The sequence below is a fragment of the Pogona vitticeps genome, chromosome 4 (assembly GCF_051106095.1).
Source record: "Pogona vitticeps strain Pit_001003342236 chromosome 4, PviZW2.1, whole genome shotgun sequence".
Classification (NCBI taxonomy): domain Eukaryota; kingdom Metazoa; phylum Chordata; class Lepidosauria; order Squamata; family Agamidae; genus Pogona; species Pogona vitticeps.
Window position 1 is genome coordinate 77777598 of NC_135786.1, and position 72089 is coordinate 77849686.

The window sequence follows — 72089 nt, forward strand, 5'->3', positions numbered from 1 at the left end:
CCACCAGGTGGACACAAGGCACAAGATGGGGGCAAAGAAACCCCCTACACAAGAAGTGGGCACCCCCAGCCATCACCAGTGATCTCAGGCTCCTGTCAGATGAACCCAGGCACCTCAAGCCCTGGCACTGCCCAGCCATGGAGACATCCTCTGGCTGGAGAGATCCTCTGTCATCACCTCATTTGCAACTCTTATCCTCCTTGTGCCCCTGGAGGTCATCTGCTATCGGGATGTGGAGGCTCAAGGGCCAGCTGATAGTCACAGGACATCACCCTTGCTGTGGCATGCCCTGCCTGGCTCACTTCTGTGGTGTCCTAGACCTCCTTGAGGACAAGATGTTCATCCTTCAGCCACCAAATCACCCAGTCACATGAGTGACTGTGATGCCCTGCCCACATTAGAGAAGGGAGAGACTCGCCGATTTAAGAATAGCTAAGTGTAACCCTGTTGGGTTTTCTTCTTTACACCAGTGTTCAATAAAGCATTTGTTCTTCTGCAACTTGGCTCTGCATCATGGAGGGGGCTATGGGGACTGCCTACAAGTTTATACACAGAACCCCTCAGTGGGTGTCTGCTCCAATGTCAAATCAACCTACCTGTTATGACTGTGGATTTCTTAAACATAACTATTTTATGTTTGTTATAAAACAAACATGGGTTCCTAAGATGCATCAAACAAAGAAATATGACCATACAAATCCTGAATTCTTCATACACTGTGGTGATGAGATTAAGTTGTACAACAGGGAAGGAGAAATGTTGCCCACACAGGATCTCAGATATGTTGCTCCTCAAAATTCCATATCTGGAGGACGGAGATTTCCTGATTATCTTTCAGAAGGCAAGTAGGTGGAGGTAGGGATTCTGCTGTTTTTCACTGTGGTTTCTGTGCATCATATATATGGGTTTGCACATGTACAGATACATACTTTGTAACTTTTTAGATAGTGCTTTAGTTCATCTGTCACAGCAGGAGACTGTAGTAGTATGTTTGACTGCTACTATTTGTTAGTCTAGGGTTATTCTATTTTTTTCCTATTTAGCTTTATACATATACATTTTTATAGAATTTTAATTTTTGTTTACACCACATTTTCCCCCTTCAGTGACTATATTACTGCTTTACACTTCATTTCCTCTACTCTGTTCATTTTGTTTCCCTTCTCTTCTCTGCTATTTGTAAGGCCTCGTTGGACAGCCACTTTGCTTTCTTGCATTTCCTTTTCTTTGGGATGGTTTTTGTTGCTGCCTCCTGGACAATGTTATGAGCCTCCATCCAAAGTTCTTCAGGCACTCTGTCCACCAAATTGAGTTCCTTAAATCTGTTCTTAACTGCCACTGTGTACTCATAAGGGATTGGGTTTAGATTATACCTGACTAGCCCCGTGTTTTTTCCTACTTTCCTCAGTTTAAGATTGAGTTTTGCTATAAGAAGCTGATGATCAGAGCCACAATCAGTTCCAGATCTTGTTTTTGCTGACTGTATGGAGCTTCTCCATCTTTGGCTGCAGAGAACATAATCTGATCTCGGTATTGCCCATCTGGTGATGTCCATGTGTAGAGTCACCTCTTGTGTTGTTGGAAAAGAGTATTTGTGATGACCAGCTTGTTCTCTTGACAAAACTCTATTAGCCTTTGCCCTGCTTCATTTTGAACTCCAAGGCCAAACTTACCTGTTGTTCCTTTTATCTCTTGACTCCCTACTTTAGCATTCCAGTCCCCTATAATGAGAACGTCTTTCTTTGGTGTTAGTTCCAGAAAGTCTTCATAGAATTGGTCAATTTCAGCCTCTTCAGCATCAGTGCTTGGTATATAAACATGAATTACTGTGATGTTGAAAGGTCTGCCTTGGATTCGTATTGAAATCATTCTATCAGTTTTGAGTTTGTATCCCAGTACAGCTTTTCCCACTCTTTTGTTGACTATGACAGCTACTCCATTCCTTCTACGGAATTCTTTCCCATAATAGTAGATATGATAATCATCTGAATTGAATTCACCCTTTCCTGTCCATTTTAGTTCACTGATGCCCAGGATGTCAATGTTTATTCTTGCCATCTCCTGTTTGACCACATCCAGCTTACCAAGGTTCATAGATCTTACATTCCAGGTTCCTATGCAGTATTTTTCTTTGCAGCATCGGACTTTCCTTTCACTTCCAGGCGTGTCCGCAGCTGAGCGTTCTTTTGGCTTTGGCCCAACCACTTCATTAGTTCTGGAGCTACTTGTACTTGTCCTCCGCTCTTCCTCAGTAGCACGTTGGATGCCTTCTGACCTGAGGGGCTCATCTTCCAGTGTCATTTTTTTGCCTTTTGTTTCTGTTCATGGAGTTTTCTTGGCAAAGATACTGGAGTGGCTTGCCAGTTCCTGCTCCAAATTGATCGCGTTTAGTCAGAACTCTCCATTATGACCTGTCCGTCTTGGGTGTCCCTGCACAGCATTGCCCATAGCTCTTCTGAATTATCCCTTCGCCACGACAAGGCAGCAATCCGTGAAGGGGGGAAAGTGTTATAGCAATGCAAATTGTTTTATCTCTGTTCAGTAATTATTGATTTAATTTCACTCTTGCTTTTCCACATTACTTGTCAGGTCAGAACATTTTTTAAACAAGGATAATATTCTGTGTATGGCAGTGAAGCCTTGTCTAGGAGAGCTGATATGGCGGCTTATAGACTGTCTATATCTCAGTTCAGTCATCAATCCGAATGGAGACCACAGCCAAGAACATAAGAACATAAACATGAGAATGTAAGAAGAGCCCTGCTGGATCAGGCCAAGGACCCGTCTAGTCCGCTTCCTGTATCTCAAAGTGGCCCCACCAGATGCCTTTGGGAGCACACAAGGCAACTACATACCTGTCTCCTGACATCACTCCCCATTTTGAAGTACATTCCTTTTAAGCCTGGAGATTATACATGCCCATCATGGCTTGTAACCTGCGATGGACTTTTCCTTGAGGAATCTGTCCAGTCCCCTTTTAAAGGCATCTAGGCCAGATGACATCACCACATTTTGTGTTAAGGAGTTCCACAGACTAACAATATGCTGGGTAAAGAAATGTTTTCTATTCTGTTCTCTCTCTCCCAACACTCAATTGGAGTGGAAGCCCCCTGGTTCTGGTATTATCTAAGAGGGAAAAGAGCTTGCCTCTATCCACTTTATCCATCTCCTGCATAATTTTATATGTCTCAATCTTGTCCCCCCTCAGGAGCCTTTTCTCTAGACTGGGGTCTCCAAACTTTTCAGGACACAACATATATGTTCCAAATTTTCAAGGGCTGAACATGTGCATGCATACATGTGTATGCCTGCCTACATACATTCCTGCCCGCCAGGCTGGATAAAAAGGTAAGGAAGGCTGGATGTGGCCTGTAGGCCATAGTTTGGAGACCCCTGCTCTAGAGTGCCAAGCCCTGTAGCCGTTCCTCACAAGGGAGGTGCCCCAGCCCAGTCATCATTTTAGTTGCTTTCTTCTGCTTCTTCTCCAGTTCCAGGCCAATTAAATGTCTTTTTCGAGGTGCGGTGACCAGAACTGTATGCAATACTCCAGGTGTGGCCTTATCACTTTCTATAATGGCATTATAATGTTGGCTGTTTTATTTTCAACTCCCTTTAAAAAGAAATCAGAAAATGACTGAGATTTGGAAGGGCAGCTATAAAGACAGTAGAAAAGATCCTTGAGTGTAATGATGTCACTGGAGACCAAGCCAAAGAAAATCTATATTATGGCATTCTCAATTACTATGTACAGATGTAAAAGTGGGACAGTGAAGGAAGCTGATAGGGGAAAAATTAGTTCATTTGGAATGTGGAGTTGAAGGAGAGCTTTACCTATACTATGAATTGCTAGAAAGACAAATAAACAGTGCTAATGTAGAAGCTAGAATGATTAATCCAAAGCTATTGTGCTTTGGGCACATTATGCTGGGAAGAGTTGGAGGCCGCAGGAAGAGATTTAAAAAGAGATGAATCAATAAAGGAAGTCTGTGAATGCTGAGCAGGGCAGTTAAAAATAGGACTTTTTGGAGTTCACTTCCTGAGAGTCATAGTTCTTTGGAAGGCACCCTCTATATAGTCTAATGGGCAGAGACACTACCATTCCCAGACATTATTGCAACATCTTAAAAAAAAACCCCATTAACGATAGGAAGCTAAAGCCAGGGAAGGCAATGTAGCTTAGATGTAGGCGTTCCCCCAGGAGAGTGAAATGTAGGTGTCTGTAGGTATGTGTTTATAGGCTGAAACTTCCTGAATTCTTCCAGGGGAACCTCTGGAGAATTCTGGGAGTTGCAGTCCAAAAACAGTACAAAGCGTACCTCTATTAACTGCTCATATTAGACACATTTGTGAGGAACACCTTGCAGTCTGCCAGACCTGTCTAAGAGTGAGATTTACATGACAACTCCTTCTCCTTTCTCAATAGGTGTAGTTTCCTTAGGCATCTGCTTGTTTAAGAAAGGCAAGAGAGTTCAGGGTACTTTGTTACTGTTAACCTTTTTCTTTTTAAACAAATGGTTTTCAAAAACTTCCTACCTTAAGTTGTTCCACCCAAAGCATTGAAGATTCTGTGTTCAAAAGTTGGTTGATACCCCCCAAGAAAGAAAGAAAAAAACACATAACTTTGCCTTAAAACAAAAAGTTATGGTTGAAGGTATACCTTTGAAAACCATGAAATTCAAAACACAGGCACATTAATATACCTTAACTTCCATCTCATATAAACACTACAGCACACTAGCTACCTTACTCTGTACACATTGCATCACTGGTAGTGTGAAAGAATTGAAATCAAACACAGTATCAGGATCTACAAACAGAGTTGCAGTACCATCCTAGTCAGTTACATAATCTTAACCCATGCAGTCCTCTAATCCAATTAATTAGTATTTTGAGAAAGGATGTTTCGTTGTATTTCATGGATGCAATCCTAGGTAAACACTTATTTTGTCTTCTGGGAATCACAACAGAACTCACCTTTTGTATTTATCTGGAGATGATGTTAAGATACAAGGACATATCAGAATACAACTTCAACTATAACTTTTTGAAACCACAGTCTCCCCACTTTGGAAATTATCAGTGAGGATTCATATCTGGCAGGGAGACGAGTTGATCACCATTAAAGTATAGTTTAACGAAGAAGCATTTGACAGATTTTAAAAAAATCTAATTAATATTAATATAGAATAGAGATACAGAATAAATATACAGTATATACTGTATATGAGCTCTATTGGATCTAGACTAATATGAATTGTCCATTGGTTTCATCATAGGATTGAGGATGGACCTTATAAAAGAAGCTATAAGCCTTTCCTTTGCAAGACCTAAGCAAGGCTACTAATGATAAGACCTTTTGGAGGTCATTAATTCATATGGTTGCTATAAGCTAGAAGTAAGTAACTTGAAGGCTTGTAAGAACAGCAACATCTTAGGTTCCATTGAAATCAATATGAAAGTTTGTCACAACTTAAGATTCAACAAAGGCAGGATTCAGTGCTCAATGTCTGGCAGAATAGCCAAAATGTAGTAAGGCTGGTCTCCCTTCCCCATTGCAGCCATCAATGCACCTCCAGGAGTTACTCCAGAGCACTGGCAAATCTTTTGGAGCTGTTGGGTTATTTTGGCAGCTCTGGGAATTGTGGAAGAAATAAAAAGGAAAGTTGTGTTGTGACAGCCAAGTTGGATTTAACCTAAGCCTGGATCCAATCAATTACCTTGAATTCAAACAAAAAATAACAAAGGCAAGAAGTCACAGTACATGGAGCAAACAGCTGTGTACCTCCATTTATTTCAAAGCTTTATAGACACAGGACACTTTTATTGGTACCCATGTAAACAATGAATGAACTAGTCTTTTATGGCTATTGAAACAATATAGTACTCTTTTTTTGATGAAAGGCAAGGTGTGCAAAAATGATCATGCTTGATCATGATCTTATATGCAATGTATTATCAGCTGCATGTTATCTCGCCTCTCCATCAACAACTGAACACACATCTTTTTGAGACCATATATAGATTTACAGTAAGTGCAAAGTATGAGAAAAATCTGCATATATGAAACAAAGTTTCTGGCAAGCCTGTTGTTTATGTGTCAAATAACACGTAGTACATGTTGAAAATGAACACAAACATCAGCTTGCTAGGATAGCATGAACATATAATATTTCTCAAAACAAAACAAAACAAACAAAGACTGACATTTATTTCCACAATACTACTAAGCTCAACTCTTCCTTCTTTTTGGCTCTTTTTTTTGACACATTCTATTGAATTGTTCAGAAAACAAATATGTACAGATAAAAACACAGTTGTTAAAATGGCTGAAATTCTGTTGCTCAGTGTAGTAAGTCACAACTAGAGTAAGCCTATTGAACCAGTGAGGATTTGGTGAGTCAGCTCATCCATGAGCTCCACTGAGTCAATGGGCATAAGCTCAACTGTGACTTACTGTGCTAAGCAACAGGATTTCAGCTAATGATACCAAACTTGCCTGGGATCTGAGAAAGTGGCACTTTTTTCTTTGGTACAGTTTTCAATGGACAGAATGAAGCTGCAGTCAGCATTCTGAATGTTAAATTTGACAACATTTGTTTCTTAGTCTTTCTGGTTATATTTTGGGCTGAAAACCTGAGGAGTTGTAAGTGATATTGCCAAACAGGTAGGTACCAGAATGGAATCATAGAGGGGTGCATGTAGTTAATGGTTAGGCTCCCAAGGTTAGGCTTGTCCCCCAAAGGGAAAATGAGTCTTGCAGGTGCACAATGCAGAAGTGCACAAGTTGCTAATATAGGCCTCAGCAGAAATTGCACAGATCTGATCACTCTTGGCCAGAGTATTAGCAGATACGGCGGCATTCATTCTCAGTTTCTTGGTAGCAGCCCATTTAAAAAACTTCAAAGAGCATCTGTTCAAAGTTGCTGGGTTGATTTGTAAATACTGATGCCATTCTTTGCATACCTAAAGTTACAAAATGGAAACTCAAACCTATTTCACCAAGTTCACATTTGTGTTTACTGGCTCACTTAAACGTTGTTTGTATTGATGATATTCATATCTCAAAGCAGTTGCTTAGCAAACAAAAATTTTCAAATGGTATAAATTAATTTCTCAAGGTACGAAACTTTGGCTTTCGTAGACTGAGCATTGGCTGCTTAATTTTGGGCTTGTCTTCAAACAAGATGGCTTCACTTTCGGTGTTTGGAAATCTGTTCCGATATATCTGTGGATATTCTTTCTGGAACTGAGAAAGATGATATCAAAGATTATTTAAATATTATTTTATGTCTCTATTAGTTTTAAGTCTTAATCAATTTGTTTTAATTAATTGTTTATTTAAGACTTTTTTGTATGCTGCCTTGGGCCCCCACTAGGGAAGAAAGGTGGGATAAAAATGAAATACATAAAGCAAAAGCTTATATTGAACACAGTTAAAAGCAACAACACTAAAGAAGGTTGCTGAATGTAATAGACATTTTCTGGCTAGGTCAGATAACTTGCCATGGCAGATCTTTGATATTAAAAATTAAAAAGCCAGTTTCATCAATCATGCCAAATTATTTACCATTAAGAAAGCTGAAGCAATTTGTGATGGACTTCAACATAATCTCTCTAAATTATGTGAACAGGTAACAAAAATGAGAGTGAAGCTCTATGTCAATAAATGTAAAATGATGGATAATCAACATGTTCAATGATGTGGGCTGAAAAAGCAGGGCCTAATCAGAGATCTTGAAGTTTCCAATGGATGGCTCAGTGAAAAAGTCATTTTGTCTGATTTGGCAGTGTCAAATGAATAATTTACACATAAAGTACCGTGTTTCCCAGAAAATAAGACAGGGTTTTATATAAATTTTTGCTCCAAAAATGCATTAGGACTTATTTTCAGGGGATGTTTTATTTTACAGTCATGTCATCTTCTTCTGGTTGCTGCACAAGGGTGGAGGATGGGGTTTCACTTAACTGGGCCTTATTTTCGGGATAGGGCTTATATTACGAGCATCCTGAAAAATCATATTAGGGCTTATTTTCAGGTTAGGTCTTATTTTTGGGGAAACAGGATATTATTCTGAAAGGGACTGAAAATCAAATAATGAATATGACACTAAGTTGCCTTATTCATTTGTGATCACATATATAGCTATGTTTTGGTCATTCCCTCTCAAGATATTGCAGAGCAACAAAAATGAGAACAGGGCAGCCAAAATGATCAGGGAAATGTTCAATCTTCTGTACAAGGAAAGGCTAAAGTATTGGGGGCTGTTCAGAGAAGCAGAGACAGAAATCTATTACTGAGGATAGTATGATACAGATTTATAAAAGTATGCATCTGTACATAGAGAGATGTACAGAAGTACATAGAGAATCCCCTGCCAATACAAAAATGGTGAGTCCCCCAGTTAAAATTCATTATTTTTTATGTTCACACCAATAAAAAAATGCTATAATAATATGGCAGCAATGCAGTGGATCTGGATTAACAGTGGAATCTAAGAATTCCATTAGACAGAGCTCTTAGTGGTCACTAGATGCAACCTTAAAGAGAAGACACATTGTGTTCCTAAACATGAATTGCTTGACAGAACCAGCAAAGAAGGTGGGAGCTGATGCTACACATTGCTTGTGGACATCCTCGAAGAATCTGGGAGAACAGCACTGGAAAGAAGTGCTCGACTTCATGCACTCTTGGTCTGATCTTGAAGAGGGCATATGGAATGTTCTTATGCCCCAACATGGTACTGTACTAGGACCAGCCCTTGTTTCATACTATGTTATACGTTATACACTTTGCTGCAACTGCAGTATGTAGCCCTTTGCCTACTGAAAACTTTTGTAAAGAACTGTAAGAGCTCTTATCAACTATAAATGATAGTTTATCATACAGTTGGAATCTGGGGGATAGGGCAAGGGCAGGGTGCCAAGCTGAAGTACTGGTAAGGTTATTTACTTGTACTCGATAACTATGCAAATCTAGAGCTACCCACCAGCAGTTCTTTACTGGAAGACATAATAGAAGGAAGAAGTGAATTTGTGAGTACAGTACTGACTTTTACTATTGTTTGGGAACATGACACGGTATACACCATTCAAGTCATTACAGTTAATTGAGCTCATAAAGCACTCAAAATATTATTTGGGAGGTGGACCCTCTCCATTTGGAGCAAATTAGCTCATGGGCTTTGCCAGTTCACAGGTGCTTGAAACTGGCTTCTCGTGACTCTGCCTGTGTCCCTCTCATTGACAAAACATGAAAGCAAAGTTTTATGTGGGAGTGGGAAAAAAAGACATCAAAGTCTGCTGCAAGGATGATTAAGACAGCCCAAATTTTCAAAAGTTCATACTGTAAATAAGAATGCTGACAGAAAAGGCCAAGTTCACATTCCTTTTTGCCCATAAAACACATACCAGGAGAGGATTCTAGGGGCAGGCACTACCAACATAAGGTGCCTATTAACAGCCAAAATGATCATTATTCATCCAAATCACATTTCTGAACTGAACTAAAAACCAATGTCTAAGGCTTCCTTCTGTTTTTGAACATGTTCATAAATACACCAGTTAAATGGAAGGAAGGGACTGTTATTCTCTTTGTGCGCCCGCACACAACTACTGAATATATTAGCCCACTTATCCATGTTTTTATTATGTCCGTTATATTTATATCCCATCTTTCCTTTGAAGAGCTCAAGGTGACGTGCAAAGGCTCTCCATCTTGATTTATTCTGTAAAAACGCTGTTTGAGATAGATTATGTTTAGGAAGGCTGGTTCAAGGTCAACCAGGACATTTCATATTCCAGTGGAGGCCAGAGGTTGGATCTCCCACACCTCATGATGTGGCATTGATTCTGAAGAGATTCTACCATGGGCCACATTAAGCTGCACTTACTTTCTTGAGGTAAATCCTAAGCCTCACTGTCACCAGTTGCTCCATGTCAAAAGAGGGCAAGCTGTCCAAGGGATACCTACATGCTCTGGTTTACGTCCCCCTTTCCCCATGATGAGAGGGACTCAATTACGAAAAACATAGCCAGAAGCTACCAGGCATATGTCAGAGCTGTTGTATTGTTGGGCCCTGTTTTGGCAGTTGGTGAATGCTTGCCCCAGCAGCTCAAGGACAAACCTCCAAGGGCTCTGGGAGAAAAAGGGTTTTGTTAGCATTTGGAAGGGAAACAATGATCGGTCCTCTACCCCGTTCTTTGGCTACTGGGTTACATAAGCTCTTGTCCCTACATCTCTTTGTCCACAGAACTGTGTCAAGGCATGCACAGTTTGCATACTGCACAGAGCAGCATGGTTGGGCAAGGATAATACTGTATTCATTGTTCCCCTTTGGGTATAATGCAGCAAGAATGCATATACGTACATAAAGCTAACATGAATGTTGTGGACAGAGAGAACACGATTCTTTTCAGAGTAACTCAGCATCACCTGTTATTATAACCTCCAAATAAATAACTTTTCTTCCTGTTATTTCTTGATGTTAACAGCCCCCTCCTCCCCCAATTTCCTATTGACTGAAAATGTATCTAACAACTTCTACGGTTCAACTGTCTTTTTATGATTGGACAGTGAAGATATGCTATCAAATAAGGACAACTGCCCACGGATATACCTGGAAGATCTTGGCCTCCTTGGGCGAAGATACAATCACTGTTTTATAGCTTATGTTGTCAGTTTCTTTCTGCTACAAAATATTGGCTTAAGCCATTTTACTAACCAGAATGAAATCACAGTCTATTCAGACATTTGGCTGAATTTAAAGAACATTTCAAAACCCCACAAAGTCAGCATTACTGAAAAAGAGAGAACAAGCATAGAGAACAGTGGACAACAATGTGGTGATTTAAAAGCCGCTTGTTTACAGCTGGGCTCCAGTCATAAGACTTGCTTAGTGAATTCTAGGACAAGTTCTGTGTAGTAGTTTGTTCAGAGGAATTTCCCAAAGGTTTTTCTGCAGAACACCAGAAATCCTCTGTGTTAAGATCTGCCAAAGGTTGCTGAACTTTGCCTCAAAAGTAGATTATAAGAAAGTGGGTGTCAGATGACCTTGAATAAACCAAGTTCTCTTGGAAAACTGAATTCTTATGGAATATAATACCTACTTTTTTCATAATGATACATTCAATTTAGTGCACTAAGAATACCAATGCAGAGGGAAAATGGGGAGGAACGTATTGTAAACATTACTCTTTTAAGGCGGCAATCTATATATACCTATGCTTAGGAGTATGCAGCACTGAATCGAATTTGTCTCGTACTGTGTAGTAGGTAGGGTGAGAGACTAAGACTCAGGAGACTTGGGTTTGACTACATGCTTGACCATTAAAACTCAGGGGCTAGGGTTGGTACACCCTAAACCACTCATTAAACACAATTCCTTTAAAAATTATGTTAGGATCACTATAAGATGGTTCTGACTTGACAGCATGTAAAACACACACACCTGGTAAATTCAATCAGATCTGTTTACAAGTCAGTGTACATAGGGTCAAGCCTCTGCTCCTGACTTGCCATTGTGTTATAGTAGCATCTTTAGAAAAAAAAAAGAACCCAACTCATCTAGTTTGGAAAAAGTTTTAGAAGAGGTAGCTACGCAAAACTGTGCTAGATTTTTTTTTGGGGGGGGCATCAACAATCAACTATACCTCACCCGAGGATCTAATGTGGTGGCCCCTCCCTGGCACAGGTACAGTCCTACTCCATAAGAATACCAAGTTATTAAGGTACCAATTGGGGTGCAGAGCTCCTATGACTATCCCCTTCTTGTAAGGAATGCCTCATTGGGTGTCACAGTATGTCTCATTTACAGTATGAGAGCTAACATGGCAACATAAAATCAGACTATAGCAGTCTTCAAATAGAGACCCAACTAGAGAAATTTAGGCCTGTGTTTCCCGCACCAAAATAACCTCTTTCCTTACAGATGGGTTTTGTTCACAGAAGTGCTGGAGATAACTTACTAAAATCTGAGGGCTGACAAGGAATGCCTATGTTTTAAATCCAGGTTTTATAAAAGTTATATTCCATCACCTGCTTAAGTTTTTTCTTCTTTTCTTTCAGAGATAAACGTCTGTCCTTAATAATGTTTTCTAAAAGTTCAGCAACTGCTGCCTGAGATGTAGAAATTCTTTGTTCATCAAATTCCTGAGATGTAATCCTCCTGCAAAAGGAGTAAGTGGGGAAGATGGTGCTCAATTCATCCCCTAAACATTCAATCTGCAGAGAAAGAAGCAAGATAGTGAGAAGCTCTCGGCATTTTCACCAGAACTGGTATAGTGCACTGAACAACAACAATTTGAAGTTTCCAATTCAGACCCATGCTTCGTTATGGAATGGCTCAAATACTGCAGTATTCTTTTAGTCCACAACTTGAGCTCTGAAAAATAGGGCACAATTGGTCCATCAAGTGTTTTGGACTATAATCCCATTAAACCCTTATTGGCTTCTGAGAGTAAAGTCCAAAGCATCCAGAGGGTTGCTTATCTCCGATAATAATATAGATCAGGTTATCAGGGCTGAAGCTGCCAAAGGGATAAGATATCACACATAGCAATAGAATCTAAGAAAGCTACATTTTTTTTTAATGTTGAAAGATCTAATGTAGTGATAAGTAACCTTCCACTGACAACCTCCACCTTTCATTGATTATCCCCATCAAATGCCTCTAAGCAACAAGTAAAAAATAGCATAAAGTGTACCTTAGACAATTTCATTATATATTTATAATATATGCATATATCTAAGATGTACACTGATGTCAGGATTATTTCAATCCTAGGGACAATATGTTTGTGCGTGTGCTAGGGAGGAAGAAACAGCATGAGTTACAGCAGAACAGAAGATTAATGCAACACATCCTGTTTGTCAAGTAGTATGGACTATCAAAATGCATTTTAAAAGCCTTAAATAGCCTTGGGGAAGGTGTCTCAAGATAAAAAAGCTGATGAAAAACACAATGGCCAAAATCCCATTTCTCCATATGTTCAGTTGATTCAAATAGACCTACTTTAGCTGTGAACAACTTTAGAGTAGTACACGTTGCAACTAGAGTACACCTATTTGAATCAGTGGATCCTACTGTGTTGACTCACCAAATCCCCGTTGATTCAATGGACCTAATCTTTTCTGACTTATTACATGAAGCTTTAAGATTTCAAGCAGTGCATTTTATGACCTTGCGTTTGAAGAGAAAGAGACATGCTTTCAGTTTTTTCTCTCTCACCTCAGTGGTTTTTAGTGTATCTAAGTGGTCTTGCACGGCAACTTGTAAATAACTTGGGATATCTAGAATTTCTTGATGATGATCCATTAGAAATGAAACAAGCCTTACAGCCAGCAACTCATCAAGGTCTACTTCTTCTTCACAACACAAGATACATCGAGAAAATGTTTGTATCATCTGGAAAATGTAAACAAGGAATTACAAAATAAATTTGTACCAACAATTGCCCCAATACTTTTGCGATGCCATATGTGACAAGAAAGTCTGTGCAAGTGAGTGCATGGAGTGTCATGCAAGTGAACTAACTGGCAGGTAGTTCCCAATGCCCACAATGGATACACCTGCTGCCAGTGGAGGAAGCCTGCCCTTTCAGACATAGCAGTCATTTAACTATATGGCATAACATTTTTGCACTACATCCCACACTGACCTATGCCTCCTTTGCCTAAAGCAGTAACTGAAGACTCAATTTGGGGGTGCAATAGAGGAACAGGGCTTTTGCCCAAATATCCTGTGTGTGGGTTTTCCAAAGGCATCTATCTGGCTGATCATGTAGAAAACAGGATGCTGGATTCAACAGGTCTTCCGCCCAATACAGCAGGACTCTTAACTGCAGTAGCTCGCTGGAAGAGGGACTGAGTTTTCCATTTCTCCTAATAGCCTATGGGTGACTGTTAAATGTTTTGGTAGTTGCTAGTTTTATGACCTTTTCCCCCCTAAATGCTGCCTTAACTGCAATAGTGACAGAGCAAACAAAAAGATCAGTAAGTACAAGAATATTATATACAAAAGTGTATCATATTTGCCGGCGTACGACTTTTTGGCCCTGAAAAACATGCCTCCAAGTGGGGAGGGGGTCGTCTTATATGCCGGGTGCACTTCCAGCAAACCCTCCCTCTCTCCCAGCGAAGTCACTTACCTGGTAGTAAGACTGAGTAGAACTAGCCCGCTCCTCCTTGGTAGCCTGGGAACAGCCTGACTCTAGTGCCAAACAGCTGACTGTCGGGAACCAGCAGAGAGGCAGCAGCCATTTTCACATGGCTGCTGCCTCTCAAAATGGCTGCCGCCTCTCTGCTGGTTCCCGACAGTCAGCTGTTTGGCGCCGATGCTGTTCTTCTTCCAGCAAACCCTCACTCTCTCCCAGCGAAAGGAACCTAAAGCGGCAAAACTAACTCTCCCCATGATGCAGCCAAAGCAGAATCACACATGCGGAAGAGGGGTAGTCTTATACAGCAAGTATATAACAAATTCTACATTTTGAGTGGAAATGTTGGGGGGGGGTGTGTCGTCTTATACGCACAGTCGCCTTATACGCCGGCAAATACGGTACTTAGACACAATTTGGCATACACAAAGAGAATGAGTAATTTGAGGAAATTTTGGAAAGAAATTTTGGAAAGAAAGAAGTCTTACCAAAGACCTGTTGCCCATTGCATCATGAAGTCTTGGCATATCAACATTTTCGCTCATGCGAGATATCATGCGCATTAGAAGTTGAAGTTTTCGGCGATTTGGTGGTGGAAGTAGAAGGCAACAGATCTGCAGTGCTTCAATAGCAACTCTTTCTAAATGAGGTTGTAACAGTTCTACGGAATTAAGAATTAGGGAGAGACACTCTCTGTAAGCATTTTGCTCCTATAATACAGGTGAAGACTAAGTCAAGAGTGCTCTGGACTCAGTACATTAGTAATTAGGTGCGAGGGGACTAGTCTAGTGATTTGAACTTGGCATGCAAATTTTCTTTTTCTGTAGAGACTGTTCAGAGAAGAATCAAGGGTATTATGTCAGTTATGCATACTCTAAATTATAAACAGAACACACATGCACTAAGAAATTGATGTTGGTTTTGCAAGACACTAGCTTAAATGTTACTTATCTTCAAAGCCCGTAGAATCTCTGTTAAATTTTTTTGTTACATCTATTTAACCATTAAAACCCTGGGACTGGTGAGAAAGCAGACATGCAAACTTGTTAGTAAAACCAACAAACCAAATAACATGCTTCAAAAGCAATCTTACGTGATGTGCCAGCCAACATAAAGGAACTGGGAGAAAACGTGCTTTCTGAAAGTTGGGTTGCACTTTTGCTGAGTCTTTTATTGATGGCCATATCAGAATCCCTTGGTTTACTTCCCATCTGAGCGACCCCTTTAATATTGCTTTGAAATTTTTGACCAAAAGAACCTACAGGGTGTGGTTTCACTGTGATCTCTGCAACTGGAGCATGTATGCCACACCAACTGCACTTGCTATTTCCACATAAACTCTGAGACCTGCGCAGCTGGTTGGATTTGTAGTTTGTAGTAGTTAGCTCTTGATCTGGAAAACTTGATGCAGAAACTGTCTTGAAACTTTGTACTTGTTTTTGGCTAACATTATTTAAGCAAACATTCAACAAAGAATTTGGCTTGGGATGCAACAGTGGGTTTTCGTGACATGCGAAGGGCATTTTGTGAACTCCAGCTTGAGACAGGGTTTTCCGTCCATCGTTAATATCCGTGCTTGAGACCGTATCTGCAATTCCCTCCAAAGAGTAGCACCTTGCCTGAAGTCTTGGAGGCAGAGTTTGTTCATTTTGCGGTCTTGAAATATTCTGACAACTGCCACCCATAAATAGCACATTACCACGCTGCAACCTTATGTTACACCCCTTTTCAGTTGTACAATTTTTAGAAATAACTTCAGTAGTTTGAGATCCATCTCTTTGGTCAGTCTCACACCGGAGCAAACTTAGCAGGAGGCATTCAGTTGACTTGAAAGAGTTTAAATGGGGAGTTTTTGAGAGCTCGGGGTCATTCTGGGTGCCAGATTTTCCACTGGATTTATTTGGAATTGTGATGTAGCCACACAAAACTATCAAAAAATGAAATACAGGTTCAGATGCAGGCCATGGAATAATACAAGACAAGCAACATAACTGAAAGAGTTGAAGTGGAGAGTACAGTGTTAGTGAAGCTGAAGGAACTCTTGGCTCAGCTGGAAGATGCTCAGAAACATATAAAAAGAACAAAGATATATAACATACCATTTTTGTCCAATGTTTTCTCCAATATAGCAATTATGATAACTTCATGGTACTGCACATGAAACCAGAAGTCATCAAAATTACGAATTATTCATACTAATTATCCATATTTCGCTATGAAATCAGGATAAAGAAAGTATTTTCCCTTAACCCGTCTTTGCAACTCCACACTGAAATCCTGCAGCAACCTAATCTAGACTGGATACATACCTAAGATGTTCGCAAATAATTCATAGTACTGAAAAGTAAGCAAAGGTTCGGGAAGTTTAAGAAAATAATCAGCAACTGTTTTGAAGACATCTCGTTCAAAACCCGCATATGTTGGTTGGTTCATATCAATACTTCTAGGCCCTAAAGTAAAACAGAAAAAAAAACCCATCCATAATACTCATCTCAATTACATAAAAAAATTATAATAGTAACAAGAAACACTGTAAGTAGAGCCTACTGTCACTTAAATAGACATCTTCTGCCAACTATGTAGTATCTGCATGAAGCAACATTCCCTCTAGTTTTCCAGAGCACTGGGTAGGGCCCCCATTCTGTGTGTGGGGGTTTCCGTCCGTGACCGGAAGAAAATGGGTGGTAACACTGGCTCAGTTGTGCCCCCCACCACCACCAATGAAGCTTAGAGGGAATGTTGGTATGAAGTAGTATACCAATTAAACTGTTTTCTTGAAAATGCAATAAAAATAAAATGTTAGCTGCAGTTAATCATTATTGAATTTGGACTAGATAGACATTTAACATGATCAGTCAAGACAACTATCACTGTACAGAGGAGGTATAACAGCAATTTCAGATAAATCTTTACATTGCACAATATGTTATGGAACTACACAGCTCTTTCATTTTTATTTATTTATGTAATTTATATCCCGCCTATCTGGTCAATATGACCACTCTAGGCAACTGGTCTTTTTGCTCTTATTCTTTTACTCTAGATGGAGTTTAGAACAGAAAAAATTAAGAGAAATTAACAATATACTACTCCTATTCCACTCAACAATTAATTTGGTTTGAGCATCTGACACCTCAAATATTTTTTCTAACTTACAGTTTGCCAAACACTTCATAGCTGACAGTACCCAGTGAGGGAGATCTTCTGTAAGAAAGAAAAATAAAAATTTAACAAGTTGTCATTATTTTTCCATGAACCAACATTATATATTTAGCTTGTTTTTATTCAAGCCTTCATCCAAGGAATCCAACAGTATATACGGAAAGATACCCAATACAGTACTTGAGATATCTTGCATGGTTATTGTGACATTTAAAATGGCAAGCTAGGGTCAGGCCAAAAATTATTCATATGCCCAAGGTCATTCTCTTATCGTCAAAGAGGAATGGATAGTTGAACCTAGAGTTCCTAGTCAATACATTACACTTGCTTGCTTTTAACTGACAAGCAGATTTAAAATACATAGGCTGAGAAGTGGCTTACATGATTTCAACCTTATTTATTTTATATACCTATTTCTCACCCTTTCCAGGCTGGTTTCCAATAAAATAAAATAAAATAAATTGCAAGGCATTTATATGCTACTTATTTGCAGTGATGCTATTGAATACTTACAGAGAAGTTCCATCAACAGGATTCAGTAACAAATTTTCTAATTATACCTAATTGTGTACTACAATTATATTCTCAGGATACAGGTAGACATCATCACTCAAAATAAATTGTGTTGTTACCCTGTTATTTCCTTTTTTTTCTGGACTTTTCCAAAAGAAAGAAAGGAAAAAATAAAACCAGCAGTGAAACAGAAAGGACGGTTTAGAGGATGAAAATGAAATCTGGATCTGTTTTAAATTTTTTGCATGTGAAGGACTGCAGTTGCACAATAAATGTCTCATCTGAGGCCCATTCAGGCATTCTGTAGTTCAAATAAACACCAAAATACAAGCTAGCTTTTGTCCCCCACCATCCTCACTCCTCATGCAGAGGACAATCTGACCAGCAGAGTCTCATGTACACACTGAGATTTGCATTTAATCAAGAATCCTGAAAAAGCAAGATCCCTAATCATGAGTAGAGCCTTCTCACATAGCAGAGGTTCCCATCTTCAGACACTCTACAAGTGGAGATTGATGACAGAGGGTATGAGGCTAGGTGACCTTCCTTAGCCTCCACTGTGTGCTTACTTTCACTATACTTTGCAATATCTGAACTGGGCTCTGACAGCATCTTCAAACAGAAAATTATTATTTTGGTCATGTTTTGATGGGGAAGAACACATCCAGATATTACTAAAATAAAGCTACTGGGCTTGCCTGATTTTTCTTGCAGAAGAACGACACCACGTTTACTTGTATTAGTCATGTTGTATATTATATATTGTGGAATTACTTGAGCTGGGTCCAGAACTTCTTCCAATGATGGTATACCTAAAATAGTCTGCAAACTGTGGGGAGAAAGGAACAAACAATGCAAGAAATGAGCAAATAACATTTGGAGCTTCTTAAGAAAACAGGATTGGGAAAGGATCAAATTAGTGTTCAAGCAATTCTCAAATAATAAATATGACTTTTCCCCACTGTGTTGGTCACGTGCAATCTGTGAATCAGTCATGTTTCATGTGGACTTCACCACTGAGAGATCACAATAAATAACATCCAGAAGTCTACTGATAGTTTTTTTTTGTTACTATTTTTAAATTTTTATTATTTCAAGGGTAAGGGGAAATGAATCGGGATAACAATGAATATATCATGTCATTTCTTATCACATATTATCTATGCTTACACATGTCATTACATTAAGAATTTTTTAATCTGTTAATTGCTTATATACTTCCAACTAGAGTTATTTGACTATTTTGTATTAAAATTATTGCATTTGGCTTTCAAGTTATAGAATGGATCCAGTTATATACAGGTTCCCATTTTTCAGTTGCTTCTTAGATTGAATTGTCTTTCAAAGCTTCTGTTAATATGTCCATCTCCGCCACTTCCATAATCTTTTCTGTAAATTCTTCCCGGTTTGGTATTTCAGTTTTCTTCCATTTCCATGCATATAATATTCTGGCTGCAGTTATTATATGTATTACCAAATGGCTATCTCTCCTATCCAAAGTCTATGGCAACATATTTAATAAAGATAATTATGTTTTAAATAGAATATTACATATTAGAATTTTCTGCAAACATTCATGCAGAAGCCTACTGATGTTTATACACTGTGTGTATAAAATGCTCCAACTAATTGTGGCTAACTGATGAGATAGCAAGGTACATTATGTTTGCACAATCTGGTGTATGCCGTGGCATCTCATACTTTAGCTGCAATTAGTCATGGCAAGTTACATAGACATTATGTGAACACCAACAGGATTATTGTTCTTTTTAGTCGTTACGTTGTGTCTGACTCTTCGTGACCCCATGGACCAGAGCACACCAGGCCCTCCTGTCTTCCACGGCCTCCTGGAGTTTGGTCAAATTCATGTTGGTAGCTTCGATGACACTGTCCAACCATCTCATCCTCTGTCGTCCCCTTCTCCTCTTGCCTTCCAAATTTTCCCAACATCAGGGTCTTTTCCGGAGAGATTTCTCTTCTCATGAGATGGCCAAAGTATTGGAGCCTCAGCTTCAGGATCTGTCCTTCCAGTGAGCACTCAGGGTTGATTTCCTTAAGAATGGATAGGTTTGTTCTCTTGGCAGTCCAGGGAACTCTCAAGAGTCTCCTCCAGCACCACAATTCAAAAGCATCAATTCCTTGGCGGTCAGCCTTCTTTATGGTCCAGCTCTCACTGCCATACATCACTAGTGGAAAACCATAGCTTCGACTATGCAGACCTTTGTCGGCAAAGAGGATTGTAGCCAACATAAAATTAGATCTTATTAGAAGAAGGTTGGTCATGTGAATCCAGCTTTGTTTTCAACATAGTGTCTAGTCTAACTCTCCTGTACTGTTATAAAAGCATCCTGTTTAAGAGATAAACACGGATAATTTAGAAATACAAAATGCTAGAGGAAGACAGAAAGCTGGCACTTTTCAAGCCCAGCAGAAATTTCTTGAAAACCTACAGTTGTAATACACATACAGTGGTGCCCCACATAGCGATGATAATCCGTGCAGCAAAAATTGTTGCTATGCGGATTCGTCGCTATGCAAAATTAAAAATCCCATAGGAATGCACGGAAACCCCTTCAATGTGTTCCTATGGGCTTAAAACTTACCTTTTAAGCAAAAATCCTCCATACGGCGGCCATTTTAGCTGCCCGGTAAGCGAGGACTCCATCCCTGTTTTACCCGGTGGCCATTTTGGAACCACCGATCAGCTGGGGAAAAATCATCGCTACGCGAAAATCGGTAAGCAAAACAGCTTACCAATCATCACAAAGCGATTTCCCCATAGGAAACATCGTTATGCGATTGCAAAAACATCGTCGCTATGCAGATTCGTCGTTAAACAGGGCGCCCATTATGCGAGGCACCACTGTACGTCCCCCACTAATCTTTAAAGTTAAGCTACTTTTCCTTTCTAAAACCCACAATGTCTTGGTAAAGCTATTAAAATAAATCTGATTTTAAAAAATAATTTAGGGCCACAACTATTTTTAATCAGTGGTGTACAAGCTTGTGGAATTCTAACCTTCAACATGGTCTGTGCAGGGTTGCCACTTAAATTTTATTTTTCATTTCCGACTTTCTCTGACTAACATTTGTCAATTTCCCATTCAAATATAACCACATGCTGAAAAATGAATAGGTCGTGTTACATTAATGCAAGTCTTAATGAAACGTTCTACTCTACAGCTACACAAGTATCAACTGAGAAAATATTTGTCAAAGTAAAAGATTTAATATCAGCTTCTTTCAACATTAACTGCAGCAACATCTGTTTTGCAATAGCACCAAAATTTATACCAAGATCGAAACTTCAATTCAAGTAAACTCTGAATGCTAACAAATGACATAACATTTTTGTTATTGTTTGAAAGGTACACTAAAAAATTATATAAACACTCTATCTAAAATGGTTTCTCTGAAGCCACATTACAAAAATTATAGTTTTGAAAATGCAGTAATAATCAAGTTAGAAATGAGAATACAAGTAATCTGTTTTTAAAGAATAAAGATCTAAAACTATCACTCCTACAGTTTTCTCTCTCTTTTTTTTGTATCTCTTTTAGTTTCTCATCAATTGTTTCCTCTTCAATTTTGGCTTCTTCTCTCAGTCTTTTTGTTAGCATTTTCAAGATGTTTAATTTGTCCCTCAAGTTTCTTCTTTCTTCTGAATTTCTTCTTGTTGCTTATGGTGTTCAGCCTCCTAGTGCTTTGTGTAGCGTGCATGGGTGTGCCTGACTGACTGCCACAGATTCATATCCATTACAACAGATGCAGGTTCAAGACAGCACCATAAATCTGACATTGACAGACAACAGTTTCTTCATGCAAGTTCTCAATTAACATTGACTTATTAACTGAAAATCCACTTTCAACAGAAGCATTACCATGAGACAGGACAAGGTACATTTTGACAACAGTCTACAGGTCTGAGAAACTTTGGTTGGACATCAAAATACCATTGTAAAACATATCCAGTCCAACTTCATCAGTCTGTTTTTCAACATATGCTTGAAATTGAGCCTTGAATTCATTGTGGGCAGCTGTGGTCAAAGCAGTATATTGTTGCTTTGATTTTTCCGCTACTATGTCATTGATCTGATTTGCTGCATGTACATCTTCAAGAACATACCCTATTCTGGTGATTCCAAGATTTGGCTTGTATAAAATGATAGTAGGATCTAATGCTGAAAGGCCACGCACCATCTTGAACTTCAAAGGACTTTTCTCAATCAACTTTTCAACAACAGCTACTACCTTGTTTCAACACTCTAGGCAAAATTCAGCCACTTGACGTTCACTTAGTTTAGTTTCTTTCAACAGCTTATTTGCTACAAAGCCAACGTCAACCTTCCTTCGGTCAAGCAAGTTCTCAGACAATTTCATGTCAATCGTTAACAACTGGGAACTAGAAGACACATGTTGCAGCTTTTCTGATTTTATGCAACGACTCATTAGCTTCTTGATTAGTTTACACATTTCTTCATACAAAAAGGTGCCAATGGTTTTTGGTTTTGAAAGTGGGAACCCTATGTGAGACAGTACAACATACCTGTGGTTTCCCCAGTGGCATAGCATGGGTTGTAAGCACCTGGGGCAAGCCAAGTATTGTGGGGGTGTGGGGTGGGAGAAGCCCTTGGGGTGGTGCCATGAAGCAGCTGTGGAGCCACTCAAGGTCTACGCTGGCGATGGCAGCAGGCCCACAGCTCTTGGTGGCTTGGACTCAAGTTGCCAAGAAGGGGAAGAGGAGCATGAGATGCAGCTGTGGGAGCGCACTGGGCAGGGAGACCCACATGCCCCTAAGAATTCTGCACCCAGGTCGACCTCCCCTATAGCCCCCCTGATGCTACGCCACTGAGTTTTCCAATCCTTTGAAGACCAAAGCAGATTATTGCGATAGTGGGAATAATCTTTTCCATTAACTAACAGTTCCATCCTTTGGGTATATTGGAAAATGAAAGGAGGGAAGACTAGATATGACCACTCACTGTAACATAATAATGCTTCTCCAAATTTCTTCTATGTCAGCTGGAGTTATTTGCCTGATATGTGCTGTCTTTTCTGTACCCATCTGCATTGTTTCACCTTTTATATTTTCTGTGTTCTCCTGCAAAAGGGCAGTAACAAGTGCACAAGTGTTATTCAAAGGTTACTCAAGAGTTTCTAATGACATTCCATCATCCACTCATCCCAAATAGTCTGGAAGCTAGTTAGTAATCATACCCATATGAGATAGATAGCCATCTCAACGTTCAGCCCAGAATAAAGCAAAAAGCCAGTAGAAAACAGTTAATTTGTCATTGACATCATCTACTTTGAATAGGTTGAAGGCATGTTACATAATCTGAACAGCAAACTTGCAGAACACTAAAGGTCTCTGAAGCCATTCCAAAGGAACAAAACCATTTTCTCAAACAATAGGACAAAGTTTGATTGAGAGGCCTTTTCGTTGTCTTTCGATCTCTCTGCTAACATGTACTTGGCCTGTGTGAAGTGGTTCTTTAAGTAAATAACCAAGAAGGTGTGCATCAGTCAGCCACATGCTTTTTCCATCACATGTTGACCTCCAGTTTTCTGTGCCTCAAGGAAAGGACAGTGGACTACTAAAGCAAACTTCTGGGGACAAGAGTACGGGAAATTTTCATCCACAATGAAAGCAGGGATACCCTTTTGCCAAATAAGCGGTATGGAACCTTTGGCCAATCACTGTCAGTTAACTATAGCTCCCATCATGCCTCACTATTGGTCAGGTTGGCTAGAGTTCATGAGGACTTTAAATTCAGCATTCCAGAGAGCCTCTGAATTGCTAAATTCGTAATCCTGTGGGGATTTGACAACACAGGCCCCTAACCTTGTGCTGTTTTTTTCCTCTGGAGAACCCCAGTCTACATAGACAAGCATATGACACGTAACAAGTCCTTCACTGCAGGTTTTGGTTTGGTTTGGACTACTTATACTTCTAAGTAATTTGAATCCTCAAATTCAAAAGCAAATATTTAATGGTCTATAACATAGATTTGCTAATGACTCAACTATGCTTGCCTGGGGAATCTTAGTAGTAAATGTACCATACATTACTGGCTTAAAAAAAGAAACTACCATAGACTATCTGTCAAATACTGCTAGCTGAATGTTGCATTACTTTGCACATAGTGCTTAAGTGAACTGCATCGTGAATACATTCCTTTCAACAGTGGATTTCCAGATGTTTCAGACACCAGCTTTAAGAATCTTCTACAAGGGACGTGGTGGCGCTGTGGGCTAAACCGCAGAAGCCTGTGCTGCAGGGTCAGAAGATCCGGCAGTCGTAAGATCGAATCCACACAACGGAATGAGCACCCGTCGCTTGTCCCAGATAAATAGGGACCACCTCGGTGGGAAGGTAAACAGCGTTCCGTGTCTAAATCACACTGGCCATGTGACCATGGAAAGATTGTCTTCGGACAAACGCTGGCTCTATGGCTTGAAGAGCGGGATGAGCGCCGCCCCCTAGAGTCGGACACGACTGGACAAAAATTGTCAAGGGGAACCTTTACCTTTACCTTACTAATGGCTACACTGGTTGGGGCATCCAGTGACTGAAGCTGAAAATATCTGGAGAACCAGAGGTGAGAACTTATGCCTTGAAAGCCACAAAGGCTACATTTTTAATGGGTAGCAAGTTCAGGTTTGCTAAAGAGAAAAGTACTTCATGCAATTTAATTTTTTTCTTTTCTTCTTCTTACATAAATTATAGTTTTCTATAGTATTAGAACAAGTTTGCCAAAGATCACTATTCCAAAACTAAGAAATTAATATGTATTTTAAGGACATAAAGAGCATAATGCCCCAAATCCTGTTGGAAAGGATTCACATGAGCAACAGGAATGACATCAAGATTGCAATGACAAAACTCCCACTGATTAAAGTCTTCCTTCTGCAATATGGGGGTGCATGCGACCTCACTGCTTTGTGTGCAAGCTATACACACTTAAATGCCAAAAGCCTTTAAACATCCGCAAGCTGATGCGGATGTCATTCCCTTTGCACAGACAGAGCTGTGCAGCAGGATTTCAGCCATTATGTATGAAAATATGTAATGATTTAGTGCCACATAATCATTAAAGAAATAGTTGTGATTTTATAAAAAAAATAATCAAAATACTAACCACTCAAAATATTTGCTACGTGTAGATATCCACAATAAATTGTCATTTTATATACTATCAAGCTGGAACTGATAGCAACCCTAGTTGCTAACCTGTTACCTGATATTCCTGAAAAGCCACCAACAAAACAGCACAGAAACATATCCACCCCAGGCAAAACCCACCCAGAAGTTTTTTAAAAGGAGAAAACAGCAGTTACCTCTCTGTAGACACACACACAGGCTCACTCTAGAAAGCATGAGCTCTCTCAACTGCGACAGACCCTATAATGGCTGACAGAGCTACAGTACAAAGAAGCAGCCTCAGCGCCACTTAGAAAGTTGAATTGCCCACCTTTTTTCCCTGCCTGTTTCTGTTCTTATGTCGAAACTCCGTGCACAAGTTGAAGCAGTATTTTTCTATTGGAGCAGTTCGTAAGTTGAAACGTTTGCAAGTAGGGACATGTGTAAGTCGAGATTTGACTGTAGTTTGAGTTTCCCATAACATGACCAAAGTATTCCAGCATTCTGTATTTTAGATTTACTCCCAACTAAATAAGAAATGCATTGCATCCACTATTAATCAAGGACAACCTGTTACCTGATATTCCTGAAAATCATACTTTTTGGGAGTCCTCCGGGAATAATTTGACAATTTAAACACATTTTCTGTTTCTTTAGGTATATTTTCTTCATTTTCACGCAATGGACACCGGCGTGGCAGAATTTTAACTGGAGAAGCTGGAGGAAATCTATGATTTAACACAGAAAAATTCAGCATTACAATTACAATCGAATTCAATGTTATTGTGGTTTCTTGATCTACTCTGGTAAGAGGTTTACCGTTCAGGGTTATAAGATATACAGTATTTGAAAGTGTATTGAAAGTCAATAATTTTCATTGTCACACAAGTTACTACAGGATATGAAGCAGAGTTGAGTGGACAACTTGTCGCATTTGAGATCTTACAGCACTGCAGCTTCTGTAAGCCCCTCCAGCACAGATGAGGCAAAGGAAGAGGAACTGCAATCCATCAACATTTGGAGGACACAGCCCCAAAATAGAAAAATTATTAGGTCTAAAACAGAACAGTATGAAACCATCATCCTCAACATTACAATCACAACAAAAATGAGCATTACATGATCTAAGTTGAGCTAAGCATATGATCAGATGAGCATCACCTCTCCGTTTGGACTGCCACAGAGAAGGGCTGGTGAGGAATCAAATGAGGCGCTTGCAAGAGTGAACCAGCCCACCCCCCACAGTGTTCCTACCTTCACCCTTTTGATGCCTTTCAAGGGGAATCTACTATTTTGGTGTGGGTAGGATCACTCTGTATTGGTTCATCATCTCCAGCATGTGATCACTGGGAAGGGACCAAATAGCTTTCCTTTTCAATTTGCCAATTTCATAATATAGGCAAATTAAACTTCTTTGGCTTTGTGGAAGTGTTTAATTTCCAAAGGCAGGAGCTGGCTGCTGTCTTTGGAAAGGAGAAACCATGTGTGCGCGCTACCTTTGTGTGTGCCTATGTGGCTTGGCTTGACTTTTTAACAGTGGCAAGTGGAGCATTGTTGCCATCAGGAGGGGAATTTCCAAAGGCAGTGTGGGGAGGCTGCCTCTGGAATAGCTGAACCCTTCCTTGCTCACACGTGTGCACGCCATCTACATGTCCACGGCTTGGCTTTTTAAAAGGGGCAAGTAGAACAGTGTCAGGAAAATTTTATTTGCTTTTCTCAACTGGCTCTTTAAGAGAAAGCAAAAATCTCTCTCGTTTATTTATTTATTTGATTTGATTTGTACCCTGCCCATCTGGTCTATAAGACCACTCTAGGCAGCTTCCAATACAACATAAAATAAAAATATAAATAACACAAAATATTAAAGAGATCATACATATAACAGATGTAATACAAAACACAAGAAATAAATAAAGAAAAGTAAAGGGAAAAAAATCAGATATTAGCTGGAGGGAAGGCCTGAATATATAGCCATGTTTTTAATTGTCTCCTCCTGCTTCTCACAGTGGGCTAGTGGGGACCAAATAGGGTTGCCTCAGCTTGGTATGCCAGTGGGATGTGAAGATCAAACCAAATAGCACACCAGATTTGTACTTAGCCTGCTCCATAAAATGGGTGTGTGGACAAGTCCTAATTTTTATTTCTGTCCCTGATTCAAGAGTGGAAATTATGAAACCCTATTTTGCTACTTTGGGTAGTAGCTCACAAAATGGGAAAATCAACTGATTTTCTGCATTTCAAGCAATCTCTTTTTTTCACATTATATCAATATAACAGGATATTACCTATACAAGTTCTGGTTGTCATCTAGATTTTCAGAGCCCCATCTTCCTTTTACATCCTCAATCACATGATTTTTGAGAAACTTCCTTAACAGCTGAATAGTTTGCTGCCTAGTAACCTCTGGACCAAAATTACTGTTCTTTCTAAGCAGTTCATGAAGCCAGCTGATTGCCTCTGCTGCAGTGAAACAATTCCCGTATTTCTTGAAATGTTGCCTGTGTTTCTTTCTTGGCATTTCTGCTCGAAAGTATTTAGTAACTTCATTCCACTGGAAGGCAGAAAGAATATGGAAATTTGAAAAACACTATAAAACTCAAGAACTCAACAGAATTGGGTTCATGAAGTTAAAAAAAATACATATACTGTAATTTTTTTAAAGCTTCATATTAGATATACTGTATATTCCTTGTGGCATGTATCAGAGTAAACAACGTGGACCAGCAGCCTGCGTGATTTTAAACCCGCACGTTGGGAAAAGCAAATTGATAATACAGTACTAACTAAAACCTGAGTAGAGAATTTGGCGAAGACGATCAATGGCCTTAGAAGCCCCATCCAAATAAAGAAATCAACTCTTGCAGCGTGGGGAGGAAATCACACTTGGGATCTGTAGTCCACGTCCATAAAGTATCCTCACGGCCCCAGCGAGACACGGGGTGCATCTTGGATAGGAAGAGGAAACCCGCACGAGTGGCCATTTTAACGCGCGTGAGCCCAGGTTCTGCACCTTGACGCGGGGCCTTTGTCACGTGTGAATGTCTTGGCCACGAACCAACCCACTCTGCTTCCTCCGACCCCCTCCGTCCGTCCAGCTCCTTTCAATACAGTACTCCACATTTCACTAGAGTGCCTCCTCCCTCGGAGGTACTGAAGTGGGGCGCCCCTCGCCCCGCTCCCCGCTCTTCTTACCAGCTTGGTGGCGCGATAGGGACCTGGCGACACCACCCGAGTCTCCATAGCGCGACCCTCCGGTGGGAGCAGGAAAGCCTCCGCACGTCAACCCAACTGCTGCCCGTCTGTTTGAACTGCGCTCCGGAGTCCCTGATTGGATAGAGGCGGCGCACGTGACCTCCGCAGGGCCCGCCTCCTTCCCTGTCGAGCCGGAAGGGAGGCGCTTTCAAAGGTTTCTTTGTGATGGTTAAGGGCGCCGAGGAGGCGGGGGCTGGTTGTGTGTATGCGTTTCCTTTGCTCTGCCTCGCGAGGAGTACTGTCACGTGGATATTTGCCTGCTATTGGGATATTAAACCTGTGGGAGCCTAAAGGAGACAGTTAGAAATATGTGAAGTCTTTGAGATTTTAGGGCGCAGACCTACTTGCGGGGAGCCCCAGGTTGCAGAAGGAATCCTTGTCAGCTTTGTTTGGGGAGGGAGAGGTGAGACCTCGGAGGGGTCTCCCTTGCAAGAAAGCCGGTCTTGCTTTTTTTTTTTTGGCCACGGTATCCTGGCTGGTGACAGAAAAGGAAGGGGAATGGTAATCCTAACTCCTATTGCTTTGACTGCGAAGGAACGAATTGTAATTTCCTCTGGTCTTCACGTTACAGAATGCATCGTCGCAGCTGCTCCCTGTCACGTCTTGTCTTTCTGGATGGAGGAAATACTGTAGTTGCTTTTTTGCGAGGATCCCTTAAGCCCCAGCTTCTTGCTGGAGAGGAACAAACGCAATCCTGTTCACACAAAACTGAGGAATAAACATGGGTGAACTCCAAAGAACTTGTTTCCCTGCACCTTGTATTGAGTTCAGATATGATTAGTGTTGCTAACACAGATACGATGGCTGGAAAATGTTGAACGAAAGTTCCTGATGAGAGAACCAAACATCAGATCTGATACCATAAATTTTTTCTGTTAAGGAAAGCTAGAAGGTGGATCTTGACTTTTGCTAGGACGCCTTGCAGACCTTTGGGAAAAAACACACACAAAAGCCCTTTGAAATAAATTGTAGTTGCCCGGAATGGAAAATATCTAAATCCAAAGATAAACATCTAGTGTTGCTAAAGGAAATCATGCTTACATAAATCTAATCTTTGGATTTAAATATATTGCTCACAGGAAAGAATGTTGCTTACCAGCTTAGAAGTAAAATTTTGCTTTATACAATACTGTAGACCTTAATTTCTAAAGTAGCTTCCAGCAAGACTGTGCCATCCATCTATCTGTACTATTTTCTCTAGAGGAAATAATTTCTGAATTCATATGATATTACTTAATCTACTGTGGCTTTTGTATGAGATCAAGACACAGAGGTAAAATAAGCTATAATGGTCTGAGGCCAAATACTTAATATTGCACAGACTAAAATCCAGTGGTGTTGCTCAGTTTAATTCAGTATTCTCACTATCAACTCTAAGCAAACAGTACTGCCACAAGCCAGCATGTTATTGTTCTTTAGTCGTTAAGTCGTGTCCGACTCTTTGTGACCCCATGGACCAGAGCACGCCGGGCCCTCCTGTCTTCCACTGCCTCCCGGAATTTTACCAAATTCATGTTCGTAGCTTCAGTGACACTTCGAACCATCTCATCCTCTGTCATCCCCTTCTCCTCTTGCCTTCACTCTTTCCCAATATCACGGTTTTTCCAGAGAGTCATTAAGAGGTTTTTTAATTCCTTCTCACTTTCTGCCATCAGAGTGATATCATCTGCATATCTGAAGTTCTTAATATTTTTTTCCGGCAATCCTAATTCTGGTTTGGGATTCATGCAGTCTAGCCTTTTGCATGATGTATTCTGCATATAAGTTAAATAAGCAGGGAGACAATATACAACCTTGTCGTACTCCTTTCCCAATTTTGAAACAATCAGTTGTTTCATATCCAGATCTAACTGTTGCTTCCTGTCCCACATATAGATTTCTCAGGAGATAGATAAGGTGGTCAGGCATTTCTTTAAGAACTTGCCATAGTTTGCTGTGGTCTAGCGTATGTTAGCAATTTGGTCTCTAGTGTGAAATGAGTGCAATTGTACGGTAGTTGGAGCATACTTTGGCACTACCCTTCTTTGGGATTGGGATGTAGACTGATCTTTTCAAGTCCTCTGGCCACTGCTGAGTTTTCCAAGCTCGCTGGCATATTGAGTGCAGCACCTTAACAACTTTGTCTTTTAAGAGTTTAAATAATTCAACTGGAATGGCATCACCTCCACTGGCCTTGTTGTTAGCCATGCTTTCTAAGCCCCACTTGACTTCACTCTCCAGGATGTCTGGCTCAAGGTCAGCAACCACACTATCTGGGTTGTCCAAGACATCCAGATCTTTCTGGTATAATTCCTCTGTGTATTCTTGCCACCACTTCTTGATGTCTTCTGACTAGCATGTAGGAAGTGCCTATTACGTTTCCTGACACTTGCTGAGCACCAGAAAGTACCAATTTTGGGGTTTTAGATGATCTCTAAAATCACACTTATTTGCAGTTAATTCAGTGAAAACTGAGGTAACAATGTGATTTTACTCATTCTATATGTCAGAGAGTTGCATAGTTCCTAGAAAATCATCAGCAGTGTTTGAAATACATATTCCGAAATAGATTCAGTTAGCTTATGAGAAATCAATTTTCCACTGGCCCTATGTGATTGGGTTTTTGTTTTAAACTGAGTAGTTCCTCTTCTTTGATGTGTTTAATAACAGGAGACATAATACCTTTAACCGAAAGTTTAATTTTTCTTGGAGGAAGGGGTGTATAACAACGTTAGTAGGTCCAATGGGACCAGCAGCTATATAGGATTCAGGCCACATTATAAGTACAGTGGTGCCTCGCTTTATGATTGCCCCGTATTACGGCAAAACCACATTACAATGATCTTTTTGCGATCGCCACTGTGATCGCAAAATGATGGTCTGAATGGTTTTTTTTTCGCGTTGTGATGATTGGTTCCCTGCTTCAGGAACCGATTCTTCGCTGATTGGTGGTTTCAAAATGGCCACCAGGTAAATAAAATGGCTCCCCACTGTTTTCTGAGACAGATTCCTCGCTGCACAGGCACCGAAAATGGCTGCCCTATGGAGGATCTTCACTGGACGGTGAGTTTCCAGTATTGGAACGCATTAAACCTGTTGGTTTAATGGGCTTTTTATTTTCGCATTACGACATTTTCATTCTACAGCGATTTCGCTGGAACAAATTAACGTTGTAATGCAAGGCACCACTGTAGTCCTGTTAACATTATATTGTCCTTCAACGCGGAGACATTCCAAACCTCCCCAGGTTTGTAGGTTTTCTCAGGGGGTTGCTCCTCACCGTGTAAGTTGTCCCGTCGTCACAAGGGTGACGAGCCCAATCTCCCACGGGAGGTGTCTGAGTTTTACAGATAGGGTCTGGCCGTACCACCTTCTTCCAAGAGCACTTCCCTCTCGGGTATATGTACACAGTCCATTCTAATGGATCCACTTCTCCCAATTGAATTTCTATGCCCGTGTTACCTGGCCCATGTATAGTGCCTTCTCTTTCCTTCCTCTTTCTCTTCCTTTCTTGGACTGCCCCACTCTTCTGAACCCCAACACTTCTCTCTCCCTTTTTCTTCCTCCGTTCCCACTGTCATCAAGAGACCCTCTACTATAGGTTGTCCTGTTCCTACCTTTTCTTTCCCCTCCCCTTCTGATGGCTGACACCCCCCCCCTCGAGTCAATTCCTGAACCATTGTGGGTAAGGTAGACAAAATGGTGCTGATTCCTTCCACCTGAGACCATTGAGAGGACAGTTCACTTCTAGGCTTAACCGTATTAACCGGTTCCTCTTCACACCTTAGTTTATCCAGTCTCTGGCAGACAAATTTGCAGCCATTCAGATGTTTGACAAATTGTAGCTTGTTTACTTTGTCCTGTAGTGCCAGTGACAAGTAAGCCTGCCCTATTTGTACCAAAACAGCATTTCATCCACACAGCTGGATTATTTTTCTTGGTTGTGCAGTCATTCATTTATTTGACTTATATTGTACCTTTGTCACAGAACTGGTACCCAGAGTGGATCACAATATGATTGAAAAACAAGTACGCAATGCAAGTAAGGACAGAATTCAGCGCCATTAATAGGATAGGCTCTGAGCATTTCTCATCGTTGGATGTGCTAGTTAGAGCTGCTGGAAGCTGCAACTGAATAACGTATGGAGGACTTTGTTTCACATCAGCTCTGGTATAGATAGTATAGATAGCTGATATCAACCATATTTGATCTGAAGGTTATATGTTATAAGATACTACCTGGTATCCCATCATCATAATTATGTCCTGTCAAGTCAGTTCTGATTTATGGCAACTCTTTACAGAGTTTTCTAGATAGCAACTACTCCGAAGTGGTGTATCAATCCTTTATTCCAGTAGTGCTCTGGGATTATGCAGCTTGACCGTGGCTGCATGGGCTGGCACTTTTGCTGGAAGGCACATTAGGGAATCAAACTCCTAACCTCTGGCTCTCCAATGAGATATTTAACTCTCTGAGCCAGCCATAGAAAATGGTGCACTCTATTATGGAGCAGTTCAGAGATTTTGTTAATGTAAAAGAATGCAGTTGGTTTTTTAAAAGTGTAGAGAAGTAACTAAGTGATTTTCAAGGTGCATTATTTATTCCACCTTGTATCATTTCTTTTTTGTCACTTAGTGATGGAAGATGATAGCATTCACTGAAGCTTCTGTCCTAACCGTTAACTGCTAAGGTGCTCCAGTGCTTGTTAGCATCTTATCTCACCTTCTCTGCTGAAGATTACAACAAATAAGGGTTAGTTACAGTAATAATAGTAATATCAGACTCAGTGGGCATTAATACTGATAGGATTCACAAGCCTAAGAATATGCATGAGTAAATTAATTAGGTCTCTGAGCTATAGAGGAAATTGAAGTGCTGACACTGGATCCTAGGATCAGTTTTATATGGCATTTATCACTGCAGATTCTTCTAGGAATTTTGAGTTGAGGATGCAACAAATCTCTGCAATTCCTAGCAAAATTATTCATTGACTGCCCACCACCTTCCAGAGTAACACGACATTTAAAAAAATACTCATTACAAGAAAAAGTTTTGCTACATGCTGAGTGTATTAGCTGAGACCAGCAAGGGGGTAGACTTGCCTTCCTCAGCCTGGTGCCCTACAGATGTGCTGGGTGACATCTTCCATTATGCCTAGCTAGCACCTGGAGTCCAATCTTTATGTTGTTCATCCCATCTCAAGCCAGTAACAGCACTTCCCTCTGTGAAACTGAACAATCTCCATGGAGACAGCTTCTTGAATGACCCAAGTGTCTCAGGCTGCATAGTTCTTAAGATTAAGCTCACTGAAATCAACGGGGTTGCTTTTACATGCATATTAGATGGTAGAAGCAGGCTATAGGGCATGCATACCCTTTCATTTCGTCTATCTTTTTTGTAGTCATGTGCATTGTTTTTGCCACATGGTGGCGCTGTTCAATTTTGCTGGTTTTTTTTTTTTAGAAATGTAAATAGATTTCCAAAGCTGACCAAATGGAATGGCAATTAACATCACAGCTGCACAATCTACGCTATTAAATATGAATTGTATTTTTGAGTTATCAGCATTCTGTTCTTGTTATGCAGAGACTGTAATAAAACCTTCGTTTCTTTAGGTGAGCCCCTGAAGAAATGTTGCTGCTAGAAAATATTTTGAGGATGTTGGGTAAATTACCATTTTTAGTAATGTCCCTTAGCTGCTCTAGTCAATTCTGTGTTGGCTTCTGATTGTTCTGATTAGTTATTATGCAAAAAAGGATCAGGTGGTTTTTTTAAAAAACAGAAAAGAAATATGCACTGCGGGGTTTTTTTTCTCTTTAAGCCACTTTAACATAATTTAACATAATTAAACATCTTGTTTTATAAATTCAGCTTGTTAGACATTGTGATGCCTAAAGGTGCGTCATTTTATCTCTGTGCAGACTTGTGTCTTGTACTAGCTCAACAGGGATCACGCTTGTCACTTTAATAACCATCTGAGAGAAAACAATTCTTTTCATTCTAATGGGGATATGGAGTTCAGCAGTAACAGCAGGGCATATGCTATGAAGCATCTCCACTCGTGGTATAGAAGCCAAGGATGAATTGTGAAGGAGGCATACCTGAAAACCTTACCTTAATCAGATATTAACAAGCCTCCATCCTCTTCCAGGGCTAGCCCAATATATTTTGCTGCCTGATACAGAGCAGCAAATTGCCCTTCTGAGGTCCCTCTTCAAGGTCAAATTATTTTGGCAACTACGGCAGAAAAGCTATCAGGTGTATCTGTCTCCTCTTGGCAGTAAAAATATTCATAAAATAGTGACCAGTTTGCTGAATCTGCAGAACATTCCAAACCTGTCTGAGACAGCAGCCTCACTTTATTAAGCATATGGATGGTCTTGTTTCTAGTCTTCTATGTGTTATGTTGGTTAATCAGGCTAGGTTATGGTACAAGCGAGAGTGTTAGAAGGATGACTGAAATAAAGCAAAGCAAAGTATGCTGCTTATATACCACCCCATAGTGTTTAAATCACTCTCTGGGCAGTTTGCAGTTTAATTACATAGGCTACACATTGCCCCCCCCAAGCTGGATACTCAATTTACTGACCTCGGAAGGATGGAAGTCTGAGTCAACCTCAAGCTGGCTACTGAGGCCATTGGGATTGAACTCAGGTCATGTACAGAGTAGAGATGGGGGTATTTGTATATGAATATGAATATCCCCACAGGTGGTGATGATGAGGGTCCAGCCCCCTGGGGTCAGACGGTCCATTCACTGATCTGCTGCTGCTGCGGGTGCCACGATCTTTCCAATGACTGGAGTTCATGATCGGCTCGCCACTCCTGGGAGGAGGTGGGATGACAAGCCTCCTTGCCAGGTTGAAGAGTGGCTCGCCGGTCGCGAGCTCCGGAGTCATTGGTGCCAGCAGCAGATCGGTGAGTGGACCATCCAACCCCATGGGGGTGGACCATTGTTATCGCCACCTGTGCGGGGATATTCGTATATGAATACCCTCATCTCTAGTACAGAGCCTTCACTGCAGTACTGCAGTGTAACTATTGCATCACGAGGCTCCTAAGGTCCATTTGCACCATTTGAGGCACGTAAAATCCTGCTCTGTTAAATGCTGGCCACTCCAAAGTGCTTAACGTTTGGGACATAGTAGTAACCCAGTTTTCCCTGAAAAATCAAATTACACTACTTGCAAGTAGCTAGTTAAACAGCACATAATTTCTCATTGATTTAGTGAATGAATCCAGCCCCTCATTTTATATTTTCAGATAGTCCTTTTGCTTTCCCCTTGGGCTGGCATCTGTTTTGCTGCTTTGGCTAATAAATCATTCAGCTTTCCAAGTGGTTTAGTTTTTGTTCCCTGGCATGTTACAATCAAAAGTTTCTGTATTGTGTTTGGTATGTAGAGAAAACTGCAAAAAACTTTTATCTGGACTACCTTATGGGCTAGTCCTCTTACAAGATATATAAGGAGTCTGTGATCCCTTAGGAAAGAAATTGTATGGTTTCATAAGCCCCAACAGAATTCATTTAACTCACATTTAAGTGTTCTGCAAAAAGATGAGGGGATGATATCAGAAAATAAATATGATTGGAGAAGAACTAGGAAACAGCTTATAAATTTCTTATCCTCCTGATAAGAGTGCTATTATAATTCTGTAGATGGTGGTTTGTATCCTGTTCAATATTTACACAGAGAGCGAGCTCCAGCTGTGGAAGCTCGTGGGGTGATCTGATATGACAGGCACACAATCCGCACCTCCTCAGATCATTGTAGCACCTTCCACAGTTACAGCTCCATCTGTATAAACACTGAACAGGATTCTGGCATGTGTAAGTTATATGTTTAAGTGTAGTTCAAAAATGGATTCAGACACTTCAGCATTGAGTTGGATATAACCTTTATAATATCCTGAAGTAAAATTCCAGTGTCATAATTCTGTTGACTAGGAGTGACCCTATGCGAAGATTCACAAAAACTGAATATTATCTCTAAAAATTAGCACTTAGGAATTAGAAATATATGTGACTTGTTTTGGTTTTGGAATTGAGGTGATCAGATGGATTTGGGCCCAAGCAAGCATTTGGAGCTAGATTATTCAAGCTTAAGTTCACATTGTGTTGTGCAGTGGAGTTGATATGGGGAAGTATTAGAACACCTTGGTTTCTGAAATACATCTTCTCCTTATCCACTTACAAAACTGCCCCTCAAAATTGCAGTTTGTGTGCCTCAGAGAGAGAGAGAGCAAAACCAATGTTCACTATTGCAGAAACAAGAGACGTGGAAGGAGCCTCCCTGAAGAATGTGAGGACTTTGAACACATTTGAGCATCTCCTGGGCAGTGACAGCACCCTTTCAGGTGATCTTTACTCTCCAGCCGCGCCACTGAATTGCTTCCAGCATGAACAAAGTATCCCAGAGAGGGGAATAAACACCCTCTTTTTCTGTTCATTTCAGAGCTATGTTCCTAGAGAGATACTGAGGTAGGCAGCAAACAAATCTTTCATACCATTGGTCTGAACTGATAGTTCTTGCAAGTACGCCAAGAGCTGCTTTTGGTTCTAGAGGCAGGTTTATTCATGGCAGTGGAAAGTGTTGGAATACAAGAAGAGTCGTACTAGATCAGAGCAAATGCCTATTGTTTGCACGATGGCCAGCTTTCCATGCCCATGAGCAGGTTCTGAGTACAATATCCCCCTCCTCCTTGTTGCTATATCTTGATCAGTAACTATTCTCTTTAGGTCCTTTATATGGAAGAGGGAAGGATAACTGGATTAAAACACATCCCACAATGGAAAGTCATCCTTTCTCATCCAAGAGGTATAAATGAACATTCATTTTAATCTTCTAAAATGATAAAAACTTAGGTGTCAAGAAAATTGCAGTCTCTTTTTTTTGGCGCGGCTAATTTCGTATTTCAGTTGATTTAATCTGATATTTTCAATCATTACCCATGATGAGATACTTCAGGGGTTTGACGATATGGCCTTATAGGCCCTTCCAACTCTGTTATTCTCTGATTCTATTCTTTATTCTTGTTATTTTTTGTTTTTGCATTGTGGTTTCCCAAGAAGGTACTTACTTAAGGTTTTATATGGCACTATGATGAATATGTGTGAGATTATATGAAATTTTAATTAAGTCGTTTTTTATACATATTTACACCCCTTGCTATCCCAGATTAACATTTGACTAGTCTGATTTTAGGACACAAGTGAACTTAGAGTAAAAGTAATGTAATGAGTTGAAAATAAAATCAAAACAATTCTGAGTAACGCAGAAGTATGCCAAACTATCCACAGCCATCTAATTAGAGAACCCGTTCTTTCAAATTAAAACTTTGTGGTAGACATTAGACAAATCTTTCCTGTTTAAAGGATATTGAAGACAAACATCTGTTTAACACAGCATTTTTCTTGAATGCAAGGTTTTGTTGCTAAACTAAGCTCTGCTTGCAAACTAGTATTTAACTCTCCCTTTGATGTATATGAATAGCTCCTGTTAATGTTAACATTACTATTCCTGGGACATTAATACTGCTGTTTGGGATAGTTAGGCATGGGAATTGATAGAGCTGTAATAATCTGAATTCAGATTAATATTAGCCACACAGGGAGTAATACTGTACTCCACTAGGAGATGATCAAAGTTAAGCTGTCTCTATTTATATTTATATTCACATTTCCAGATGGGGTTTGAGCTGCGCAGTAGCTCTAAGCTCCATGCAGACCTTTGAACTTTTTAATTTTGATTTTATTTTGAAACTTCCAATTTTAGGCTGCTTATTTGCTAATTTTTATGGATTGCATGGAAAGAGTTACTCCTTCTGCCCCCATATAATGTGAGGTGCTTCATATGGGGCTTTGGCAGTTAAACTGACAAATAATTAGCTTTCTAGTTGCTTTTTTTATTTAGGGTGGTGGTGGTGGGGGGTCTGTCTTCAACGTCCAATGTGTCCAACATGCCTAGCAAATTGCATTGAATTTCTGCTAGCTCGCAGAGGATTTAATCATCATCAGTGGCTGCCAGAGTGGTGCTAGCAATGGCATGCTTGCTAGAGACAGCCAACGCAGAGTTGGGGGGGACTTTTCCTACCACTTTAATCATTCTGTGTGTGGTGTGCAAAAAGGAACAAACCAGGCTAAAGGTCATGTCACCCACCCTGGTGCCACAGCCCAACATCAAAGGACCAGTGTACTATTCTTTCATCATCAATGGAAAACTCAGCAGTGGCCAGAGGATTGGAAAAGATCAGTCTACATCCCAATCCCAAAGAACGGCAGTGCCAAAAAATGCTTCAACTACTGTACAATTGCACTCATTTCACATGCTAGCAAGGTTATGCTGAAAATCCTCCAAGGCAGGCTTCAGCAGTATGTGGACCAAGAAGTCCCAGAAGTGCAAGCTGGATTTCGAAGGGGGAAGAACTAGAATCCAAATTGCTAACCTGCGCTGGATTATGGAGAAAGCAAGAGAATTCCAGAAAAAACATCTACTTCTGCTTCATTGACTATGCAAAAGCATGACAGAAAGTGAGGAGGAATTAAAGAATCTCTTAATGAGGGTGAAAGAGAAGAGCACAAAAAATGGTCTGAAGCTCAACATAACCCCCCCCCTAAGATCATGGGCACTGGTCCCATCACCTCGTGGCAAATAGAAGGGGAAGATATGGAGGCAGTGACAGATTTTACTTTCTTGGACTCAGTGATCACTGCAGATGGTGACAGCAGCCACGAAATTCAAAGATGCCTGCTTCTTCAGAGGAAAGGGATGACAAACCTAGACAGCATCTTAAAAAGCCACATTTTTTTTCTCGCCTTAATTCAAGCCTTCTGTTTTGCTTGCCTGTTCCTTTTTCATTGTTTTGAGTCAGTCTCTCTCTCTCTCTCTCTCTCTCTCTCTTATACACACACACACACATCCTCCCTCCCTCCCTCCCTCCATTCATTTTCTACATACATTTAAACAAGCTTGATGAAGCCCTTGGTCTCTCGCACCTTCCTTCCCTCGTTAACTGTAACCTTTCCCTCTTCCTGCTTGCTTGCAGTCATCTCCAACAGAAGAAGTCATTCACAAGCCCCGGATTGATTGACTGCCCGGGGCTATTCTACAGCTGTAACCAATCAAGCAAGCTTATCTCCGATCTCTGAAAGAACGGATGTACAAGTGTCCTGCCACAACCAAGGAAGTAACAGGGAGAGGTGGCTCACAATTTGAGGGTTGGCTGCAGGGGGTGGGGGTGATGGGGTAGCGTTCTGCTCATTACCCCCAGGATTTTCACTTTTACCCCATTTGGGGTAATTTACCCCTGTTCTCCAACCTGTGGGCTAAACATAGGGACAGAAACAATAGGGGGTGCCATTTCGGCAGGAAGAGGGAGGAGTAGGGAGGCAGAGGGAGCAGTTGGAGGAGGAAGGGGAAGAAGAAGCATGCTGGATGGAGAAGGTAGAAGAGAAGGAGAATTTAGTGGATTTGGTTCAAGAAGACCCCTGGACAGGGGAATGGGTGGAATTTAGAGTTCCTCGAGAGTACACGGAGAAGGAGTGGAAAAGGCAAATATATAGGAAGCCACCCTACTGGAGTGAGACGAAAGAGAGAGAAGAGAGAAACAGGTATAAAGCATGGATATAGAGAGAGGCGCAGTGGAAAGAAAACAAATGAAGTATAGAGAGATGTGGGAGACCCTGTGGAGCCAGTCCATGTTGTCCCAATTTAAGACCTATGCCAGGCAAGAAGGTTTGGGAGCCACAGGTGGGCTGGATCTTTCACCCCTCACCATGAAGCAGAAGGCGCTATCTCCAGGGGACTTGTTATCGGAGTTTGACAGTTATAAACCGGTTTTGAATTCTTCACCCTTCGATAGGAAGGAGAACTTATTGTTGTTTAAGGAAGATAAACATGGCGCAATTTCTGTGAAATCAGAGGCAGATGTTATTGTTGGGAAAAGCCCACAAAAACTTGTTAAACAATAAAGACGTATTATTAGAAAATATTGAAGTGGCAGATTCATCTTTGCATCAAGATGTCACATTTGGAGAAACAGGGGCCAAAAAGTATCACAGGGGGGTAGGGGTGGGGACTCTGAAAGGGGCTTCATGGACTAAATTGGCGTGGTCAACTTTGTTGAATGGGGGACTAGCTATCTGCCCTTGAGATCCTCCAGGGATTGAATGAGCTGCCAAAAATGTAGGGGAGGGAACTGAAAACAGAAGTGGCTGGAAGACCACTTGTAGCTGTGAAAAATGCTTCTTTTTTTAAAATTAAAAAAGGTAGGAGTCTGACAGGTCTAGAGCCATAGAAACATCCATGAGGGTGATAGTTTTTCTGACCCCCTAGCTTAAAACATACCCAATATAAGATGGAAACTGGCATTACAAAATTTGGTATGCATTGACTTGTTGAGGTTATCTCCCTTCCTGTTTGGTTAACAGGCATGAGAGCTAGTTTCCATCAACACAGTATCAGGTCTGCTCCCTAGGTCCTAGTGTTGCTTAGTTGTCTGGGTGTTGGCACAGACAGTAAAGTTCCATCTTTCTTCCCAGACTGGTTCACTGCTCCGTATGCTCCCCACTTCATCCCTGCTTCAGGCACAATTCACCAGCAATCAAGGGCTTAATTCCATAGTGCTGCACTGTTATCTGTCAGCCATTCATGCAATTAAGAGAAAATATCTACCACCGTTTCCATGGTACCAAAATATTTCAGTAGAACAGTCAGCCCACACAGGTCCTAAAAGCTTAAAACGCTAATTCAGTATGAGAAAAAGTTGGGTGATCTCTACATTTGTTACAGTTTATGAGGATTCTCTCTTAACAAATAGACCAGCTAAACAGTTTTCTTCTGGATGTTGGTTAATACTTGACAGATTATTACTTGGATTACTCAAATGTCCTTTCCTCAAACGTCTGACTCACAAATTTTTGGATAATTAGGAGTTTAATTTATATAGGTCTTGCAGAGCATCTGTCATGACAATATGCCAGATAGATATAAAACAATGGCTTGAATATACATAGTTTAGGACTTTATTATACAGTATTTTGACAAGGGCTGCTACCTATTGAATCTGATGAATAGATTTCCCAGGGATAGTAAGGCTTATTGTTAGGAATGCATGACTACAGAATCATAGGTTGGGAGTTCAAATCCCCACTGTACTTCTTGGGAGAGGAGCTAGGTGAGATCACCATGAGAAAGTAGGGCTACTATGCCCAACCCCTGTATGCTATAGACAGGTTGCATGGTCTTAGGCTGCTGTTACTTGTAACTAATTACTTCCAACCTGCTTTGTCTGCAGAATATCCCAGCTTCAGGCCCTGGCACATTTGGTAGGTGATCATCTGAAACTTGAAGAACTGCTGGTAGTCAGGTTAGACAGAGAATCCTGAGCTATATGGATTGATGATATAAGAAAGCTTCCTATGTGCATGTTGTTTTCAAAGCCTTGTTGTGCTCTTGCCTAGTGCACTTTTCAAGTAAACAGGGAAAAAGGAACATGCATGAAGTATGTTAAAACCCCTACCCCTCAGGCAGGAGCCTGAATTTGGACCCTGACTTGAATAAGTAGGGTAAATGAATCAGAAAGAGACATGCTGAAGATCAGTCAACATCATGACTTACGTGGAACTAGAGCTTGCCAGGCTGTCCTAGAAATTTTTCAGCTACAGATCTAAATTCAATTACTAGTCTCAAGAACAATAGACATATTGAATCAATGGGGTTTACACAATTGTTGGGTTATCGTTCAGCAACTGATTCACTGGATCAACTCTAGTTGGAACTAGCAATTGGCTTTAGAATGTAGTTACAGTGAGATACTGTTGGATTTAGAATGTAGTTAAGGTGATGAGATACTGTTCTGATAGTTACCAAAAAAAGAGAGAGAAAGGCTGGAAACTATCCAAATAAAAATCTGGAACTGCTGAAGGAATGGAGTTGCTGTTGCCTTGGAAAAGTTATATCAGATATATGATTTGGAGGACTGAAAGCTTTCAGAATTCTAGTACCATTTTAGAATGTTTTGGACCTTCGGACATCTTCAGCCTGCAACAGCATTTCATTCTGATGGCAGGCAGACAAATTTCAAAAGTCCTTGAAATCTAAAATAAAGTCATCCTTCAGTCTGTTAATGGTATTTACATCATAACAACAAAAGCTGCCTGTTTTTACCCTAACATTAGTTTCCTCTATGAGCGAACGGCTGTTTCCATGGCTGTTGTACAAAGCCAGCAGGATGCTAGTCTATGTTTCACAGGCACAAAGGGGCCTAGCAACAAGCTGACTGTGTTCTATGCTATAAATACCTTTCAGTAGGTCTCTGTAGGATATCTTATTCAAGCAGGAGAAAACAGAGATATCTGGAAAGCAGAAAGATAAAATGTTTTTCCCTCACACCTACTCTTATATGTGTAGATGAAAGGAACATCGCGGCCCCTCAATTTTCCTTTCATCACCTCCTTTATACTGTGAAGCCTGTTCCGAGTCATTACAGGGGGAAAACACAAGTTTTTCAACTTCTAAGGACTTCCCCCTCCCATCAGGCACCCAAGGGCATTTTTATATATATAAAATGGCGAAGGCATTTGACTACTGTTAAGGATAGCCATAGAAGAATGGCCACACATATAACTATGCCATTGTCAAACCGCACTTTTTCAGTAGTTCTGTTTTTTTTTTAAAAAACAAATCTCAGTTGCTCACATGTTGAAGCCGGTTGCAGAGTTATTAGAAAATAGTTGTTGAGAAAGGCAATGAGGCCTCCTAGTCTCCTAATCTGAAGTAAGAGCTCTGTTCCTTGTAGTAAATTATCCTGTGTTTTTATTTCATCTGTCTGAATAAAAGCCCCGGAAGATAGCTTACCAGTAGAATGATGCTACAATCCTAAATAGTCTTAATATTACATCATTTTCTCTAGAAATATATTCTCCAAATATGGGGAATGTTGAGTCATTTCATACCCACAATGGCCACAACATTTAAAAAGTTTGTAGTATAGGTACAATTGATGAAGACACCAATTTTTCTGGTTGGATTTAAGAGAGCCCAGCTAAAGCTGAGAGGGTGGAGCTGGGGGTAAGGTTCAGCATTTCTCAGAGGAATGGCTGCCTTGTTTGGGAGAGCTTTCTTGCTTCCGCTAAGCTCAGTGTGCATATTTGTAAATAAAACAGGCATTGCAAACACACAGATTTCCAAAGCTTGTTCATATCATTGCTTTGAAAGTTTTTCGTTGTTTGGAGGAGAGGAGTGCGTATAACAATAAAAACATGGAATATACACTTTTTTATTATTTTGCTCCAAGGAGGCTATGCAAAATTGGGTCTACACAAACCATCTATATCATCTTTCCCTTTTCAATTCAGAATCATTCATCCTAAATATTTAGAGCCTTGCAATATTTTTATACTGTTACAAAATCCCATTTGCTTTATATTAGAAACTCAGCCAAGAATTTTTGGTATTTGTACAGGAGATTGCTAAAATGAGAGTGTTTCCTTGTGAAGCCCCTTGATAATTTTCTGTCACTTTCCTATGAATCCATGTGATCTGTCTTCATCATCCCAAGTAATGGGGTGATGAGAAATGGTTGTTGCATTAGCAATACAAGCTTGTATTTCTATTTTGATGAAGAAAAATCAACCCTTCTTACTTGAATATACCAGATTCCTGAGAGGTGCATGTGTGAGCATGCTACCCAACAAGTGGTTTCCTTAGATTTCCAAGCCTGGCATAATTGAGGTCTTTTAACCATCAATCCTCATGGGTTTGAACTGGGTTTCAGTTAATCTCTTGTAAGGAATTTCTAATGAGAATTTTACATGTCTAATCATGTTCAGATATTTTTGAGATATGGAAATGATCCTAATGAAGATTAATACAGAGAGGGATAGACAGATGGATGATTTGGTAGTTAGGTCCTTTAGCTTAATTAATAAACAAGAGTGTTACAGCGTTATTCTTCATGCTGGGGCTTAAGCAAAAACCAGAAAGAAAACTCACCGCGCATTTTAAGCAGTGGCTGGAACTCTATTGCTGTTTGTATAAGGTTTGCATAATGAGATGCCAAAATTCATCTCAGTTACACAGTCAGCACGTGACCAGGCACATGACTGAAATACGCACCAGCATCTTCAGTTAGTTGCAATTAGCAGCTGCAAGTTACACAAACCTTGCCCAAACACCAGTAGGATTTTGGCCTCTCTCTCTGTGTGTGTGTGTGTGTGTGTGTGTGTGTGTGTGTGTGTGTGTGTGTGTGTGTGAGAGAGAGAGAGAGAGAGAGAGAGAGAGAGAGAGAGGATTTGAGTGTAGGTGTTCCTAGATTCAGTCCCTATCTTTGCATGAAATTCTGCAGAAACACTGATAGGCAATATAGACAAGAGCTGAGCATTGGCCCCAACCATCACAGCCAATGAAGAGGTTGCAAGAGTTGTAATCCAACGATATGTAAAAGGTTGCAGTTGTCTATAATTATTGACCACACTGAACTAGATGGACTCATGGACTGTCTCAGAATAAGGCACCTTTCTATACTGCCGTACATAAATTTTATATTTCATAAACATAATTATGTTTATATAATTATTATATTTATAATGTCTGCACTTCATGGTAATATAATACAACCCTTGATGTGGTTACAGTATGCTCTTATCAGTTTAAACTGAGTCCAAGCAATGTGCGTGATCCAGAATTTCGCAGGTCATCACCAATTCCCTTAAGTCATAAAGGAATGCTGCCCTTCAGTGCTCAAGTCAGGAAGGAATGCTGCATCCTGTACATTATTGAAGACACACTTGATTTAGGTTTACCACTTGTGTGTTCTCAAGGCAGAGGTTACTAGCTGAGATACAAACTACAAGCCTGTGTTATCACAATTACATTGAAAATCTTATTAATCTTCATACACCAAGATGGGACATATTAGTCCCCTGATATGCAGAATTCACAAGCGTCTAAACTTAGAAGGTATGTAGTGTACAACATCATCACCTGAAGAGTTGTAAACAACATATCTACCTTTCAGCTGCTTGCCAGCTAGAATGGTTTCGTGTTTTGTTTTGTTTTTCTTCCCAGCTGACAAACAACATCTGGGATGAAAATCGGCCACACACATCTATGTTTTGTTTTGTTTGCCATTGGGGACTTTTCTTTTAAAAAAAAGAAAAAGCCAAGAAGCAACTTCATGATTGAAGCAGAAGTTACATGCTGTGATTGTGAGTAGGTTGAACACATTTGAGATGTACTGGGATTTATCAGTGGATTCAGGAATCGCATAAAGTGTACATTTAACCTTTTGTTTAACCACGGGGCTAGACCTGTTGTAAATCTTCAGCACAATGGAATTCCAGTAGACTCAGAAAATGTCCTAGAACTCATTTAATTAAAGTTTTTTAAAAATTTGTTGCATGAGGCTAAGCATACCTGTTAATTATTCCATATTGCAAGGTCTTTGGGTATCCACTTGTTTGTACTCTTTTTTCCTCATAACCCATTGTGAATAAACATTCTGTTTGTCTGACTTCCTGTTATCTCAGTATCTTACTCGACAATAAGCCTCGACAATAGGTATAAATAATACATCGTGCATGCAGTATAGAGATAAATACTTGTTCATACAAAATGCATGCAATATAAATGTTCTTTGGGAGCATGTGACAGCACACACACACACACACACACACACACACACACACACACACACACACACACGTATATACATAGATATGTATATGTACCCTGTTTCCCTGAAAATAAGACCTACCCTGAAAATAAAACCTAGTATGATTTTTCAAGATGCTCGTAATATAAGCCCTAACCCCAAAATAAGCCCTAGTTAAGTGAAACCCCACCTTCCACCACTGTGCAGCATTGTGCAGCAACCAGAAGATGACATGACTATAAAATAAAACATCCCCTGAAAATAAGCCCTAATGCGTTTTTTGGAGCAAAAATTAATATAAGACCCTGTCTTATATATTTTTATATTTTTATACATACGTATAAATATTCAGAACTTTTTCCCCTGTCCATCGCCTTGTTCGCCAATGACTGTGTTTTAGATTGTAGCCTAATAATACAAAATAGCATTGACTATTTGAACAGCCCCCATGAACACATATACTGTATCTTATTCTACACATTAATGTTGCATGTGGAATAACAGCAGTTGAAATAAAGACTTTCTATTCTGGTGGCTAATTTCACAAGGAGATAATAATGACCTTTCAGTGTATTTATAGAAACTTGACAAAACTTAAAGCTGTTAACAGTGCTATATATTTTCTTTTACTATTTAAGTGAGATTTGTGAGTTTCCTGCAGAATGTGAACAGCTTTAATGTGCCACTCTTTTTTAGTGGTGCATGTTCTAGTCTGTAATGAACAGGGGATTGTTCTAATCGTTCCCCCAAATCTGTGTCATCTAAACAAAAAGTGGCTCACGGGGCTCTTTGCTGCTTTGAGTTGACAGTTTCTGCTTGGCAGAGCGCTTGTGGATGACTGGTAGGTCTTGAACCTTCACTTCCATAGAGGGATTGTTTATGTATGATCTGAATTAACAGTAGTCTTGGCTGACAAGGATACCTAGGAAGATACTTTTCCCTTGGCATGCTTTCCACACTTTCTTTAATTTTCTGAATATAGGTTTCTGAGAGTATAATAATATTTTTTCTGACAGCTAAAGATTTCATTGACTGAATAAAGGTTTCAGGGAAACACATTTTCAAAACAGAATACCATTGCAATGTTAACTTTATTCTCTCTCATTTCTCCCACCAATATTTTACTATTTTATCAAATGTTCAGCAGGAAAATCAGAGGAACGTTTTAGTCTGGTGTTTGCCATTTGATTGTTGTCTTCTTTTTCAATCCAAGCTTTTATATTGCCTTAAACAACATATGATGGGCTGAAATTAGCTAAGGAGACGTTTTGTTTAAATAAGATTATGCAATGATTTTGATATGAAGACAAATCCTTGGTCACATTGCACAACAACCTTTTAAGGGAGGGTGATGGGGGAGGATACATACTGTTGGTACTCCTGGATCTCTCTGCGGCTCTTGATACTGCTGACCATGGTATCCTCCTGGACAGGCTTCCTGAGGGGGATCATGAGATTGGCACTTAGCTAGCTCCATTCCTTCCTCAGAGGCTTAGGAACTAGTTGTTGGCCCCTTGGGCTCTCCATTGTGGGGGTGTCCCAGAGATCATAAGTCTCCCCACTGCTCTTAACATGTCTGCCAAGCCATTGGGGGAGGTCATCAAGAGATTCGGAGTGTGCTGTCATCAGTATGCTGATGGTACACAACTCTTTCCTTTTCAACCACAGCAGTGGATGCTGTCTGAACACTGGAGCAGTGCCTGGCTTCGGTTCTAGAATGGACCAGGGTTAACAGGCTCAAGCTGAATCTGGACAAGACAGAGATCCTCTTCTAAGGGATCCTTCTGAAAAGTTTGCAGATTGCAGCCATGTCCAGGTTGGCCTTTAATCAACTCAAGTTCATTGCTTAGCTCTTCCTCTACCGAGACAAGGTAGCTCTCAGGACATTGATGCATGCTCTAGTGATCTTCAGGATTAATTATTCCAATGCTCTCTAACTGGGACTTTCCTTGGGTTGACTCAGAAACTGCAGAGTCCAGAATGTTGCTGAGTACATTTGATTACATCTCCCCAGTCCTGGCTACCTGTGATGTCCCAGGTCAAGTTCAAGGTTTTCATGCTTACCTATAAAGCCGTCCATGATTTGGGATCCCATTACTTGCCGGAGCATCTTTTCCCATTCATCCATGCCACCAGATCCTATCCAGCAATGTTCCTCTGAATAGCCACCATGAAGGGAGCAAAAAAAACTACCAATAAGAAGTTGGGCTTCCTCAGCAGTTGCAGCAGCTCAGTGGAACCAGCTCCATTGATTCAAATGGACCTACTTTAGTTGTGAGTAGGCTTATTTGAATCAATGAAACTTAGGGCAGAGTTGACTCATCTTATGCCCTCTTATTCTTGGGAGGAAAGCGATGACAAACCTAGACAGCATCTTAAAAAGCAGAGACATCACCTTGCTGACAAAGGTCTGCATAGTCAAAGCTATGGTTTTTCCAGTAGTGATATATGGAAGTGAGAGATGGACCATAAAGAAGGTTGACCGCCAAATAATTGATGCTTTTGAATTGTGGTGCTGGAGAAGACTTGAGAGCCCCCTGGACTGCAAGGAGAACAAACCTATCCATTCTTAAGTGCTCACTGGAAGGACAGATCCTGAAGCTGAGGCTCCAATACTTTGGCCATCTCATGAGAAGAGAAGACTCCCTGGAAAAGACCCTGATGTTGGGAAAGTATGAAGGCAAGAGGAGAAGGGGATGACAGAGGACAAGATGGTTGAACAGTGTCACTGAAGCTACCAACATGAACTTGACCCAACTCCAGGAGGCAGTGGAAGACAGGAGGGCCTGGCGTGCTCCGGTCCATGGGGTCACAAAGAGTCGGACATGACTTAACGACTAAACAACAATACATGCCCACTGATTCAATGGGCTTCCACTAGTGCAATTTATTACATGAACAAGATTTCAGCCTTTCCTTGAAATGTGAGAGCTTAATCTCCTGGGAACTCAAATTCAAAACCATATTAAAGATTCAATTCTATAGCTATTTACTCAAAATGCAGTGGGGTTTATTTCTGACTTACTTAAACTGGCGTTTATGGAATGGTACTCCAAAAGTATCTTATAGGATTACACTGTAGAAGTAATGTTTGTGTACTCTGGAGAGTTTAATAATATGACTAAAATTGATAGAAAGACAACCTTCTTTTCCAGACTTTTCCAGTGCAGTGCATTCAGATGTAAACCTCAATAGGTTTAATAGGACTGACTGACTGACTGACTGACTGACTGACTTTCTTTCTTTCTTTCTTTCTTTCTTTCTTTCTTTCTTTCTTTCTTTCTTTCTTTCTTTCTTTCTTTCTTTCTTTCTTTCTTTCTTTATTTATTTATTTATTTATTTATTTATTTATTTATTTATTTATTTATTTATTTATTTATATTCCGCCCATCTAGTCAATCGACCACTCTGGGCAGCTAACAACATGTAAAAATAAAACGATTTATGATATAACAACAAGATACAGTAATCAATTGTTCAAGATGGAAAAGAAAAAAAATAGATCAAATAGTGGCTGGAGGGAAGGCCTGCTTAAACAGTCAGGTTTTCAATTGGCTTTTGAAAATGCCCAGCGAAGGAGCCATGAGGATCTCAGGGGGGAGTTTATTCCAAAAGCGAGGAAACACTAAAACATACAAATACACACACTAATGCACATGACCGTGCTATCAAACTTATTTTAAATAACACTGGTTCTTTTTTGAAAGAAAATATAGTAGATTTAAGTATAGCAATTTCCTGTTACAAATTATACACTGCAACAAATGTTCATTTCAAAAACAAAACCAAACCCACAGTAAGCACTATGATTCTTGATGTGAATAGTTTCGTAGAGTGGATATGTCTTCCAGCTAGACCAACACAATTGCCATTTCATGATTTAAAGTAACCTTTCCCAGCCTGTTACCCCGTTTTGGATTATAATGCTTGTGGCGGTATGTGGCAGAATGCCCACATCCCTCTTGTCCATCATATGGAGCTTATGTGCAGGAGCCTATGATAGGACAGGAGGGGCGGAACTAGAGTGACAGTTAGACAGCTAGAGAGAAGGAGAGAGTCACGGGATTGAATTGGGAGAGGGAGGATATTGAATTGAGAGAGTTAAGACAGAGATTGGAAAGTTGGAGTGTTAAAGAGAATAGGAAAGAGTTAGAAGGAATAGTGGACAGATAGATAGTCAAAGAGTATTGTTGAAGTGGTTATTGTGAATAAGTATATGCAAGCAAACGTGTAATCAAACCCAGGTACTTTAATGAGAGATCTTAAACAGAAATAAAAGAACATCTGTGATTTACCAAATAAAAGATCAATAAACCTGTTGTATTGGCAGCACGCGTCTGAGACACATATATTTAGTATAGTGTGGACTAGATCCACTGGTGGCAGCGTAAAAAGAGTAAATGCATCCAGAAGGTGGACCTGAGTGTTTGGGGAGAACAAATAAGGGACACTGAGTGGAGGTGACAATGCCCATCTTTCTCAGCTAACATGGCCAGCGGCAAAGTTCATGGGAAGATTAAGAAAGGCTAATTTCAAGTTCCTATGGTAGACAGTGGAATGTCACTGACCAGGAATGTTGGCTAAATTCACACCTAAGTTTCACTTTCTACCTTCTCCATTTGCTAACTTACCTCTGTCCATCACAAGGTCAGCTGTGAGATACACTTCTGGAGGATACATCTGAGCCTACTCTTCTGAGAACCTTAGCTTAAAAAAAGACAATCCTAATAACCCACATTCCAGAGTGCATTAAATGGAATAAAATGTAGAACAAGAGGCATAAAACATGAGCACTGTGAATGTGGAAATATAGTCTAGTAGAGTGAGTGAAATAAATACTATTAGTATAGATCCTCTTTATTCATCTTATGTTGAACATTATGAAGTGCTCTTAAATGCCTGAGTAAGCCATGAGTGGCCAATAAAAGAGAATTAATTTATCCCTCTGTGAGCCACAGATAGATGTTATGCTCATGAGTGAGCAGAGCATTAATAAATCAGCAAAGACAAAACAAGTACCAGAACCGCAAGGTGCAGGAAGGTTTTAAAAGGATAAGCAGTCTGGCTGCTGAGCTTATTGCAAGTTTCCCCAGGAGCTAGTGCATCAGCCTAGAGACCTCCAGATTCCTTGCCATTTCTGGAAGGTGTACCTATTTAAGTGGGTGTTGGCTCAGAAAAATATAAATGATATACAACAATTGCCAACCCCAAAGGTTTCAAAATGAAACTGCATTATAAAGCCAGACACTGAGTTTTAAAAACCGGTGTACATGTGGACTTTTGGAGATATGTGTCACAAAGGAGATTGTATTACTGCAGAGAAATGTTGCAAAAGCAGAAAATACTCATTTCTCTGAATGTATGTTTTGGGGTCTATTATTCATTGTGGCTAGAACTACACACAAAATGGAACATTTGGCACAAGACTCAGAATCTTTAATAGCACAGCTTTATTTTACTTTTCTAATTTAAAATTCATGTTGAATACCAAACATGAATTTGATCCAACTCCGGGAGGCAGTGGAAGACACGAGGGCCTGGCATGCTCTGGTCCATGGGGTCACGAAGAGTCGGGCACGACTTAATGACTAAATAACAAAATTTAAAGGAAACAAGTTTGTAATCTTTGTTATAGTTTGGGTCCAAAAAATATGTGTAGTAGCAGGCTTCCAGATGTTTTGTGCCTGGAACTCCTCTCATCCCTAGTGAGCATAGCTAGTGGTAAGACTGCAGCCCCAAAATGTGGAAAGCTGCCAACTCATGATAGATGGGTCTGTGCAATGGGGTATTAGTTTTAAAAACATTATGTTGCATTTTGCAATGATTTTGAAAAGCACTGAAAGTCCAGTATATTTCTAAAATTCCTACTCTAAATTGACTATATGTTTCTTTGCAATAGCGTTTTGGAATTTTATACGTGACAGGAAATGCCCTTTAGTAACATCTTTCATCTGAAACACATTTATACATTCAGATAGTACAGTATCTGGAGTTGGAGCTAAGATAGACCCTCTGTGTGTCGTTGGACTGCAATATGCATTAGCCCCAGCTTACAATTCCAGTGATGAGGAATGGTGACATCCACAATCCATCAGTATTTGAAGGGCCCCAGTTGCCCTAGACAATGTTTTTGGATCCTCTGGTGACATTCATGAAGGAGATCCTAGAACATCAATTCCCAGTCTGGTGCCCACAAGATACAGTATGTTGTGCTGCACTTGTAGCCCAACACAGCATGGGTGAAGATGGCATCTGTACTTCTAAGTGTCTGTGCTGGCTGAGGATATTGGGAATGGAAAACCAACACAATCAGATGACTGGGTTATTGGATACTCTCCAAGGCAGAGGAACCCATTCATAAAATGTTCTTTGAGGATAGAAAGCCCCCCTATTAACTAGTAACTGACAAACTTGCTTGCGTATTGGCTGATAAAATCTGTATTATTTCTTTTTTCACTTGTTCCATGAAGGTCAGTTCTTCAACACTCTGAGGGTAGCGAATTACATATGTTGCTGAATGAAACACGGTTAATTGAAAATTCATATTGACAGGACGTTAAGTGAAAGCCATATGCTTTCACTTGGTGATCACTGGGCATTTGGCGTTCTAAAACTAATATGAAGTGGCACCTTGAGGAGGCTGGCTTATTGAGAATATGTTTCAGTGGGTCAAAAGTGAACACCACAGGGTTTTTTTTTAATATGAAGATCTTCACAGTTCCATTGATTTCAAAAGGTGCATAAATCTACTGAACAGGACTAGACACCTCCTGAAGCCCTCACAAAATCTTCTGCTGCTGTTTGCCGACTAATTTATTTTTCTGATGTGTTCAGCTCAGTGTAGCATATCAGTTATCTAGTTAGCACATTTCCACAGTTGGAAGATTTCTGGCAGATCAGAAATAAGACCTTTTAAATCTATGATGGCATCTCAAGTAGTTCTAGTGCAGGTTGATAGGATAATTGAGATTATTGAATGTTTTCCCGGGTGTAATTAAATAGCTTGAATTGCTGCATGATTTTAAACAGTTTTGGGCTGAAAAAACTAGTAAAGAAGGAACAGATTTTAGAAGGATCCACATTAACAGGGTCATTTTGCTTTTGCTTTGGGAAATGTGGTTGGACAAGAGGAAAACTCCCTGCATCACAACAATACATGAACCCGTAGGATTCATAAGAGAAATTGTTTGTTTATAATAAATCCCAGTTCATTTTGAGTTCATTCACTCTTCATTGCGGCATTATACTGTAGGTCAACAGACTTAAAAGGTAAGATGACAAAATGGGATTTAAATTGTTACTTATTCCCATATAAATAAAAAACAAAACAAGCTCTTAAATGAGACCTCTGAGCATGATATTACATTTTCTGTAACAGGATCAACCAGAAACCCTTATTAAAACATTCATAATTTCAGTACCTCTGAATGAACCATTTTGTTCGGATTTATCACTTAGTTATTTCATTTTTATCTCACCCTTGCTCCTAAAAGCATGGCTTGCTTCTTTATCCTCAGAATAGCTCTGTGTGATGCATGAGGCTGAGAATGCGGAAAGGAGAAGCTTTAATGGGTAGCGGGGGATGTACGCAGAGTTGTCCCTTTTCTTGAATATACAGGTTTAATTTTTTAAAAGCACTTATAATAATCATGTATAAAGATGGGCATAAACTGCCAGTTCAGCAGTTTATGCCAGTTTCACTGATGCCTGCCCAGCTGTTCTACAGTTCGGCACCCAGCCCCTCTGGTGGGCACCCACTCAGAGGCAGCTTCCCAGCTTCTCTGCCCTGCCTCCTCCAGGCACTGCCTCTGAATGGGCACCTGCCAGAGGTGATGGGGGTATGTGCTCATCTCTAATCATATGCTGCCAAGTCAATTCTGACTTATGGTGACCCTTTTCAGGATTTTCCAGGTAGGCTGCTCAGAAGTGGTTTACCATTTCATCTCTTGTGGGGATGCCTCAGGACTATTTAGCTGTCCCAAGGCTTCACAGGTTGGCTCTATTCACAGGACACACAATGGGGAATCAAACTCCCAACCTCTGGGTCTGCGGCCAGACACTTAAATCACTGAGTTATCCAGCCAGCTAGATAAATGCATAGTAAGTATTCATATCAAGTAACAAACAGCCTAAGGCCCTGGGATGATTGACAATCTTCTCTCTCTCATTCTCTCTCTTCTCTCATATATACAGATACAGATACATACCACACACATACATACACAGGCATAGACATATATATATAAGGTTAGAGGCATGGCCGCTACAGTTGAATTCTTATTCACCTCAATGGAAAGAACTACAGTCTCCTTTAATTAACCAAATGAGCAATAAAGGAAAGATGTTATTCAGTCAAAGTGATTAGAACTCAAGGATAACCCAAGGCAAATAAAGTATTACAATTTAAAACATGGTCCCTCTGCTGCACAATTATTGTTTGGTGAATGTTTATTTTGTTTTGTTTGAGTACTGAAATAATTAAAGCAAAAAAGGTACAAACAAAATATTTGATGCCACTAATTAAAATGACAAAGTATAACATTCATAATATAAGAGAGGAAATCACTACTGTTATTTGTACCTCTTTTTTTTTTTTTTGAAAAAAGTTGGTTCCTTTAAAAAACATATAAATCAAATAGTTCACATACAGCCTTTCATTGGTATTCAGACCGAAGCTTTAGGCCTGCACTTTTGACAGCCTATTTAAAATGTGTGAGAGAAGGAGTCTTCCATAATAAGGTTATGCCATATTGATTTACTTTTCAAGTATTTATGTATTATGTGTGCTATTTCCAGAAAGAGGAAGTGGAAAAGTGCATGCACCGAATGTCCCATTCTTACAGAGCTAAAAGCAAATCTAGGAATCAGAAAATAAAGGAAGTAAATTGTATGTACAAGTTCTATTTGTCATATAGGACTATCTTTATGCCAGATCTTCATGAAATAAGTGGAATAAAACGCTTTGGAGAAATCCCCTTTTAAATCAGTGCAATTTACTTCTTAGTACAGAGGCACAGAAAGAAGTGTAAAATTGCACTATTCATGTTTGTTGGCTTTTAGGGTTCATAGTTTACTTAAATCAGTATTTATGTAGGCTACATTCCTTCAAACAAAACAGAAATAAAAAAAAAGTTAAAACTTTCAGAAGAAAGAGCATAGTGTGATTCACAGCACTGAGAAAAATGAATGAACAAAGTTCAGGAATGTAGTGTTTTGAAACATGTTGAGCAGTATTTCTTTTTCTGTGAACTTAGCCATTTGGCCCCTACTACAGTGTGGCATTATAGTGGCTAAGCTTCCACAAGGTTGCGGCAATGACAGAACTGCACCTGTCAGTGGAATGGCATGGGTTTTCTCCACCAATTCACGGGAGCAGGGTGTGTGACAGGGTGGTGGACAGAAAAAGAAAGTCCTATTATGCTGGTGGCTGGATACTAGTACAATATTGTATATAGGGCACTAGGCCTTAAACATCAGTCTGAAACCAAAGGCATCATTGCTTCCCTGCCCAACTGAATGGTGTCTGTATCTTTGTAGTTGACCATAGATAAATTCACACTCTGCTCAGTTTCAATATCACAGTCTTCCAGGAAAAAAACACAATATAATTATTTGTAGTCTGATGTAACGTTGTTGTTGGCCTAGTGTTGAGTAGGCCCCAAGCTGTCTATATCTCTATATAAAGATGACAACACACATCTGTTTAGAAGGGGGGGAAAAGGCCACAACTTTGTTGGTTACAGCAGCAGTGCCTGGCCCAGCATTGGAGAAAATAGCTCTGTTGCATTGAGAGACCCAAATGCCTCTTGATGTCCACCACTGACTACTTCAGCAACTGCTGAAGGTTCCACCAGGAGTGGCAGTCCTCTGGAGACCACATGGATTTATGCCACTCCATGACTCCCTGCCACCTGAGGGCTGTGCTGTGCCAATGGGAACCCAAGCTGGCCAGTCCATGACCCTGCTCCAGGTCCCTCTTAAGGGATCCTTTGAGCAACCTGTGAACAGTCTTCTGCCTGCTACCTCACAGCATCTGGATCCAGCCTCCATGCCCCAAACTGCCAACAAAGTTGTGAAAAAGGCAACAAGACACCTAGTACCTGTATCAACCAACTGATAACCCTTTTACCCATCGTACTACCATCATAAAAACTGGGAGGGGGAGAAGGGTAAAAAAGATGTGAAATGGTCAGAGTGGTCCCCCCAGTTCCTTTTAAGTCAGGAAGGTGGACCAGGTTGGAATCCACTAACCTCCAGTCCACAGCTCTATTTTCAAATTTTCTGATTGTCCAATCAAAAGCCAGCAGGGGAAACCCTTCCCCACTGGCCAATGCGAAGCCAGCAGGGTATGCACCATGTCTTCATCCCCATGTCCTTAGCACAAAACAGCAGCTGCACAGGCCCCACCATACCAGCATCATCCCCTCTCATGCCTCTCTGCTAACTTGAGGATTGTCACTCCAGTAACAACTTGTGAGGCCCCAGGTAAGTCTGGGTTCTCCTGTCTTATTAAATTATGTCAATACTGAATGTCAAAACTCTTGTACCAAAGGGCACATCTCCCAATATATTAGAAACCTGAATGCATGTCATAAGACCCTACACAACAAACAAACAAACAAACAAACAAACAAACAAACAAACAAACAAACAAACAAACAAACAAACAAACATGTCCATATGCACAGAGCCAAGTTGAAGCTTTGGTTGATGAGGTGATCAGGGCTTTTCATTCTAGAATTTATTACTGTGCATCCATTGTTCTTAGTTGATTAATAAGAATAATTCATCAAATAAGAATGGAAAAGGACAGACGGGAAAAGATACGAGCCTGGATCCATGCTTTTGGCTTCTCTGCTCTCCTTTTTTTTCTTTGCTTTTTTTTTCTTTCTTTCTTTTTTTTTTTTTGGATCCAGGCTTCATGTTCACTTCATACCAAAGCATAACAAAGGAAATGATGACCTCAGTCTGGTTATATTGATTGTACAGTTTTGAACATTAGGTTTGAACATAAATTCATTAAACCTTTAACCTTGAGAAATGAATTCATTCTCATTAACGCTGGATGGTGAAACCAATTAATTTGTGAATTAATTTATTAATTCACTGATTAAATCATTCGTTTTAAAATAAAGAGTGGGGTTTAGAGAGAATGACATGTGCTGTTGCTGATGATATCTTAGGGAACAATTGTTATTGACTCCTTGCGAAGTGCTTTTGTGGTTGATTGAAAGGTCCCTTTCCTGGTCTGCCACTATTTCCTAGGTGGCCTACAAATACCTTAACACGGTTAGCAGAGTGTGGTGCAGGCCAGCACATCTAGAAACTGTCAGTAAGACTGTCTGCCTTAAAGCATGGGATCACATCTTCCAACTTGTTCAACTATTTTTTTTGTCACTGATGTAACACTCTTCTGTCTACCCCAATCCACCTGCATCAGGTTTTATCCTTTTGCTCCATTATCGTTCCCGGTATATACTAAGTCTCACATGAATTGGTTTAGAAATTACAACTACATTTTAAAAAGCAGATTAGATAAATTATTTTTATTCTGTGCTGCAAAGTGGATGAAAACGATAGCTCAGTGGGTTAGGTCTCTGGCTGCAGAGCCAGAGGTTGGGAGTTTGATTCCCCACTGTGCCTCCTTGACATGGACTGAACTCAATGATCCATAGAGTCCCTTTCAAACACTGCAGTTCTAACATGATGGTGGTGATGATTTTGAAAATTGTGGTCAGAATCCTATTGGTGTTCATGTAACATTTGTATAACTTGTCATAGCTAATTCCAGTTAATTCATGAGGCGCTGGGTCCATCTCAGATGTGTGCCTGATCATGAATCTCATTGCTTAGTGAAGAGGTCTCTGGACACCTCATCGGTTAGCTGCAATTATAAGCTGTGGCAAGTTATGCAGATCTTATATGATCACCATGAGAATTCTGTCCTATAATAGCAATGCCACACACTGGAATTGTCCAGGTGACAAATAAGCACAGCATGCGAGTAAAACATGTTAATAACATTTTAAACCCATGAGCTAACTTGAATTAATAATGGACTAAAATGAACAGTGATTCTTATAGCTATTTGCACTGATAAAATTAATGGTTATATTATAGAATGGATCTGTACTCTATGTGTGCAGTGAGGTAGTGTCTTACTTATTGTATTCGCGAAGGCTTTCATGGCGGGGCCTAATGGTTTTTGTAGGTTTTTCGAGCTCTTTGGCCATGTTCTGTCTTACTTATTATCACACCCCTTGATGTCCTTTGTGTTATGCTCCATCCATTTTCTGAGTGTGAAAATAAAAGACCTAATATTTTCTCTGATAGATCACCTGGAAAAATAGGCTTGCTGGAAATGACGTGTGCAATCCTGTACCCTCTTATGTAGGACTTGGCTCTTGTTAAGTCAGGGGCACTTCTGAGTAGACATTTAAATGATGTTGCTATATTTTCACCAAAATAATAATAATGATGATGATGAAAGAAGTTGGCTGGAACAGGACATGTGTGATGTTTTTCCCCCTCCAAAAGCATCTATATAACTAAATAGATAACTGATACTGAATTTAGGAGAAATAATTAAAAGATAGTGGCCCAAATCCTCTTGCGCAAATGGCTTAACTTTTGGAGGCAAACTGCTGCAAGTTAAGAAATCACTGCAGACATTATTAGTTGCATGCTAACTCACCCAACTCAGTATGGAACAGATGGTGTCTATGATGGGTTCTTAACTTAAGTGAACTCATCTGCAAAAACTACACAGTTTGTGTTATGCCAGAATAACTAGGCAGTAACTAGATAAGAGGATTTGAGCCAGTAGTTTAATCAATAGTAAGCAAGGGAATTTTTTAAAAAATCTCTCACGCTAATTTTTCAAGCTTTTATCAGACTGAGTGGGTCTCTACCCCTTTCGGTTACAGGGAATCCTGACTCTCAACACGTCACTTTACAATCCTGCCTTTTACAACCATTCTAGTATTAGCTAATGCTCCCTCAAGTCCCAAGCTGACTTTTAAGACAACCATGACTCACTTTTATGACTAGATGTGATCACTGTGACCGATGCTGTAAACTGGCACATTTATTTCACCAGGCACGATACCAAGAGAATGGTGGTGGGATAGAGAAGAAAGAAGGCAGGTTGGAGGTTGAAGAGAAACACCCACCAAGCAAATTAGAGTGAGGAGATAAGGTGGGGAAAGAGAGAAGACAAATGAGTTGGAGGGGGAATACCCAGCAAGGGAGGCGGAGAGAGGAGGTGTGAGGGAGAAGTCAGAAGACAGTGGGAAGTTCCTTTTGTAAGGCCTGAACATTCTTTAGAAATCAAACCCCTCTTTTAACATTCAGTCTAACAGGAAAATAGGGTTCAGTTTACAATTTCTTTAGAAATTATCATCTGGGAGCCAATTAGATTGTAAGTGCAGGGGGTTTGCTATAAGTACTAGAGTAATTAGCAATCAGATCATTAACAATGAAAGGAAAACTAATCAGCTTGTGGCCTGTTAGGCAGAGGGAGTAATGATGATTAATGTGAGAGCGCATCCTTAAGTTTACAGTGTAAGTTATAAACTAAGAACTGCTGGATATCTCAGTGGTTTAGGCATTTGGCTGCAGAGCCTGAGGTTCAGAGTTTGATTCCCCACTGTGCCTCTTTGACAGGGCAGGAACTGAAAGGGTCTCTTCTGGTTCTGCAGTTGTAAGATCACCATATTATTTTCATAAGTTAAAGAATTTCATTGATGAAATTACTCCGATGCAAGGCTACTCTTTTTTTGAAGCTGGTCCAGAGCGATTCCTGCACAGACAGAAGGGTGACTTTAAGGGAGATTGTTTCAAAGAAAGCAACATTTTCCGATGCAATCAGATGCAATCTTTTCTCGTTGTCTGATTGCATCCTACATTAAGCAAAAGATTAATAAATTACAGTTTGAGGAATTAAAGTCAATGAATTATCCCCAAGCTGTTATAGTTCTCTTTAGCAGCTTTTTCAGCGAATATAGCACTTGCATCTTCCTGCTTGCTTGTAAACACAGTATCAGAATTACTTTACTCAGAATGACTGGACATAAATGATCTTCATCACATTGATTTTAGTTGTAACTAAGCAAAGACTGTACTGAAATTATTCTATTATGGTTTGTGAATTAATGGAATATTTTTATGAATGAACATTGGTCACTTACGATGAATTTTTATAGGAGATTTTCTATAGATGAACTTACACACAGAAATGAGTCTTGGTATCAACATCAGTTATTAGAATGTGACTAGAACAATCTCCCATCCTGTTTCTGGATGTAGTCAGTAATATAGAAGTGTAGCATTGTGAAGTATCTATGGTTACTGGTTGAATTAAATCAGATCCACTGGTGGGTGTATTTTGCATGCATTATATTATATTGCGGTCCATAAAATGTGCATTTAGATGTACTGTACAATATATTTGAAAATACTGTTGATTGACATCAGTGGTGCACAATAGACTATGTTTGCACATAGATACACACATGATAGTTACTCTATATCATTTTAAATTGTTGCACTTTGAAAAATCTGTTTGAGGTAACAATTGGCCTGACGGAAAATTCAGATACTATAAAGGTACATGTCCTCTCAAGCCAAATTCCAGCCTTCAGTCTCCAAGAGACAAACTGGATGGTGTGATATTTTAGAAGCAGCGCTCATCTCAAATGGTGAAAGACATCTGTTTGTCATAGATATGCTTTTTCTCACCTCAATATTTTTCCTCTCAATGTGCAAAGCCATAACTGGAAAAGACACAGGACCCACTGTTGGTATTTGTAGTGGGAGGGGTGCAAGCCTGCCTACTTGGAGCACATATTGCCACCTCCAGGCACATCTCCCTGGCCAGAAGGAAACAGAAAATGGCAAGCTCAGCAGAGAGCCAGTTATGGTTGTCATACCTTCAGAAGTAAACATTCTTCTGCATTCCCCATCTTCTCCCAGTGTAAGCCAGACTCATGTAATTAAAGCTTCAGCCACAGCACAGTGGTGATGTAGGCATCTTATGTTGCTTGTTGTGGCTCTGCCAATGTGCTTTGCTTTGTGACTGATCATGGGAACGTAGGTGTGGGTTTAATTTGGAAATCAAGGTTTCTCTCTCTCTCTCTCAAAATTGTGCAGCAGCTGGAAATCGTGGCTAATAGCAGGAAATCCTTCTTAGCATCTAGTTGATTCTAAGATGTTCAATATTGGCTCAAGAGTTCACACCCATGTGCTACTCTCTGCTTAAAGTAAAACTTCAGGTCTTAACTGAATTAGCATAGAAATTAAGGAGGAAGACAATTAAGCCAAAGAGATAATACAAAAAGTAATTTTCTGAAGAGAAAAAAAAATCAAAGCTGTTGAAAAGAAGGAACCAGATCAGAAAATAAACTACTGGTGATTGTTTGTGATGTTAATTTGCAAGTTTTCCTCACTGTTTCAGTATTTAAAAATCTATTGATGACAACATAGTACAACTAAAAATGGCAACAGAAAGCCTTTGGAATTTAAGAGTGATGTGGGTTTATCTTCAGAGCAGTTCATATTTCTCCTTATTTCAGCATTTGTTTTCAATATCAGTGGAAAAAAAGGCTCTGTATGGAAACATTCACTTTTCTATTGGTATTTCTTTAATTTTGAAAGTGAAAAAAATTCCTAGAAATACCTGTTAGAAATTTCTGATTTGTTTTATTGTAAGGATATCATTTGCTTCGTGGGAAGATATATATATATATACACATACACACAAACAGTACAATATATATTTGTCCTGACTGGGGAACGTTAGCAAGGGAGATATGAGTGGGGTTGGGACAATGGTTAATGTTATTTCAGCACACTAAATTAATGCAAACTTTGAACAGGAGAAAACAGAGGCAGTGGCCAAAATCCTGTTGCAGCATTATACTCATAGCAGCTACAATAGTGCCAAGGTGGAGATGCTACCCACAAAGCACTTCCACAGGTACAGTATACTGCACAACAGTCATAAGGGGAATCACACAAGTCACTGTGCAATCAAATTGTGCAAATCTCTGTTGTACAGTCAATGCAGTGCTTGACAAATTCACATGGATGTAACTTCATGTTACGCCAGCACAAACAACATTTTCACCAATATATTATTGATTTTACTTCACTGTATGATCTCTTCAGATTGCTTTATTCAGCAAGGGAGCATTTAATGTTAAGTTATGCCAAATGAACATGAATGTCATCTCACCCACTTATCTGCACTAAGGCAAAATCATATGTATTCCTAATGGATAACATATAGTAGAAGCCCACATAATGGAAATGTAGGTCTCTCAGCCCTCATCATTGTACGTTAAAAGGGAAGCATTATGGGTGATGGTAGAAGGGTTGCTGAATGAAATACAAAGAAGTCTAATAACTCTGTTCATGTTTACATGTTGTTCCCTACTATGGTGATGAGGATCATGTGGCCTTCTTAAAGTTGTTGGATAGCAATTTCCATCATCCCTCATCATTGCCTGTGGACTGGTGCCAATTACAACTCCAACAGCATCTGCAAAGATACATCTCCCATCCCTGCCCTGGTGAGTAAGTGATTTTAGGGTTGCTATCTTTGCTATCAGACTTATCAGGATCTGATGAAACATATTGACCATTATCCTGCTTGGTTCCAGGAGTTCTCTCGGTCACATGATCTCTCATACATCCAGTTATGTGACTAGTCTTGCAAGTAAAGTGAGACTAGCCGCCTAGAGTAGTCTCAGTGACCAGATAGGCGGGATACAAATAGAATAAATAAATAAATAAATAAATAAATAAATAAATAAATAAATAAATAAATAAATAAATAAATAAATAAATAAATAAATAAATATGCCTGCAAATGAGGGTCTGATGAAGTGGTGGTGGAGGAATGCTGACATAATCACCCCTTCAGTGATTAACAGGATACTTGCCATTATGTTATTTTCTTTCTGTCTACGCTATTATTAGGACTCCTATCCTCCATGCTTGCTTTATTGCTACATCTGCTGGTATTGTCCCTCTCTAATATTATTGCTAGTAGTCTGATTTTAAGGGAGTTCCAAAATAATGTATTGCGAAGAAACAGATCTACAATATAAAGCTGAGAATGTCCTTGGGATATGTTTTATACCAATATGCTCTTCTAGTTGATCTCAGAAGGTCTTAGAGCGGCTGCTATTTATTTCAGCGGCAACAGCATCCATTTCTCATGCTAGATTTATAAATGTGCCTTGGTAAACTGCTGTTTTGTAAGTGGCTGTGTTTGAATTATTCAGAAGATAGCCTGTTACTATGGAACAGTAAGCTTTGTTTGTCCACACTGCCTATGACGAGTTCCATGGTGCCTAGTATCCACTCAACTGTGCAAGATCTCATTAAAGGGACTTACCTATGTGTATACAAAGCTCACACTAGAACTGAAGAACATTTTTATCATGCACTTTGCATTGTGGTGCTTGTTTTTGCTGGAAGATGAAATATATACAAATATAACTAATTGGAAATATATATAAATTGCATATTAATTATATAAATAGAACTACAGTAATTGCATTTCCTTGGTTGAACGGCTATGAGTTCATTTAAGGCTTGAAAAGGGTCAAAGACCAGCACATAATGATACAATATAGACAATACATTACATAGTGTACTACGTACTAATAATTTAAAAAATACAATCCAGTGGCTGAAATCCAGTAACAAGTTGCAACTAGAGTAGGCCCAATGAATCAATGGGACTAGACTCATCAAATCCCCACTGATTCCATATGCCTACACTAACTGCAACTTACTACATGATTTCAGCCACTGCGTTAGCCAATTAGCAGAAAACTATAACGAGCTCTAAAAGCTGCCCAAAGGCTGGCTACTTTGTCAGCAGTTTGGGAACCATGGTCAGAAAGGAGGAAAGACATATCAAATTCTTCTGATCTACCTAGGATTTTTTTTTTAAAAAAATGGGTGTGATAAGTACATGGTAAATGTCATGACAGAGCAGGATGATAGAATGTAAGTGTTCTCTTTTAATATGGAACTACATGATAAAATCTCTCCACTGGAGCTTTAAGTCTTACCACTACTAGGGTGTTTTGCAAACCAATTTTTAAAAAGTATACTAGTAATCAGCAAAACATTTCAACAGAACAATAAAACAACAGAAGAGTGAAAACATAGCAACAGAATTAACATCAATGGCAGACATAACATCAGGTTAAGTGATGTTTGCTTAAATCCAGAGTAAATTAAAAGGTCTTCATGAGACAGGAGAAATAAATGTCCAAAATGCTGTTTAGTGATTTTTTCATTAACTTGTAAATACTACTTTTTTGCGCTACTATAACGCCAAATTACCTTAGTATGGTCATTGTGTTCAAAGTTGGACACAGTTTGGGACTTCAAGAATAGACATAATAGCAATAAAGGGGGGGAAAGAGCATGAGTTAATTTTGAGCCAAGTATGTTTATGATGTACTGTGATTTGAGATCCGGTTACCCTTTATCATTACCCTTTTTATTCAGAAGTTAGCTTGGAAAATTTATTTACAACATACAAATGTTGTACATCAGGTGAGTCAGGGCGTTCATGTTTTGATGAAAGAAGTTCACATAAATATTGAAGACCTGTAAATCAGAGCAATGGTGGCTTTTGAAGATCCCCCTTCAGCATGCAAATAAATTCCTCGCAATACAAAAATTCTGTCTTGCATGCAAGCCAGATGTATGCTAACATTTTACTTAACCTATTGAACTTAATTAATTTTCACTTTCATTGCTGGCAAACAGAAGAAGGGACTGCAGAAGCATAGGATGCCATTTTGCAGGTGGACAGCATGTCTAATTTTTTTTTTTTTTTTTTTTTTGCAGCATATCAAAATCTTGTCTGGCTGCGTCATGTTAAAACTGTACAAATCCTATATTATACATTCCTGTTTGAGAAATTTCACTCACACGAGAATGACAATGTAAGCAAAAAATGTACAGGTGAGAAGGAAGTTATTATAAAACAAAATTATAATCTGGCACAGAACAGACGAAGTACTTCATCTGCAGCTTATTTTAATCAACTGTTTTAATTATTTCTATTATACATGCAAGCCGTCTCACTGACAAAAATATATATAAAACGGCACTGTAAACATGCAAATAATATCAACAGAAAGCATTTACAGTGTCATAACCCCCAACTTTTAACATATAAAGGCCCTGTGTTTCCGTTTTTTTTTAAAAAAAAAATCAGATTTAAGCGAAACAGACATTCTGCTTTAATTATTAATTTCACGACCTTTATAGACATTGAAGAAGGTGATCCAAGGTGAACATTTGCCTGATCAGAAAGACAGAAATTAACAGCCACTAATTCATAAACAAAGGCAGGAATGAAACCAGAATGAGTCTAGAAGAGCCTTTCAGACTGTCTGTTGTTCTTGATATTGAATTCAGTTAGTAGCCTCTCTTGGGTATGCCTACACAAACCATGCCTACACTGGAGAGCTGAATTGGAATGATGTGGGTAGGCTGAGATCTGATTCGGAGGGCTCCTGCAGGGACTGCAGATGGATTCAGGAGTTCACTGTTCACGCTGGTTGGAAAGCAAGTCACAGTCCAGCTCACAACCTCCCATTCCTTCCTTGCTTCCTGGTCCTGCCTCTACTGAACCTTGAATGGTTTGCAGTCCAGAGGAGTCCTCTACCTCAGAGCAAGAGTGAAAGGAGGGGGGAGGAGGTGCAGCCAAGAGCCCAGGAAAAGGTTGCCTCCACGAGGGTGCCCATGCAGTTCAGTGAGACTTGCCTGTAGGGGTGAAGTAGTTGAATTCCAAACTGAACTGTCTCAGAAATCCTGCATATTGGGCAGGATGCTTATATGTTCAGCCAGGAAAGAGCCACAGGAGACGTTTGTGAATGTGTTAGCTGTATGCCAGGGTGTTGTGGGGCAGGGGGCGGGGAAAATAAGAGTTGCAAGTGTCCCTTGTAGAGATTGGCATAAACTGACGGTTCTGTGGTTTGTGCCAACTTGTCTGTCAGCCAAGCAGGTCTTTAGTGCTTCCCAGCCATGGCAGATGCCCACCCAGAGGCAGTGCATGCAGGAATTACTGATCTTTGGTGACATACAGTTTTAAGGTAATCTACACCACCATAGATGCCCTTTATCCAAGAAGGTAGATATTAGTGAAAGAGAGAGCAACAGAGGCAGTATAAGAAAGATCTGCCTGCCATTAGGATTTCCAGCCAGGTAGCTAGAATAACCAAGTCAGAAGTATCCCACCCACTGAGATTTCATAGATAAAATTTTGGGATTTCTGTTGCCACAGCATGGATTGAGGGTTGTGATGTCATGGTGTAGACCCTGCAGCAACAGTTACAGATCATACATATGTTCTTATGTGTGTGAAAGTGAGTGAGACAAAATAATGACTCAATGATGAATTTAAAAGATAGTGTGTGAATTCCACAACCACCACCACCAGAAGCATAATTTAAAGACAAGATTGCTTCTGGGCATGCCTGAATGGCATGCCTTGATGCCATTGCAATGAACCCCAAACTCTAGATCTGCTGTTCTCATTCAGTTCCCTAATATTCAGGTCCAAAGCCTTAGAACTGAAGAATGGGTCCCAAAACCTGAGTTCCAGGACCAAAGTAATATTATTTTGTCATACAAAATAAGAGAATCCTGTGGATCCTTAAAATTGACATTTTTAATTTTGCAGCTCAGGATTTCTTACATATGACATTCCAAGTAGCATTTGATGCATCTGAGGAACTGAACTGTTGTCTACAAAAGCATCTGCCTTCAAAAATTGTTAGTCTTCAAGGTGCCTTGAGGCTCTTTGGCATTTCAACATATGAAGATGAGTGGTGATTGCTTACATCCTAGAACAGTACACGTGTAATTCTTTCCCCCACCTCGCCTTCAAACAGTGCCTGAAAAATTAGTCATGTGGTGGCTTGTGTTACTTAGCAACAACTTGTGCTTACTTATTTAGTAAGTTTTAGAAAAGCAATCATTACACAGTCGCTGAGTAGCAATAGGGAAATAATAAACATCTCAGCAGCGCCATTAATGCACTAAGGGCATGTTTATTCAGTCTCTCTAACCACCCCTTAGCTTGTTACTTCAAACATGGATTTGCTGAAATGATCGACACATCTGGGGGGTGGGCCAATTTACATGCAAGGAACTGAACCTTGGGGAGTGTTTGCCTTGTCTTGCTTGCCAGCTCCAGGCAACTACTGATGTATTTCGAATGCTAGCTGTCTCAGGACAAAAACAAAAGTTGGGGGGGGGGGAGAGAAGAAGAGAAGAACATTCTGGTACCTTAAAGACTAACTGCTACATTTTTATGTGAGCTTTTGTGGATCAAGTCCACTTCTTCACTTCCAGTCAGTACCTAATGACTGGAGGACTGGTATATTTATAACATAAAGGGGGTGTGTTCCTTCTCATCCTTCTTTCTGATTGTCTTGTTTTCAAAAGGTCCCAGTCAAAATAGCTGTCTTATCCCATTTGTCCAAGCAGGAGATGTAGATTGAAAACATGAGAGCAAAAGCACAGTCAGCATTGCAAGGCTGTCTGAGTGTTAATTGGAAATAGCTGGATACTAATAAGAGGATGACTGAGAATTATAAAATCTGTGTAGGCTGCCAGCAGGCCCTTGTGGGAAACAACATGGACATTTACCTCTTGCTTGCTGTTCTGTGTTGCCTGTTCAGATTACTGGAACTTTTGATAAATTGACTGCCAAAAACATTACCTCTGCCTGTTCCCCTGTTGAGAAGGTGACTGATCTATTAGAATTGAACTGGTGACTCACCTGTGTTGTGAGTAGGGATTGGTTAAGCAGGTGACATAGCCCTGACACTTGCTACCTGACACATAAAAATCATGAAGCACCAAGAAAGAACACTCCTTTTAAAAAGGTTTCAAGCCAGAAGTGCAGTTCTTCCAAACTCAAATTAAATTCAAATCCCTATCACCACCATTTTGTAAGGACTCATCAGTGACTACCATGCAGCTCTACCACTGGACAGAATGAAGCAGCCGCCACAGACAGCAGCAGCCCTTCAATAATCTTTAACTTTTTAGCCATTTCCTTTTGTCAGAGCTGTGTGTTCTAAGAAGCCTGTCCCTCACTTCCTAATTGAACTGTATTGTTATATACTGATGCTGGTGACATGACCGTGCAATTCAAAACATGCAGGAAATTAACAGGGGAATCATTTTTTACATATTGATTTAATCATGGAAATTTAAAAGTGGGTAATGTTGATATGGTCTTGGCTTCTTTCCATGTCTATAATATGGAATCTGCGATTGAATATCTTCTAAAAAGAATTTAAACTTAGGTAAATACAGCAAAGAAGATATTCCTCCCTGGGATAAACTTTGCATCTCAAACTGTTGTTTGCTTGTTATAATGCATGTTTTCCTTTATTTTGTATACATCAGTGATTTTTAAAAAAAGTATTTTGGAGATGAAGGGTCATAGCACAACCAGTCTATTTCCAATTTGAACTGGATGCACATCACGTCCACTGCTATCCCAATCAACACCATTCTAGTACAAGGAAGAGCAACATGCAGCCCACAGCATACAGACACATCCCTAATTTTGGGGTGGGTGTGTTTTGAATTTTTTTAAAAAGGGCCCCTTCAGTCTTCTAGGAAGCATGGGGGCAATTCTGCCTGGTTTAGAAGGTACTCCAGCACCTTGGCACCCTCCCACCCCCAACCCTTTTTAATATTGTATTTTATTTTATTTTGGCCACTAGAGGTCAAAAGGGGGCTTTTTCAGTTAAAATGTATTTTGTGAGGAAAAAGCAAAGGTGAAGCTCATGGGAAACAGGAATGGTAACTTCTCTAATGAAAGTTTCCAGCCATCTGCCTCTCATTGCTCCTGATCATACCTGTTCTTTGCTTCCAGAAGCCATTCTGCACCTCACATTATTCATTGGACTGATTCCTTGGCCTTTATAGCAATCTAATTCCTCTTGACAGACTTACCCCTGTTCAGTCTTGGCTTTAAACTTTGTTTTATCTGGCAACAATTTTGATTGGGTTATAGCATTCTGTGCACCCAGATCCCGGGTTTTGCTAATAATAACGCTGGAACCTACACAGTTCCGTTCCGTTTATAATATACTGTTACTGCCAAGTCAGTTAAATCAGTGCTCCAAGAAAACACATTTCAAAGACAATTGTAGAATACAGGAAATGAATGAGTTCAGGAGCAGCCAGTGTCTCAGAGCAGCAGGAAGACTGCCACGGTGCTTTACAGCTGCATTCAGACATGATCAAGGCTCAGTCTTGTGAACTCCATCATGGCCTCAAGAAAGAGACTGCAGTCTTCTGTCTTTCTCTCACTTTCATGGAATAATTTGAAAACCAGGAAAAACTTTGTTTATCTACTTATGAGAAAACAAGCCATGGTTTCTTAAACCATAGTCAAGAGTGCCTGCAGTTCAAGGGCTACAAATATCAAAATACAATTATTTGAAAATGGAATTGAAAATATGACAACTCATTTTCATGGCCATGCTGAAGAAAGAGATGGTGGAAGTAGAGCACGCAATGAAAGTATAGTTTAGCCTTGTGTTTCTACCAGTCATTGGGGTTACATAGCCTACGGGAGTTTTGAAGAGTCATCAAATTTTATGAGACTCAGTTTCTGAGTTGTACAGGCAGATGTAGCTATTTTGGCTATTTCAGACAAAAGTAGCTATTTTAGCAAAGCTTGAATGGGTGGGATTCTGTTGAAATGTCTAGATGTAGAAATACATATTAAGTTGGAGCACTGTGCATCAGCCAGTGGAAAGCATGCCATAACTCTAAGAAGGACAAAGTATGGGTTGCAATTCCCCTCATCCCTAGCTAGCGTAGTTGCAGCACTCCAATAGCATCTGGAGAGCCACATGCTGCCCATCCTTCGTCATAAGTTGTGGAGTGGAACAAGGAAAGTCCCATCGCTTGGCATCATGCTTCAACTGTCTGAATGAGGTGCCATCCTTAAGAAGAACCTCCACTGATGGTCTTAAGATACAGTTAGGAAGATGCACCAAGGAGAAGCCTCCCCCCACATATACATGCATAAAGAAGTAATCTAAATTTATACAGCCCTTTTCAATGTTAAGATTCAAATGAAATAAAAATGATTTTTAAAAACAAAAATGATCTGCTATGTTAGAATTTGCATTGAGTTAAATATATATCTTGGCACAGAACTGATATGTTGGTACAGTGGGAGAGGAGAGGATGTGTTTTATCCAAAGATTTAAAATAATAATAATAATAAAGTCATAGCCCAAATCTTCATATACACTTGAAAGAACATGCCAAGTAAAATCTTTCACTTTTTAGGGGCTGCAAGCCTTTTCCTTGTTTTTGCTGTAGTAGACTGGACACAGCTCCTGTCTGGAACCCTGACTTGTTATTTTACATGAAATAGTGGAGGGGGTTGCAGGAAGCCACTCCCTACTGCACTTCAGTGAAATTCTTGCTCCTTGTTCATTACCTACACGGTGCAAAGCCACCTCACACCCAGCCACTTCGCTCTTGGGCTGCTGATTCTGATGTTTTACCAGCATCAACCACCCACAAGCTGTTCCCAACGGTTGGAGTCGCCTCTAATAAATGTGCTTTCCACCCAGTGCCTCTTTGAGCCTGCTGTTTTTCTTTAAAATAACATAAAACCCTTGACCACGAGGTCATTCAGTACTGTGGTGTTGTGTGAAAAGAACCACTGAGATGAAGCAACTGCTTAAGTGTCCGGTGTAGCCTGCTAGCTAGCACATGGGTGCAAAACCTTGACTGACTGCTATGAACATTACTTAAAATTGTTTAAAAAGACTATGCTGGGGAGAGTTCATTCTGAGCAAAATAAAAGGAATAGATTCTGAATGTAATGCAGGAGAAAAAATAAACTTAATATTTTGTCCTAAAGACTCAGTAACCAACTGCTCAAAACCAGCTGTCACGTCTCACACACCTCCTCCCCCACTCACTCTTAACCACCAATTAGCATCAAACACTGTATTTGAGGAGTAGAAGACCAATCTGTCCATCATTCCAGCACTCTTCTCATACATGCAGTCCTAACTTACATCTATCCACACAAACAGCAGCATGCCGACATTACAAATCACGCACACACAGAGTCACACAGACACACACACACTGAAATCACCACAGGGGTTAATTCTGAAGCTTCTAGGGATTCTAAATAAAATGGCAGCACAAAGTAGACACTGGAAGGAGGGGGAACACTTGTTGCCATGCCAACCTTTGAATTTAAAGCTACAGCAGAGCAGATACTATTGTGTTGCATATTAAACAGGTTTTCTCTAGCACTAACACAATAAAGGCAATGCCTTCTCTGCATGTACTGATCTTTAGAATTGTACACACTTTTTATAATTAAGAAACATCTAGTATCAGAATCCTTCACTTTGTAGTTCCACAATTATAATGATGTATTTTTCCACATTGATTGGGTTTAGCTTACCTGGGTGTTCAGTCAGGCTACCTCACAGGGCTGTTGTAAAGATAAATGAGAAAAACTGGAAAGTGTTTTATGGGGAAGCTGTAGATAAGGTTGGGATTAGATGTAAAAGATCCAGGTTTGTATTACTGTTCGCTTGATGGTTTGGGACAGATCAATGTGTATACACCACATTTCTCTGAATAAAAGTCTGTATTGAGGATAAATGAGAACTTCAATGTAAAGCACTTTGTTCACTGACAGAGAAAGAGAAATTATCAATAATGATAAAGCACCTGAGCATTATATTTTGGCCTACTGTTCTGCATGTTGGCTGCTGAATTATGTCTTTCTGAGTCAAGAATATTAGCCAGCCACCTAGCAAACAACACCACTTTACTCCTTCAAAGCAGAAATCTCTCCTTTTTGTACTTTTTTGATGGGGGGATTTAATCGCAGCTCTGCATGAATAAGAGTAGATATGCTGCTTCCTCGTGACAGCTATGAATAGGAAAACTGACTACATGAATGCTAAGGATGCAGAAAAATGGGCTCATAAATGCTGCTGGCAGGGATTCTGTTACAGCTCCAACCATGTCGCAGGGTGCTGGAGGCCTCTGTCACTGGTGAGCTTTATCAATGATTTTCCAGACACTCGTTTTCAGATTTGCTTACTGATGAATAATGATGTGGAGTCAAAAATTATAAACACTGATACAAATATTGAGTACAGGCATGTCTTTAGAGGA

The 72089-nt window shown here is 39.9% G+C and overlaps 1 protein-coding gene across 4 annotated transcripts; it reads right to left on the reverse strand.

The window, feature by feature from the left end:
• Window positions 1–5762: 5762 nt before the first annotated feature.
• On the reverse strand, window positions 5763–28299 carry DEPDC1 (DEP domain containing 1). Of its 4 annotated transcripts, none has more exons than XM_020795281.3 (12): window positions 28163–28299; window positions 27256–27521; window positions 25548–25698; window positions 22809–22927; window positions 18525–18655; window positions 17308–17355; window positions 16461–16601; window positions 15245–16078; window positions 14640–14812; window positions 13227–13403; window positions 12035–12220; window positions 5763–7246 (listed from the first exon to the last, which is right to left on the reverse strand). In XM_020795281.3, the coding sequence occupies exons 1-12, from the start codon at window positions 28208–28210 to the stop codon at window positions 7106–7108; spliced, it is 2415 nt and encodes an 804-aa protein (XP_020650940.3). In that variant the 5' UTR covers window positions 28211–28299; the 3' UTR covers window positions 5763–7105. The 4 variants fall into 4 exon arrangements, with proteins under 4 accessions (XP_020650940.3, XP_020650941.3, XP_072853898.2 ...); XM_020795282.3 differs by lacking the exon at window positions 28163–28299 and adding an exon at window positions 27981–28053; XM_072997797.2 differs by lacking the exon at window positions 28163–28299 and adding an exon at window positions 27755–27909.
• Between the last annotated feature and the right edge of the window lie 43790 nt (window positions 28300–72089).

What these genes read in the sequence shown, in the direction of transcription:
- DEPDC1 (XM_072997797.2), bottom strand. Translation starts at nt 27,808, where the DNA reads ATGGGGCTTCTAAGGCCATTGATCGTCTTCGCCAAATTCTCTACTCAG. An exon ending in CAATGGGCAACAGGTCTTTG is followed by an intron (nt 13,404 to 14,639) that starts GTAAGACTTCTT and finishes TACATTTTCCAG; the next exon opens with ATGATACAAACATTTTCTCG. An exon ending in AGAAGAAAAAACTTAAGCAG is followed by an intron (nt 7,247 to 12,034) that starts GTGATGGAATAT and finishes CATCTTTCTCAG; the next exon opens with TTCCAGAAAGAATATCCACA.